The sequence below is a fragment of the Saccopteryx leptura genome, chromosome 1, assembly GCF_036850995.1.
Source record: "Saccopteryx leptura isolate mSacLep1 chromosome 1, mSacLep1_pri_phased_curated, whole genome shotgun sequence".
NCBI classification, from domain to species: domain Eukaryota; kingdom Metazoa; phylum Chordata; class Mammalia; order Chiroptera; family Emballonuridae; genus Saccopteryx; species Saccopteryx leptura.
In genome coordinates this window covers 15,345,175-15,400,656 of record NC_089503.1, presented here as the reverse complement: position 1 = coordinate 15,400,656, position 55,482 = coordinate 15,345,175, and the positions used below count along the sequence as shown (strand labels likewise).

Here is a 55,482-nt window from a genome sequence, read left to right as displayed (position 1 = left end):
CACGGTTCGTCATCATGTCAGCCCTGGATGGATCTGACAAGAGCTGAGATTCCTCCTGCTGGTGGAGCGAGAGATGACTTCTCCTGCCTGAAATCAGGGTAGCAAATGGGAGCGGAGCACAGTGGTAGGCTTTCTCTCTCTCCTCTGGTCCAACTCCCAGAGATGCTCAAGCATCCTTTGTTCTCCTGGTGACTAGAAATAACAACCAGACCTCTCCCCAGACACATTTACCACCTCAAGGGCATTCGTCCCTCAACATCTAAACTAGCCCACATGGCAGTTCCCCTAAACAGAGCTGGCTACTGGGAGACTGAACAAATCTGGGAGATTTAGACAGACTACATAAGGGAAACATGTGCAATCAGTTCAAAAAGGTGCTAGACAAGAATAAAAGTTCATAAGGGAGTAAGTTCTAACTTGGTTAGTGCTAGTCAATAAAATAGTCCTTTTCCTGACTTCAATCACTCAATTGATTTCTCTTTCGCACCCCACAGTGACATGTTTGAACCCGGTAAGACACGTGACTATATTTCTATTATTCGTTCAATAAGCTTCCCGGAGGAGGAGAGCTAGTGTCTGCTACTTTGACACTTTCCCAGATCTCTAAGTACTAAATTAGAATTTAGATGATTCAGCCTGCAGGTCATTCTGTTTCTGCCCTCATACTGGTACTGTAGGGCTCTAATGACTCTTGAATGTTATATTACAGCCCTACCTGAAACATTTCAGTGGATTCCCATTGCTTCTGGAATAAAAACCAACCCTGTAAAAGTCCCAGCAGACTTGGCCAGCACTGGCCCGTCCCTGTGCACCCTGCCACACCTTGTACCACTCTGCCCCATGCCCCCTCTGCTGCAGCCCCAAAGCCTTTTTTTATCATCAAAGTCCCTTCTGCCACAGGGTCTTTGCTGCTAAACCCAGTGTCTGAACCTGTCTGTCACTCTCCCTGCTCTCACTCCTTCTCACCTGGTTAGCTCTCACTCACCTGCAGATCCCAGGAATCTTCTGCACTGAGTCACGGCGTCCTGTGATATGCTCTACAGCAATTATTACAAGTGCAGTTTTATATTCATTTGTGTGATTCCTTAATTAACTTGTCTCCCAACCTAGCCTGCAATGTCCATGAAAGTAGGGACTGCCTAACATGTTAAAGACACTCAATCAATATGTATGGAAGAAAGAAAGGAAGAAAAGAAGAAAGAAAGAAAGGAAGAAAAGAAGAAAGAAAGAAAGGAAGGAAAGAAGGAAGGAAGGAAGGAAGGAAGGAAGGAAGGAAGGAAGGAAGGAAGGGGAGGAAGGGAGAGAGAGAGAGAGAGAGAAAGAGAGAGAGAGAGAAGAAAGAAAGAAAGAAAGAAAGAAAGAAAGAAAGAAAGAAAGAAAGAAAGAAAGAAAGAAAGAAAGAAAGAAAGAAAGAGGGAGGCAGGGAGGGAGGGGAGGGAGGGAGGGAGGGAAGGAGAGAGGGAGGGAGGAAATAAAAAGGAAAATTTTATCTAATATGAGAAAGGCACTTCTATAATCTAATTCTGAATTATTAAAATTGTCACTAACACTAAAAGTATCTATCTACCAAGCAATTAGTGCTGAAGTATACCCTACATGGACATTATTTTATTTAATCCTCCTAGCAATCCCTTGGTGCAAGTCCTATAATCAATCTCATTTTATAAAAGAAAAACTTAAGATTTAAGGAGGCCAAGCAACTTGCCTGATGTCACAGGTAGGAATTGATGGAGTGGAGTGTCAGACCCAAGGATGTCTGACTCCACAGTCAACGCTCATTAATTTCCATGCCAGAAAATTCAAAGTGAAGGGGAATTATTGGCATTAGAAGACATGGTAGTTGACATTTCTGGGATATCTCTAATAACTTCCCAGAAGCTGATGGAATTAGCATTCTACCTCAGCAAGAGCAAGTGCCCTGGGGAGGGGAAGGCGGGAAGAGCACGTGACAGGCACGGAGGCGACTTGGAAAAGGTCCCTATTGACTAACTTTTACTCACCAATCCCAAAAGAGATACAGCTCAGATAAGTTTCCCTTCCTAGTAATCAAGCTGAGATTTAACCTTTTAACTGCTCTAAACAGGATGAAGACATGGATTTGATATTTTTCTGATGACTTAGCATGATTTCAACCCAAGGCAAATTCACCAAAGAAAATGACTGTCTCTATGTGGCTATACCTGAACCCTATTTCTGTACTCCTCTTGGAAAAACTTGCCTGCGAGATGTTACGTGTGTTTTCAGTTAGGCATTACATAAGGGTGACTGGATTAGAAGTCAGGACCTAGATTCTAATTTCAGCTCCTTAAAGTGATAGATACTCTACAATAAAATTAGCCAGATCGTTTATATACTTTGTACCTCAGTCTGTAAAACAGGTGTGGTGCCTAATATTACTTGGCCTACATGCATCATAACATGGTCAGGGAAATCAAATGAAGGAAGGCAAACAGCATAGTTTCACAAGCTGGCAACACCCACCCAATGCTGATTATTATTATTATTATAATGAGGGTTCCTCCCATCATAGACCCACCAAAATCAAGAGAGGCCATAGAGTCACAAAGATCCAAAGGATGGAAAAGCAGTGAATCATTTTAAGTGACAGTATAAAAGGCTTTCCCCAAAGGAGAAGCTTATGAGTCACAAGCTAGTAAATGATTTCTTTTGTTACAAGTAACACCCAGGAGCTCCCGTCCATGTCTGACTGTATTAATACAGTCCTCTGGAACCAGCTCTAGAGCTCAGGCTGGAGGAATGGTAGAGAGCCAGAACCAGTGGTCCCAGTTATCCAAACTCCTGGTCAAGCCTGCGAGTGTACAATTCTCATGGTTGGAAATCACGCCAAATATAAGTATACAAATTAAGCAATAAGTATTTTTTACTATTTCCCTGCCAATCATGAATCATCAACCTAAGGATCAGAAAATATAAGATCAAATTTAGACTCTATTGAAGACAGAAATGTACTCAGGTATTTCTTTTCTCAACATCATTTATGAAAGTTTGCAAACAGACAGCAATGCTCAAAGAATCTTACAATGAACAACAGTAATAGCCATTACCTAAATTTCAACTTGAACATCTTAGTAAACTTTTTTTTCACTTAATATCGACCTACTTGCCAAACTCTCTATTTATTAATCCCCTCACCTTTAATACATTTTAAAATAAATTTCTAGAAGCTTACTTTTAAAAATAAATCTCAGATTACACAAATAATACAATATAGTTTTATATTTATATTATGAAATAAAATATAGTTCTCCTCAATAAAAAAAATTAGTGAAAGTTGTGTAGTGGTGTCTTTAAGGAATTTTGTTATGTTAAATTACTATAACATAGTTAACTCTCTGCAAAATCAATTATTAACTCAAAACAGAATAAACCAGCCCTAGCTGTTTAGCTCAGTTAGTAGCATCATCCGAAAACACCAAGGCTGTGGGTTCCATCCCCGGTCAGGGCACATATAGTAAGTGTCCAATGAACACACAACTAAGTGGAACCGCAAATGAATGCTTCTCACTCTCTCTTTTCTCTCTCTTCGTCTCTCTGTCTCTCTAAAATCAATCCCTAAAGAAGAAAGAAAAACTACATCAAAATTAAAGAACAGAATAAACCTTCTCATGCATATATTCATCTTTCATTATCTTTTATTGCTGCAAATATATTTATCTTCATTACTCTCTTTCATTTGGTAACATTTACTGAACACTTACCATGTGCCAAACATTGGTGTTGTGAATAAAAGAGGCAAGAGCTTACATTCTACTAGAGAAGACAGTCAATAAACAAGTAAATAGGGGGGAAAAAAGATGATTACAGATAAGGAAAATAAAAGGGTGTTGTGAGAGAGAATAATAAGCAGGGGGCTGGCTTGGATATGGGGTTAGGGAAAGGTGACAGGAGAAGAATGCGAAGGGGCCGGCCCTGGGATCCGGATAAGCAGGCTCTTCGGAAGCAAGGCCCGAGGCAGAAACAAGGTTCTGCTCAAAGAGCAGAGCAGGGAGTGTAAGTGACAGTAAGCAGCAAGTCTTTTCCCCATTCGCTGAGCTTTATCTCTTCATGAGAGTGTTTTGCCTTGGCTTTTCAGCAGCATTCAAAAACAATTTTCTATAATTGGGGGGAGCACAGTTTCCTCTGGGAAGTCCTCCCAGATTTCACCGACCAGGTTCGTTCTCTCTCCTTTATAAGCTCACTGATTCACTTTATCTCTGCCTGCACCGCCGCTAGACTGAGAACACCATGAGGGCAAGGACCCTGATGCTGTCATTCACCATTTTATCACCAGCCCCAATCTGCTGCTTGTCATTCAATGCATGTTCAATAAATGCTTTTACTGAACAATTAAGTAGTAGCTAAAACAATGGTAGAGACAAGCCTGGAAAGTTAAACTGGGTTTAATAAAATAGGTGAGTCCACAGAGAATTTTCAGCTGGAGCGTGATGGAATTGGAATCGGGATCTGGAAAGAACCTTCTTGAAACCATAGAAAAGAAAGCTTGGAGAAGTGAGTGGCACGGACGTAGGAGACCAGCAAGGTGACTATTGCAGTGACCTGGCTGAGAGGTCATAAGGTCCTGAGTTCAGCTGGTGGTACGAACATGAAATAGAGAGGAACAGACAGAGACACATTGTAAAGGCTGGATCCATGCAACATGGTAAGTGACTCAACACTGGAGAGACCTAAGGAACCAAGGTGTATGTCGTGTCGGTGGAGACATGAACCAAGGGAGGAGAGTAGAAGATGGAGCAAAAGCAAAGAATTGCTTTAAAACACTGTTGGGCAGATAAAATGTATTGTGCTCACTTTGTTAAAGTGGAGCTGCCCACGTGGAGGCCCTTGCCCAGGTGATATTAATGTGTTTGTAGCCTGGGGCTTGGTTTTGGGATTAAGCCTTTCCCACCCATTTTGATGTGGGGTGGTACAATCCAATCATGCCTCAGAGAAGTGACTTTGTATTAGAGACTTCCCTATTTTGTATATTGGATTAAGGGTTGTGAAGCTACAATATAAAATGGGGACGGAGCGGGAGCTTGCTCTCTTGGTTCCTGGGATGATTAGCATGAGAGAGCAGAGGGAGCAGAGCAGAGAGCAGAAAGAGGCTATGTGGCCAGGAGAAGCAGCCAAGATGGCGGAGTGCTGAGTGAGATGCCAGTTTGTGCAGAGTTTGTACCTGGGATAAGGAAGGAGATAGGGAACTGAGGAGAATAAGGCTGGTGAGCTAGAAACCTTTGATTCTAGGAAACTCGGATAAGTCAGTAGATTTGTGAGCACTGAATGTGAGTGGGTTTTGGAGCCCAGTGTGTGTTTTTACTTGCCCGCCAGGTGCAAGCTAGGATTAAAGAAGATGGCTCATCAGGTTTTGGCTCCGTTGTTTCTTTACCGACTGTCCGAATCCAATGCGAACCTGCAAGAGCCGGGCTGCTGTGATAGTGGCCCTGGCCGTGGCTGCTGGCTTTACAAACAGCTTGAGTTGATCGCATTGAAAGGAAACCTAAGCAGAGATGCCAAACAGGTAACTGGAGGACATGCCCTTCTGGACCTTGGAAGGAAATAAAGAAAAAGGATACCAGCTTGGACATTCTCTCCAGAGAGCTAACCAAGAAAGAGAGTAGAGGGAGGGACTTGATTTGACAGAGAATTTTAAAAGCATTTTCACTATAGAGTTGGGGGGGGGGGGGGGAATTGAGCCAGAAAAAAAAAAGATTAACTGAATTCTAGCAGAAAATACAAGAGAATGTATACGGCAGAAAATGGGAGAGAAGGGTTAGAAAAGTGGCTAATCAAGTCAGATACAGAGAGAAGACATTATAGAGCAAAACCCATTTAATTTCACTTGACTTTGTTCAATTTGCAAAGTTGAGCCGGGTTCATCTCAAGAAGGAACTCAACACCCAGGCTAACAAATATGCGCTGAACATGTCACCACCATATTCTAAAAGCATAATATTGCTAATGTTTGAAACTTTGTCATTTTATAAAAACAGAGGAAAGGATTTCATACTTTCTTACCATCAATAATTATTTTGTAATGACGCAAACGTAACATGAGAACGTTTGTATGAAACATAAAGGCAAGGGCAACTGGAACAAGATGCTCGTTCCACAAGAGGCCCCACCCAGAACTGTGGCTGCCCAAGCTCCATGCAGCTGAACTGAGAAATGAGGGAATCAATATCCAGCTGAACTGAGAAATGAGGGAATCAATATCCAATATTGTCAGGATGTCCCAGAACATGGCTGGGAAACTCTGGTCGACCTCACCTCAAGGGACATGTCTAGATTTCACTGCTAGTCCTATAGGCAGAGATAAGACACAGCCATTTCAGCTGTATTGCTTATTAAAAGATGAAGACACCACCATGTCAGTTGGTAAGTAGCCGCTCCCTTCTTCTCTAAGCTCCGCAAAGCTATTCCCCTGACACCCAGCCCCTCTGCCCAGACACACCTCCCCACTGCCTCAAACTGGGGGGGCCTGGGTGGCATTTTCCCATACATTTTAAGTCCTGTTCCATGTACTGAGAAAGCAGCTTCTTTACAAAAGACAAATACCTTGTCCAAAATAAAATTACACACGAAGGCCTTGGCTGATTTGAGCTTTACCATTTCAATGTGGCCTACAAAATCTCCCAATTAAGAGCAACAACCAAAGCCACAAAATGTCACTACCTAGCAACAAAAACAGTAAATAATCTTTCTTCTCATGACAAGCATTCCAAAAATTATTGCTAATTGCTGCCCAGAAGCCAGAGGTCACTCTGATGCCCTCTGTTCAGCATGGGGACCAAAAAAAAAAAAAAAGAATGTCTAAGTGGATGCAATGGTTAAGGCCTATAATTTGAAATCCTTTGCTCAAGCAACTGAAAAGGGTTGCCCAAGAGCAATTTGGATCCCCTATCAAAAAATATTTTAGGAATTGAGGGTCAAACATAGTGTCAACTGACATGAAGGGGGTCATGAAAGGAATCAGAGTCAGGTGTCCAGGTAAGCGTCACATCCTTGGGGGGCAGGATGGAGTGGTAACACACAGGTAGGTGTTTCAGATGAAAAGGATCAGTTCACCTCATTTATGCTGCCTCCATAACAGACTACAGACTATCTGACAGGGAGGGATGTGGAGACCAGGGACTCAAAGCTGTTGGTCTCCTTATGAGGTACCTGCTCATGTCCTCATGTCAGGAACTCAGCTGACCTCCACCTGTTGGACTCCAGCTGGCCTCCCCTTCGGGTAGTTTGAGCAGGGAAGGGGTTAGCAAGGATGGGAGCTCTGGTGGCTTGGCTTCTGTTGGCCTTTGCAGCAAGCTCTCTGCATCACCACCTGCCCCACGCTGCTGGGGGGGGAGGGGCTCCGTGGGGTTGCTCACTACTCTACTCAGCTATTGAGAAGTTCTCTAAAGAGGCCCCGAGAATCCAGCCTTTGTCTCCTTAGACCCCCTGTTTGCAGCCCTTTTCAGTTTTGACAAAGTCCTTTACAAAGCCTTTGAAACCCATTTTATGTTTCAATTACATCGAGGATTGCTTCTGTATGTTTTTTGGTAATGTCTTATCTGATTTATCTGCACTTTATTTTAATCTCCTCAGTCTGCTCTATCACTGTTAAATGACACCACCATTCACACAATGGGTCAGAACAGAAATCTAGGAGTCAAACTTCATTTCTCTCTTTCTCTAACTTCCTACATTCGAGCCAAAAGCAATTTCCTTAAAGGTTACCTTCTTAAAATAGTACAATTAAAGTTCCATTGTCTCCACTTCCCTTATACTACCCTCGTCAAGCCACTATTACCTCTCAATCAAGAAACCACAGTCTCATATGTGAGCTTCCGATTTCCAGTCTTGTTCTTGTAATCTATACTCCAAACAGCAGCAAGAACAACCTGCCCAGTGCAATGATCTAATGTCACTTCCCCACTTCTGCTACAATGACTCCTTACTATAATCCAAGGCTCTATATAGTAAGATCCTTGCTGGGTCTCTGATCCAGTGTGTAACACGTTCCTTTCAGTCGCTCCAGGCTGCTTTCTCGTCCTGGGAACACACACACAAGCCAAGCTCACCCCAGTTGCCACCCTTCCCCACACTGGGTTTGCTCTCCTCACTGTACCATCTGTACAAGGAGGATTCTCCTGACTGAGGTGGCCTCCTCTCAGGCACCTTCACGTCGTAGTATTTTATTTTCCTTATAGCAGAAATTGTCTTGCTTATTAGTAACTTTCTTGTTTACAGTCTGTTCTCCACACACACTAGGATGTAAATTCCATTGGTCATATACATATGTCCCTATGTCCTATATGTGTGTCAAGTGTCTAGAACAGTGCTTATCACATAATGGGTATTGATTATATATTGCCTTGACATAGAACATTTAACATAGATTGTTGGTCAAATAAGTTGGTAAAATATAATCTTTATGTTTGCTCTTCTTATAGTTTGCATGGGGGCTGGGTAGCGCCAAGTATCTGTAGGTCTGTGAAATTGCAAATTACCTTCCTGCTTGGGAAGAGCTATTGTTTTTCTAATGTTTGATGGAGGAGAGGTTTTCATGCCAGAAAGTTTTGAAAAGAGAGAAGGAGAAGAGTGTGGACAAGTCCTGCCGGGGATGCAAAGACCCAACTCCGGGGACCAGGTTCAGTGACGCAGATCCACTTTATTCAGGAAGTACACAAGTTTATATACATGGGTTCAGCCAATAGGATGTTACAGTGTGTCCTTCATAGCCAATGGTTGAAAAGATCAGGGAACTGCTTGGTTAGCGCTAAGTCACTTCCTTATAGCAGGCGAGCTTCCTTCCTGGGTATGCCCAGGAGGCTTCTGGGAGCTGTAGTATTCTCACAGCATTGCATCAGCCACACCTGCTAGGAATGCGCTCTGTGCTCCAACCACAGAAGAGGAAGAAAGAAGCCACATTTGCAGGGAGAGCAGAGAGAAGGCAGTACTGAAGAGAAGCTACGTTGGCAGGGAGAGAGAAGGTGTGCAGATGGGGAACCAGAGCTAAGGGGCTTTTGCGAGCTCCACTGAGGCTGGTGAGGCCTTGATTCTAGGAGAAACCGGAGAAGATTCTCCTGTTGTGGAACCAGAGGGAAGTGTTTTCCCTGTGTGTCTGCTCTTCGGCCAGTGCGAGACTTTAATAAAAGGAATGGCCCACCATTTTTTGGCTCCACTGTTTCTTTACCATCTGCCCAAATTCAATGGGAACCTGCATGTGAATAGCCATGATGGCGGCTACTACTGGCCATACATAGATTCACTGAATTTATATGTTTTCTCAGAAGATTTTGGTTCTCTTCAAACTTTGGGTTTGGCTCAGCCTGATAACTGAGATCTTAAATTCTGGATTTAAATGGACTTATTTGAATTTCATGTTCACCTTATCCTGCCCACGTCATCATGGCTGACTCACTTCACGTCTCTGAGCCTCAGTGCCTTTATCTATAAAATACGAGTAAATACAGTACTTATGTCACAGGGTTTGTGTGTGGATTAAACAAGACAATACATGTAAATCCTATTAGCCCAATGCCTTGAAATGGCAAACCTTCCGTAAATATTATTACTATTACTGAGGTTGGTTTTGTGCTCTGAGTAGTCATCACTATAACATGGAAGGGGTAGACTTCTCCATCAGAGCTCATGCCTTTCACTCACAGATAATCATGTATCTATTCCATGAAGATTTGGATACATGTGCTAGGCATGATCTATACAAACACACATAAGTGTGCTTGCCTTCGAGGAGCTTACCGTCCAAAGCAAACAAGTGATTCAAATTAGTAATTAGCACACAGGGACAAAGGAGAGATATATGCCCATAGGCTATGGGAAGAAGGAGAAAAGTATCTAAGTCATAGGGTGGGGAGGGAGCAATGCCCACTTCCCTGAACCAAGAGTCAGAGGACAAGTACATGCATGCACATATGCTCTTCCAACACCACTGAGGCAGCCACATCTGGTTCATTAGCCCTGTTTTATAGATAAAAAAAAAACTGAGGTTTGGAATAAGTAGAAGATCCAGGATGCAAAACCAGGTTTATAAACTCCAAGATCAGCCCCAGGTTGGCACATATGGTCCCTAAATTCATGGAAGTAAACAAGACAAAAAGTCTCTAATGGACAGAAACTTGAAAAAAAAAATTTTTAATGGTCTCAAATGGGACACTCAATACTATATACACTCCACCCAGTCCCCAATGTCTGAGATTATCACAGGAGTAAATCTTAATCCCACAGCCCTCAAAAATAAATCCCCCATTTGTAAGCCAAAGCAAAATATCACCTTGCAGGAAGAGTAGAAAGGGACATTTTAACACAAATAGGGATTTGTTAAAGAGTATCTCTTTGTATATTATTTTCTAAGCAGACACTTGCTGTAGTATCTGGAAAGATAATCCAAGCCTGGAAGTTGAAGAAACACACCAGGAATTTTATCTTTGGTTCTTTACAGGCTCCAGAAAATCCCCCTCCAGAATCTCAAAGGCAGAAACAGCAGCTGAAGTTTATGAAGGGTGAGTGGGAACATTTGGGACAATCTCGGATATTGCCAATGCTCCGGACAAGTTTGGGGACTGAAATTATTCATCCTACTTACCTGCTAAGATTCTGGGAAAAGGAGAAGTCAGGTCCAGACTCAAGATTTACTTTATTAAAGAACAAATTTGAGTAGAACAGTGGTGGCCAAGGGCCAGACAGCGAAGGAAATGAGATGTTGGGCAAAGGGTACAAACCTTCAGTTATAAGATGGATAGATTCTGGGGTCTAATGTACAGCATGATGACTGCAGTTAACAGTACTGTACTGTATACACTTCAAAGTTGCTGCAAGAGTAGAGTTTAAAAGTTCTCATCATAACAACATGGTAACTGTTTTTAGGTGAAGAATGGTATAACTAACCTTACTATGGTAAATATTTTGCAATATATCTGTGTATCAAATTATCACATTGCATACCTTATACTTACATAATGTTATATCTCAGTAAAGCTGAGAAAGAACAGAATATCTCTGAAAGAGGTACCAGAAAAGTCTGTTGTGATTTAATACAGAAAATTCTACTGATTAGACCAATACTCCTTAATTGGATATAATGTGAGTCCCAATGGCCACTGCCATTAGCTTGCTTAAAGTTCTTTCTCTGCTTGGAGCTGCCTTCCTTGGCCATTCAGATGTTCACTTTATGCAATCCTAAACACATTTCTAGAACCAATTCTAAAGTTACTTGTTTCAAAGAAGGTTTCTCTAACAAGGTTCTTCTAACAACATGAGATTATTCTCCAAAGTAAAGTCAAATAGCATTTGGTTCGTATCTCTTTTTGGACACTATTAATTCTGACATTTGTCACAGAGAATTACCATAACAATTGAACTTGAGTACAGTGGGTATAACTAATTCATCGTTTTAGACCCTAAGTCTCTGAACATTGTTTTCAACAATGGAGATGCTCAATTTTTTTCTTTGGACTTAATTGACTTCTTTTAACCCCTAAAATAGTAATATCTTTGTTTCTTTAATGTCTTATAAAGGTGGCGTCGCTTTGTTTTAATAAAACTGGCAGCATTTGACTTGCTGAGAGATGGTATGTCTGTAACCTATCTTTGCTTAACAGCAACCTAAGGAGTCTAAAATATTTACAAAAATGATTAATAATGACAAAAAAAACATACAAAATATACAATGAAAACATGCAACCTACAAATAGCTATGAATATAAAATATCACCAATACCATTGAAGTTCTGGTATTATATGTAATGTGATCAATTAGTCAATAAGTTCTTTTCCTTAACATTACATTTCTAAGTTTTGGGTTAAGAAATGAAGCTCTTGAGATTTATTTTCACTAAATTATAATATTCCATTCTTCTCTATACCATCATTTATTTAATCATTAGTTGTTTAATTTCTTTTCCATTTTTGTCTATTATATAATCACATAGCTTGATTTACATATATTCAATACCATTTGACAATCTTTGAATTTTAATGATGAGTTTACACCACTTATATTTATTTTTCTTACTAATTTATGTGAATTTCTTTGTGCCTTCTCAGGTGATTTCTATTTGTCTTGATATTTTCTATTACTTTCATCTCACTTACTGTGTTTATTTAGATTGATTAACTTTAAAATATCATTTATTCCGCTAAACTTAAAAAAATAATTTTTATCTCTTGTAATTATTGAAAATAGATGTATATAAGTATAAGTCTAAAATACAAGAATTTTAGAGAACCATAAACTTAATGAACCCCCAATTTAATATATTAACATTAACATTAGCTGATACTTTTAATTTATCCCTTCTCTATAGATAATATTATTTTATACCACCTTTATCTATTCCAATTCTCCTATATGTTTACCAGTTCCTAAGCTCATCATTTCTTTTTGCTTCTGAGACTGTCTTCGAAGACCATATTCCTCTTTTCTGAATAACGGTCTTTAGAAGCATCTTTAGTGAACAACTCTTGACGGTAAACTCTCTCCATTGTTTTTGTATAAAACATCTGTATAGCCTATGTTTTCATTAGATTCTTATTTGTAAATATAAAACCTTCATAATAATTAAAATTATAATACACTGATGTATACTTCACCTAGATTAACCAATTCTATTTCTTTTCCTTTTACTTTATCTTCACATGGACAAATTTGAGAAGTTTGGACCAGGATTAAACTGATAAATGACTGAGAAAAACTATAGGTTGTTAAAAGGATTCAAAGTAATATTTTAATACTGGTTTACAAAACTGGATACATGTTTAATATGGTGATAACATGTTTTAATCTGTTTCTAAGAATGATCCTTATTAGAGTCAGTTCACTATGAAATCTTCCTCATTTAGAAAATGAATAACATCATTTTTAACTTAGTGGTTTCTTATCAAGAAAATAGAAGGACTATTTGCAAATCAGTGAACCCTGTTGTAATTGTTGGCCTGAAAATCTAATTGAAAAAAGTGTCATGAAATATAAGAGGTTTTTTTCTTTGAAAGAGTCATAAAGATTTCCTTTTTTTTTTTTTTCTTTGTCTTCTAAGACCTTTCTAGATTTTTGGTAGCCATGACACAAGGAAATGGCACTGAAGTGACTGAATTCTTTCTTCTAGGATTTGGTGTCCAACACAAGTTTCAGTATGTCCTTTTCACTGTATTTCTAGTCATCTATGTGACCTCTGTGGTGGGAAATATCGGAATGATTCTGCTCATCAAGACAGATTCCAGACTTCAAGTACCCATGTACTTCTTCCTACAACATCTGGCTTTCGTTGACATCTGCTCTACCTCTGCTATCACTCCCAAAATGCTGCAAAACTTCATAACAAAAAATATGTCCATATCATTCAGGGGCTGTGTTATGCAATTATTGGTTTATGCAACGTTTGCGACCAGCGACTGTTACCTCCTGGCTGCTATGGCAGTGGACCGTTATGTGGCCATTTGTAACCCACTTCACTATCCTATTGTCATGTCCCGAAGAGTCTGCATCTACTTGGCAGCTGGTTCATACGCCATGGGCTCCATAAATGCTTCTGTGCACACAGGTTTTACATTTTCACTGTCCTTCTGTAAGTCCAATACCATCAACCACTTCTTTTGTGACGTTCCACCAATTCTTGCTCTTTCATGCTCCAACACTGACATCAACATTATGCTCCTTGCTGTCTTTGTGGGATTTAACTTGATGTTCACTGTATTGGTGGTCATCTTTTCCTACATCTATATCATGTCCACCATCCTAAAGATGTCTTCTACCACAGGCAGGAAAAAAACCTTCTCCACATGTGCCTCCCACCTGACAGCAGTCACCGTTTTCTATGGAACTTTATCATACATGTACTTACAGCCTCGTTCTAATAATTTCCAGGAGAGTATGAAAGGGGCTTCCATATGTTATGGCATTGTGATTCCCATGTTGAACCCCCTAATCTATAGCTTGAGGAATAAGGAAGTAAAGGAAGCTCTAAAAGTGATGGGGAAAAAGTTCTTCTAGATTAGACCCAAATTGTTCAAATTCAGCACAAGGCATCCAGGAGAGATGTTTGAGCATTGTACAGTGTTTCAAAAATTAGAAATACATTCACATCTTAAAGCAATGCTTCCTCTTTCAACAGAAAATTTCTTAGTATATAGGAAAATAGAAACATTGAATGGGACTAATTATCTTTTGAGTATAGTTTGAGAAATTTATCTTATCCTACCCAGGAAGAAAAGCTTTATTGAAATTATTTTAAATATTAATAAGTATGTGTGGACTTTACAAAATACTTAGTTGTTTCAAATATTTCAGTTATATTCTTAAAAACCAGAAAACTCCAATTTTGTATATAATTAATTTTAAAACTGAAGTTCATCATTTCAGGTTAACAAGTTCCATTGATTGTTTTTTTTGTTTTTTGGGGGTTTTTTTATTTGTTTTTGTTTTTTACAGAAACAGAGAAAGCGTCAGAGAGAGGGATAGATAGGGACAGACAGACAGGAATGAAGAGAGATGAGAAGGATCAATCAATAGTTTCTCGTTGCGACACCTTAGTTGTTCATTGATTGCCTTCTCATATGTGCCTTGACTATGGGCCTTCAGCAGACCGAATAACCCTTTGCTTGAGCAAGCAACCTTGGGTCCAAGCTGGTGAGCTTTTGCTCAAACCAAATGACCCCATACTCAAGCTGGCGACTTTGGGGTCTAGAAACTGGGCCCTCCGCATCCCAGTCCAACACTCTATCTACTGCATCACCGCCTGGTCAGGCACAAGTTCCCTAAATTGTTTACAAAGAGACTACATACATGTTCTTTTCCCATTATTGCATAAACCCAAATGTAAAAAATAAACTGATTTGAAAAGCACTTTATGACTCAGGCCATTATGCTTTTTACTTAATAGTCCCTTATGAGTTACATTCTCTAGAACTTAAAGACATTTATTCTTTTAAGTGATTTTTGGGAGAGAGAGGGGAAGCAGGAAGGGAAAAAAGAGAAAAGGAGAAGAGTGATCAGCATCAACTCATCGTTGTTTCACTGAAGTTGGTCATTGACTGCTTCTCGTATGTTCCTGGACTGACTCAAATGGACTCAAGCCAAGTCAGTTACCCCTTGCTTAAGCCAGAGACATTGGGCTCAGGCCAGCAACCTTGGATCATGTCAATGATCTCACAGTCAAGTCAGAGACCTCATGCTTAAGCCAGCAACCTCAGGGTTTTCAACTAGGGACCTCAGGGTTCTGGGTCGACACTCTATTAATTGTGCCATCACTGGTCAGGCAAAGACTCTCATTTCTTATGGGATTTTATGACTTATTTTTGACATTAGTTACCGTCTTTATTCTGAATTTATCTCTTTGTCTTCAACTACTGGGACATGGCCTACAAGTTCCTGGAAAGCCTTCTTAATAAGAAGGCTGTTTGCCTGGAAGCTCTGGCCATTGGATGTTCTTACAATGTGGTTTATGATAGGGCTTTAGAACACTGCCATATTAGTTCCAAACTCTGGAAACACGGCACACCTAAGGTATTACCTGAACCTCCAGGAAGGTTGGGAACTAAAGTTCAGCAACATGAGCAATGTGTCACAGAGCTCCAAAGGAAACTGTGGAGATGGTCATTATAAAATCATCACAGGGATATAAAGTACAGCATAGAGAATATAGTTAACATATAGTAATAACTATGTATGGTGCCAGGTGGGTACTGGAAATATCAAGATGAAGCACCTTGTAAAGTATATGATTGTCTAAACACTATGCTACACAATTGAAACTAATGAAAAGTAATATTAAATGTAAACTGTACATAGAAAAAATTGTTTCAAAAAAAGCCCAGACAGGGTAGCTGAGCTGATTAGAGCATCATTTCAACATGCCAACCTGACCCCCAGTCAGAGTATATACAAAAAGCAACCAATGAGTGCATAAATAAGTGGAATAGAAGATCAATGTGTGTGTCTCCTCTCACTGTTTCTCTCTCTTTTCCTTTCTTTCTAAAATCAATAAATAAAAAGAAAAAATTAAAATAGAAGAAACCATGGCTACCAAAGGTTCCAGTGAGCTTCCCAGGGTAGCACTACTCCGTGCGTGTCATCACACACTGACGCCGGAGGGTACGGCATCCTGAGGACAATGGGTGCCTCACAAGGGAAACCCTCACAGACTTTGCCCTGTAGAGCTCTTTGGGCTGGCTCCGATTTATATATAAATGTTTATCTGTTTGTTTATTTTGCTATAATAGAATTGTAATCAAAGGTATAGTGCTTTTCTGATGTGTTAGTTCAGGCTCTGTTACAAATTTCTATAGACTGATTGGCTTATTAACAGCAGAAATTTATTTCATACACTTCTGGAAGTTAGAAGTCTAAGATCAGGATGCCAGCATGGCTGGGTCTGAGAGAGCCCTTTTCAATGTTGCAGACTGCTGACCTATCATTGTGCACTCACGTGGTAGGAAAGGGGCTAGAGAGCTCTCGGGGCCTCTTCTCTAAGACTGCGTCATCATGACTTAATTATGTCACAAATCCCCCCCCCAATACCTTCACACTGGAAGTTAAAATTCCAACTGATGGATTTTGAGGGACATAAACATTGTTCATAACATCGAGTCATTCCAGCGCATTATCAAACCTGAGAGTGATTGTGGAGAGCTCTAATTTGTAGCCTAATACAGAGGAGAATGGCTCTGGAACCGTGAACTTTAAACTAGTGACTTAAATGACAGCAGTCTTGAGGAAACCGCATCCTCAGATAATACAGTATGCTAAACTTCCTAAAGGGGACTGTCCCAAGCAGCAGAGAGCTGGAAAGGAGAGATATCGAAAAGCAAAGGAAAGGGAAGTAAGATACCTTAGCTGACTTATTCTCTGGAATCAGGAACTCTATCTAACAGGGGACCTTGAAAAACTATGTAGACTATTTCATAGAATTGTCCCTCCGAAGAACAAGAGGTTATGCCATTTATTCAAGTCCCCTTCCTGATTGCTTGGGGGTTGCCAAGATCTTCCACAGCCTCTGAGATGTTCCTGAGTCAGAGAAGCAGAGAGATAACATCAGACACCTGCCACTCATAGTCCAGACAAAGCTCTCTACTGCAGATGCACAGAAACCAAGCTGCTGAGGAGTATGGGGCCACACCCTCTCGTTTCAGCTCTACATAACATAGGGCTAGCCAAAGAGATATGAGTAGCAGTCTGCTGGTTTAAAAGAGCTTCTATTTTCCTGATCAAGAGTACCTAGGTGACTGTCACCCTGCCCTCCTGAATCCCTTTCCCTGCCTTGACAGAGATCATGATGTCTACCAGTATAGTACACATGTTAGACTGTAAACCAACCAGCATATGGGAAAGACAAAGAAAATCACAGAAGTAAGAGTCTTGACTTCCCAAGTATTGTTGTGAATGAAAAATAAGAGGCTCTTCTGAAGACAGAGTAAGCTGGGATTTCTTCCACTAGCAGTGGGACACATTCCTCCATGAGATACTGGTCAGACAGCAAGTAACACTGAATGTCAATTCATAAGCCTTTTAACAATAACATTCTTTCGTAAGTATGATGGTTAATCTAAAAGCTATGGACTCAATCTAACATTCTTCTTTCACTGCTGAAATAAAAGCTTTAACCATAAAAGTTTTATAGCCAAGTAACTAAAAAAAAATCAAGTTCACTGATTGTTTTGGAAGTATTCTGAAAGTGTAAGATGCTACTGTAAGCAAACTGTCCTTATCCAGGGCTGATTATATAAATATATATATATATATATATATATATATATATATATATATATATACACACACACACACACACACACACGGAAAAAAAAGAAAGAATCAAGAGTACATTTTTCTTTAAATAAATAAACAATGGTTAAAGTGATAATATATAATATGCTTACATAGTAGTAACTCTATTTGTCATATGAGGACCATATGACATAAATTTAGATTAGTGTTAGATTTCTTTTTTTGCTTTTTTGGAGAGTCATGTTTTTTGCTGATTATGGTGACAAGGTCAATTTCCTAGACCTAAATACAGATTCTTAGACCTATAAAACAATGCTCAACCTGATTCAAAACAAAGAAGTTTAAAGGAGTTGTTCTTTAAGACGGCAACACACACACACATGCAGTTCCTAATGAGAGTAACATAAATTAAATGTATCCTCTCTAGAAAGCTTAAATGCTCTTCAGAAGAAAATAATGACTGAACAGTGTTTATTCCAACTCTGTATCATCCCTAGGAACTTCAGCTTCTCAAGGGAGCAAGTATTGATCCCTTAGGCCCCAGCGATAAACTCCCCAATTAGAAAGAGTCACTCACACAGAGAGAACTCGGGGGCAGTCAGCCTGCACCAGTTGCAGAAAGAGAATCTGAAGCCAACGCTGGTGGAAGTCAAACAAAGCCAGTCCTAGTTTTTAAACATAGTCATTTCAATGTATTAATAGATAGGAAATGGGGGAGCAACAGGGTCAGAGCCAGAGTTCTAGCGAGTTCCACCCACAACCAGGAATCATCACTGCTTCTCTGGTGATGTAAGGGAAATGGAGTGAGGGAACTAGATTGGCTGAGCATTGCCTTGGGAAAGATGAATGAACACATGACTGAAAAAGATTGGAAGCATGGATGGATGGGTGGATGGATGGATGGATGGATGGATGGATGGACGGACATTCGACAGACTGAAGGATGGATGGGTAGATGAATGCATGTTATGTGCCTTTAGTGTATTGCTTGCATGTGTTATTATGACCAATTCTGAGTGCCTTTCAACACCTGGCCCTGCGCAGGGAAATCTATATAAATCGCCTCAATTTGTCATATCATTACAAAGCAAACTTTACTTCTTCCTCTTCCTTTTTAGAACAATTAAGCTATTTTAAAATAAAAGATAAAGAACTGTATAAGTTTAAGGCATCCTCTCCCCACTCCTATGTCCAAAGATAATTTTTAAAAGTTTAGTGAAATAAATAAAATGAGAACGAAAGTAAGGGAGTGAAAGAAAGTTTTATTTTTAAAAGAGTCCACATTTTTCATATCAATCAGCAGCTTGCTTTGCTCATTTGACAGTATGATATGAGTACCTTTCTGTACAAGTAGATATCTCATTCTTTTTGGTATCTATTGATCCATAATAAGAACCTACTCTGATTTACTTCACTCTATTTACAAAGTTTTGCTGCTGCAAAAGAATTACAACAACCATCATTACCTTCTAAGTAATTCTGTGATCCCATTTTATGGAGGATAAAACTGAAGTCAAAAGAAAGTACATCCTTTATCTCCATGAAGTGGTGGGACGGGAATTCAAACCCAGGTCATTCTGTTTCCTTCCCACTGCACAGTGTTTCATATAAATAAAGCTTCAGAAGAAGAGGGCTTCAGTCTAAGTTAAACATGGTCAAAATACTTGGGCACTTGGCATGCATGTTTCTGTGTGTGTGTGTGTGTGTGTGTGTGTGTGTGTGTGTGTGTGTGTGCGTGCGTGCGTGCAAGTGTGCACGTGTCTTGTTCCTAATACTGGTTTTCCATAGCTCTTGAAAAAGGTACCTCAATGTGTCATTCATTTTATTTGAACTCCAAATGATTAAACTGATATGGTGAATATCATTACCCTATCAAGATTTTCTAGTTTAAGTAGACCTATGACCAATTCTAACTCTTTTGACAATTTTCCATTAACAATATGTGAGAGCATCATTTTCCTTCCATCACAGCAATTAATAAGTGTTAGCATTCTTTTGAAGTTTTTGCCAAATATATTGGTAGAAAGTGGTTTATCTCACTGTAACTTTAAGTCGCAGCTCAACATTAAAAAAATGAGCAACTTTCTCATGTTGTATGACTTTTCTGTTTTGATTTCTTACAAACTAGCACTGTCAGTCTGGTTGTTTACACGCATAGAGAATTAGAAATTGAGGGTTGAACTAGAAGCCCCTCTTCCCAATCTCTTTCAGGGCTTCTTTCACCTCTCGGTTTCTCAGGCTGCAGATGAGAGGGTTTGTCATGGGGATCATAATGCCATAGAACACAGAAGCCATTTTTTCTTGTTCTTGAGACTCATTGGTCCCGTGGTGCAGATACATGTAAGAGAGAGTCCCATAGACAATGGTGACTGCTGTCAGGTGGGAGGCACACGTGGAGAAGGCTTTTCTTCTCCCTGCACCAGAAGATATCTTCAGGATGGCAGCCAGAATATATAGGTAGGAGAAGATGATGACCAACCCAGTGAATGTCAAGTTAAACCCCACAAAAACCGTTAGGACCATGACATTTAAGTCAGTGTTGGAGCATGAGAGGGCAAGAATTGGGGTTGCATCACAGAAAAAGTAGATAATTTTATTAGACTTGCAAAGGTTCAGTGAGAAAGTAAAGCTTGTATTTACAGAGGCATTGAGGAAACCTGAGACCTGGAACCCAGCTAAGAACTGAATGCAGACTGTCTGGGTCATGACTGTTGGATAGTGGAGTGGGTTACAGATGGTCACGTAATGATCCGCTGCCATTCCAGCAAGAATATAGCAGTCAATAGTTTCAAAAGCACCATAGACTAGTAATAGCACCAAACATCCTATGAATGAGATGGATTTTTCTGTTTCTACAAAATTTTGCAGCATCTTTGGAAATGATAGCAGAGGAATAGCAGAGATCAACAAATGACAAGTGTTGGAGAAAAAAGTACATAGGGAGTGAAGGCCGAATTCAATCCTGATGAGTAAGATCATCCTAATACAGTGTGTCCGTAAAGTCATGGTGCACATTTGACCGGTCACAGGAAAGCAACAAAAGACAATAGAAATGTGAATCTGCACCAAATGAAAGGAAAACCCTACCAGTTTCTGTAGCATGATGTGGCAGCATGTGCACATGCGCAGATAATGATGTAACACCGTGTGTACAGCGGAGCAGCCCACGGCCATGCAGGTGGAGATGTGGGCGGTACAGAGGAAAGTTCAGTGTGCTCTGTGGCTCGCTAAATTCGAATCTGTGACCAAAGTGCAACATGAATATCAGCGCGTTTATAACGAAGGGCCACCACATAGGAATAACATTACTCAGTGGGATAAGCAGTTGAAGGAAACCGGCAGTTTGGTAGAGAAACCCCGTTCTGGTAGGCCATCAGTCAGTGCCGAGTCTGTAGAGGCTATACGGGATAGCTACCTAAGGAGCCCTAAAAAATCTGTGTGTGAGCCCACATCGAACTGCACTGAATAGGAATGACACTGGGAGACTTTTCCTTTTATTTGGTGCAGATTTCACATTTCTATCATCTTTTGTTGCTTTCCTGTGACCGGTCAAAAGTTCACCATGACTTTATGGGCACACTGTATTACCCACAATGGTGGTCACATAGATCACTAGAAATACTATGAGGAGGATATGCTGAAACTTGTGTTGATCAGCAAATCCCAGGAGAAAAAAATTCAGTTACCAGAGAGCCATTGATTTGTTCCATGACCAACATAGACTAAGCATCAGCTGAAAAGGTATATAAAAAAACAGAGAAAGTGAAGATTATTGTGATCATTTCATTAATTCTGGAGTTGGAAGTAGCATAATATTTGGTTCCACAGTGGGGTCAGAAAATATTTTCTATGACATAATTGACATATATTTTAAAGGCTGAACCTTGCCACCAATTTAGGTAATCTCACCTACAGTTGAGAGAAATTGCCATGAATCAGTAGCTTTATTCTCAGGATGCAACTTGATAGGCATTTCATAAATATATCAATCAAGGAATGCATAAAACACACTTGTATTTAATTGTGTTTTCTTTTATGCTCTCAAGATTTAATGAGAAACTTCGATGTGCCCAAACACAAATTACTACATCTGAGATCTTGACACACCTATTGAGATCTATATAATCTTTTCCCAACTTATTTCTGTATTCTCATTTTATCTTTTCCCCCTTCTAAGTAATTCTTTTCTGCAATAAAAATTCATGGATATGTAGAGTCCTTTAAGGAAGTGTTTATCAAAACATTATGGTAAAGGATCATTTTCTTTTTAATATTTCCTAGCTATTTTGGACCAATATTTTCTAAAAAGCAACAAAAGGGTCTCAACATTGTCCAGTTTCTATGGTAGTTTTAAAATTCAACCTCATTTTCTATAGTTATTTCATGATACAGCGGAAACAGAGTCCGTGGACCACATGTTGGTCTGTGGACCACACCTTGAGCAGCACGCTCTATGACTAGACAGGCTACTTCACCCAGTTTTGGTGGCAGTGACTGCGGGCAGGCCTCTTGCACAATGTGTGGGGGTGACTGGAGTGCAGGGGAGCCTGGGCTTCCGCAGGCTGGCTAATCCCGAGGCTAAGGGCAGGGCAGAGCGTGCCAGGTTGTTCTCAGATCTGCCAGTCAGCTATGTTCCTCCATCTTTCTGGAAACCGAGGGAATAAAATGTGGAGATGGAGCCCCAAATTACACAAAGTGAGGTACTTTTGCAAGAAAGAAACACATAAGCAGAGGAAAATGTATTTCCCCTGCAGTCAAGACCAAGTTGTAGAACCCTTACATTTTTTCCCAATATTAATTCACACATACAATGTCATTTCAATCAAGTGCTTGAGAGAATTTTATGTGCACCTTCACTAACTTACAAAATTTATACAGAGGTGAAAAGAGGTAAAAACAACTAAGAGAATTTTAAAGGAAAACAAGGTGAGAACGTGTCTTACCAGCTATCAGAACTTATCATAAAGAGGTAATACCGATGACGGTGTGGTACTAGTATAAAGACAGACACATAGATCAATACAACTGAGAGAAATAAATTATAAACAGGCCCACAAGTTTATGGAAGCTTAATGCATGTAAACCGTCAATGCACATCAATGGGTTATGGCCCATTAAACTGTGGTGCTACAAATGTCTATACAAATGAAATAATAATATCGTATTCCTACTTTACATTTTATAAAAGTCAATTTGAAATGCATTCAAGATTTAAATCATGAAGCTTTGAGAGTAAACCAGCAGACTATTTATGATTTAGATATGCGAAAGATATTTAAGACATGAATGTGCAAAACAGAAAACATTGAAAAACTCAACTACATCTAAATTTAAAATAACAACATTACAAAAAAAGGCCTGGATAGTGACTGGACATAGACTCGGGTCAATTTGTTTTCAACACAAATAAATGTCAAAAAATTAGTGTCTAAGTCTCTGAACATTGTTTTCAACAACGGAGATGCTCAATTTTTTTCTTAGGACTTAATTGACTTCTTTTAACCCCTAAAATAGTAATATCTCTGTTTCTTTAATGTCTTATAAAGGTGGCGTCGCTTTGTTTTAATAAAACTGGCAGCATTTGACTTGCTGAGAGATGGTATGTCTGTAACCTATCTTTGCTTAACAGCAACCTAAGGAGTCTAAAATATATACAAAAATGATTAATAATGACAAAAAAGCATACAAAATATACAATGAAAATATGCAACCAACAAATAGCTATGAATATAAAATATCACCAATACCATTGAAGTTCTGGTATTATATGTAATGTGATCAATTAGTCAATAAGCTCTTTTCCTCAACATTACCTTTCTAAGCTTTGGGTTAAGAAATGAAGCTCTTGAGATTTATTTTCGCTGAATTATAATATTCCATTCTTCTCTATACCATCATTTATTTAATTGTTAGTTGTTTAATTTCTTTTCCATTTTTGTCTATTATATAATCACATAGCTTGATATACATTTTTTCCATCAAATTTGACAATCTTTGAATTTTAATGATGAGTTTACACCACTTATATTTATTTTACTTACTAACTTATTTGAATTTCTTTGTGCCTTCTCAGGTGATTTCTATTTGTCTTGATATTTTCTATTACTTTCATCTCATTTACTGTGTTTAATTAGATTAACTATAAATTTATTCCCTTAAACTTAAAAAAATAATTTTTATCACTTGTAATTATTGAAAATATATGTATATAAGTCTAAATTACAAAAATTTTAGAGAACCATAAACTTAATGAACCAATCTAATAATATATTATTAGCTGATACTTTTAATTTATTTCTTCTCCATAGATAATATTAATTTATACCACCTTTATCTATTCCAGTTCTCCTATATGTTTAGCAGTTCCTAAGCTCATTTCTTTTTGCTTCTGAGACTTTCTTTGAAGACCATATTCCTCTTTTCTGAATAACAGTCTTTAGAAGCATCTTTAGTGAACAACTCTTGACAGTAAACTCCATTGTTTTGGTATAAAAACATCTGTATAGCCTATGTTCCCATTAGATTTCTTATTTTTAAATATAAGACCTTCATAATTAAAATTATAACACACTGATATACATTTCACCTAGATTAACCAATTCTATTTCTTTTCCTTTTACTTTATCTTCACATGGACAAATTTGAGGACTTTGGACCAGGATTAAACTGATAAATGACCGAGAAAAACTATAGGTTGTTGAAAGGATTCAAACTCATATTTGAATACTCGTTTACAAAAATAAATACATGTTTAATATGGTGACAACGTATTTTAATCTGTTTTTTAGAATGATCCTTATTAGAGTCAGACTTCTATGAAATCTTCCTCATTTAGATAATGAATAACATTACTTTTGAGTTAGTGGTTCCTTATCAAGAAACTAGAAGTACTATTTGCAAATCATGAACTCTGTTGTAAATGCTGGCCTGAACATCTAATTCAGAAAAGTGACATAAAATATAAGAGGCTTTTTTTCTTTGAAGAAGTCATAAAGATTTCCTTTTTATTTTTTCTTTGTCTTCTTCTAGGTCATTTCTAGATTTTTGGTAGCCATGACACAAGGAAATGGCACTGAAGTGACTGAATTCTTTCTTCTAGGATTTGGTGTCCAACACAAATTTCAGTATGTCCTCTTCACTGTGTTTCTAGTCATCTATGTGACCTCTGTGGTGGGAAATATCGGAATGATTCTGCTCATCAAGACAGATTCCAGACTTCAAGTACCCATGTACTTCTTCCTACAACATCTGGCTTTCGTTGACATCTGCTCTACCTCTGCTATCACTCCCAAAATGCTGCAAAACTTCATAACAAAAAATATGCCAATATCATTCAGGGGCTGTGTTATGCAATTATTGGTTTATGCAACGTTTGCGACCAGCGACTGTTACCTCCTGGCTGCTATGGCAGTGGACCGTTATGTGGCCATTTGTAACCCACTTCACTATCCTATTGTCATGTCCCGAAGAGTCTGCATCTACTTGGCAGCTGGTTCATACGCCATGGGCTCCATAAATGCTTCTGTGCACACAGGTTTTACATTTTCACTGTCCTTCTGTAAGTCCAATACCATCAATCACTTCTTTTGTGACGTTCCACCAATTCTTGCTCTTTCATGCTCCAACACTGACATCAACATTATGCTCCTTGCTGTCTTTGTGGGATTTAACTTGATGTTCACTGTATTGGTGGTCATCTTTTCCTACATCTGTATCATGTCCACCATCCTAAAGATGTCTTCTACCACAGGCAGGAAAAAAACCTTCTCCACGTGTGCCTCCCACCTGACAGCAGTCACTGTTTTCTATGGAACTTTATCATACATGTACTTACAGCCTCGTTCTAATAATTTCCAGGAGAGTATGAAAGGGGCTTCCATATGTTATGGCATTGTGATTCCCATGTTGAACCCCCTAATCTATAGCTTGAGGAATAAGGAAGTAAAGGAAGCTCTAAAAGTGATGGGGAAAAAGTTCTTCTAGATTGGACCCAAATTGTTCAAATTCAGTGCATCAAGGCATCCAGTAGAGATGTTTGAGCATTGTACAGTGTTTCTAAAATTGGAAATACAATCACATCGTAAAGCAATGCTACCTCTTTCAATAGATATATTCTTTGAATATGGGAAAATAGAAACATTGAATGGGACTAATTATCTTTTGAGTAAAGTTTGAGAAATTTATCTCATCCTACCCAGGAAAAAGAACTTTATTAAAATTGTTTTAATTATTAATAAGTATATGTGGACTTTACAAAGTACTTAGTTGTTTTAAATATTTCAGCTATATTCTTAAAGACCAGAAAACTCCAATTTTGAATATAATTAACTTTAAAACTGAAGGCCATCATTTCATGTTACCAAGTTCACTAATTTTGTTTTTGGGTTTTTTTTTTTGTTTGTTTGTTTGTTTTTACTGAGACAGAGAGGGATAGATAGGGATAGACAGACAGGAACAAAGTGAGATGAAAAGCATGAATCAATAGTTTTTTGTTGCAACACTTAAGTTGCTAATTGATTGCTTTCTCATATGTGCCTTGACCATGGGGCTACAGCAGACTGAGTTACCCCTCGCTCGAGCCAGCGACCTTGGGTCCAAGCTGGTGAGCCTTTGCCCAAACCAGATGAACCCGCACTCAAACTGGCAACTTTGGGGTCTCGAAACTGGGTCCTCAGCATCCCAGTCCAATGCTCTATCCACTGCGCACCACCAGATCAGGCACAAGTTCCCTAAATTGTTTACAAAGAGACTACATACATGTTCTTTTCCCACTATTGCATAAACCCAAATATAAAAAATAAACTGATTTGAAAAGCACTTTATGACTCAGGCCATTATGCTTTTTACTTAATAGTCCCTTATTAGTTACATTCTCTAGGACTTAAAGACATTTATTTTTTTAAGTGATTTTTGGGAGAGAGAGGGGAAGCAGGAAGGGAAAAGGAGAAGAGTGATCAGCATCAACTTGTCGTTTCATTGAAGTTGGTCATTGATTGCTTCTCGTCTGTGCCTGTACCGACACATACAGACTCAAGCCAAGTCAGTCACCCCTTGCTTAAGCCAGAGACATTGGGCTCAGGCCAGCAACCTTGGATCATATCAATGATCCCACAGTCAAGTCAGAGACCCCATGCTCAAGCCAGCAACCTCAGGGTTTTCAACTAGAGACCTCAGGGTTCTGGGTCAACACTCTATCCATTGTGCCATCACTGGTCAGGCAAAGACTCTCATTTCTTATGGGATTTTATGACTTATTTTTGACATTAGTTATCCTCTTTATTCTGAATTCATCTCTTTGTCTTCAACTACTGGGACATGACCTCCAAGTCCCTGGAAAGCCTTTTTTATAAGAAAGCTGTTTGCCTGGAAGCTCTGGACATTGGGTGGTCTTACAATGTGCTTTATAATGGGGCTTTAGGACACTGCCATGTTAGTTTCAAACTCTGGAAAAATGGCACACCTAAGGTATTACCTGAACCTCCAGGAAGGTTGGGAACTAAAGTTCAGCCACATGAGCAATGTGTCACAGAGCTCCAAAGGAAACTATGGAGATAGGTGGCTATAAAATCATCACAGGGATATAAAGTACAGCATAGAGAATATAGTTAACAATACAGTAATAACTATGTATGGTGCCAGGTGAGTACTGGAATTATCAGGACGGAGCACTCTGTAAAGTATATGATTTTCTAAACACTATGCTATACACATAAAACTAATAAAAAGTAATATTAAATATAAACGGTAGTTCAAAAAAATTATTTCAAAAAAAGGTCCAGACAAGGTAGCTGAGCTGATTAGAGCATCATTTCAACATGCCAACCTGACTCCCAGTCAGAGTACATACAAAAAGCAACCAATGAGTGCATAAATAAGTGAAATAGAAGATCAATGTGTGTGTCTCCTCTCTGTTTCTCTCTCCTTTCCTTTCTCTCTAAAGTCAATAAATAAAAATAAAAAAGTCTCTTTAAAAGTAAAATAAATGAAGAAACCACGGATACCAAAGGTTCCAGTGAGTTTCCCAGGGTAGCACTACTCCGTGCATGTCATCACACACTGACACCGGAGGGTACGGCACCCTGAGGACAATGGGTGCCTCACGAGGGAAACCCTCACAGACTTTGCCCTGTAGAGCTCTTTGGGCTGGCTCCGATTTATATATAAATGTTTATCTGTTTGTTTGTTTATTTTGCTATAATAGAATTGTAATCATGTATAGTGTTTTCTGATGTGTTAGTTCAGCCCCTGCTACAAATTTCTATAGACTGATTCGCTTATTAACAGCAGACATTTATTTCATATACTTCTGGAAGATAGAAGTCTAAGATCAGGATGCCAGCATGGCTGGATCTGAGAGAGCCCTTTTCAATGTTGCAGACTGCTGACCTCTCATTGTGCACTCACGTGGAAGGAAAGGGGCTAGAGAGCTCTCGGGGCCTCTTCTCTAAGACTGCGTCATCATGACTTAATTATGTCACAAACCCCCCCCCAATACCTTCACATTGGAAGTTAAGATTACAACTGATGAATTTTGAGGGACACAAACATTCAGTTCATAACATCAAGTCATTCCAGAGCATTATCAATCCTGAGAGTGATTGTGGAGAGTTCTAATTTGTAACCTAATACAGAGGAGAATGGCTCTGGACCAGTGAACTTTAAACTAGTGACTTAAGTGACAGCAGTCTTGAGGAAACTGCGTCTTCAGACAATACATTATGCTAAACTTCCTAAAGGGGATTGTCCCAAGCAGCAGAGAGCTGGAAAGGAGAGATATCGAAAAGCAAAGGCAAAGGGAAGTAGGATAACTTAGCTGACTAATTCTCTGGAACCTGGAACTCTATCTAACAGGGGACCTTGATAAACTATGTAGACTAGTGTTTCCCAATGTGGGGCCCACACCCCACGGGGGGCAATTCGATAGTTAAGGGGGGCAATTTGAAAATGGACTCGAAACGACTTTAACTCTTTCGCCCCGGGCCATTTAAATGCAATGCTAGATATCAGTGCCAAATTTATCAAAAAATGCAATTCTTAAATAATTGCAGTAAATAATTATTAAGTATAATTTTGTTTGACGAGACCAAAATATCAACTGGGTGATTGGCGTCGTCAAGTAAACTTCATCCTGGGTTCACCGCGGAGCGTGCCGTCTGCTGCGGGGAACCCCAGACGTTTTAAAAACTCACTAAACAACGCAGTTATTCTCACCTAATTGGCCCATCGCAACTTCTGTAGTGTTTCACATCATTCAGTTGGTGTTAATTTGAAATAAGTGTCAGTCAAAATTGTTGTAAAAGCTCGTTGATTTAATAAATATACATATATATATTGCATAGATATTGGTAAGTATTTGATTTTATTTTTATCAATATTAAACTCTTTATTAAGTACTTCTTGCATTGGGGCTAGAAAGCAATAATATCTTATAAATATTATTGGGGCTATAATAGTGCATGCACGATGATTTTAATTTTAGAAGCATAACTTTCCAGAAAATTTTGTCAAGTGGAAAAAATATAGATACCTTTTGATTTGCAGTGGTAGTGTAGTAAATGTGTTATATACATTTAAATAAATATGAATTTTTAGTATACGTTTACTCTATGTCACATTGAATATATTTTAACACATATTTTAATATTAGTTTTTAATTGATCTTATTTTTATTATAGCCCATGGTAAAATGAGTGGTGCAAGCAAGAAAAAAACTCGTCAATATTCGAGGAATATTTAAAATTTGGGTTCATACCCACTGTTCACAATGAGCGGATTCATTTTTGTCTTTTATGCCAACAATGCTTGACCAACGAATCAATGAAACGAGGTCGTCTTGAGGCGCATTTGAAGGCGAAACATAGTGCTCATATTAATTCAGATTTGAGTTACTTTAAAACTATAAAGAAAAATTTTGAAAAAAGAGCAACATTAAAGTCTCTATTTACTGCTCATACTTCAACTAAGAATCGTGTTCTTGAGGCTAGTTATCAAATTTCTTTATTCGTCGCTAAAACTGGAGAAAATCACACTATAGGAGAGAATTTAATAAAACCATCAATATCAGCATTTCTTAAAATGGTTCTTGAAAAAGATGACAAAGATGTAAAAGCTATGCCACTCAGTAACAATTCTGTTAACAGAAGAATAGACGAAATGAGTGAGGATATTGAAAAACAACTTATTGAAAAACTGAAAACAAGAAAATTCTCCTTGCAAATGGATGAATCAACTTTGAGAGACAGTGAGGCAGTATTGATAACTTACGTAAGATATATTGATAAAGGACATTTTACTGAAGAAATGTTGTTCTGTAAAAGATTAGAAAGCACCACTACCTCCAAAGATATATATAATAAGCTAAAAAACTACTTAGATGTCAATGATATACCAATGAAAAATATAACATCTTGTGCTGCAGATGGTGCTCCCAATATGATGGGCAAGAAAAATGGCTGCTTAAAATTGATGAAAGATGCGAATCCAAAAATGATTCTTGTGCATTGTGTTATTCATAGGGAAAACTTGGTAGCTAAAAACATCTCGCCTGTTCTGAATGAAGTATTACATACAGTAATAAAGTGTGTTGATGCTATTAAAGCTAGTGCCAAATGTGAGCGTCTTTTCAAGCTATTTTGTGAAGAACAAAATGAAGTCCATGTGAGACTTTCACTTCATACTGAAGTAAGATGGCAATCTAAAGGAAACTGAAAAGATTTATGGAACTGTTTGATACTCTTAGTGATTTTTTAAGTGACAAACCTGAAATGAAGTATCTGTTAACAATAGATGGTAAAGCATTTGTGAGTTATTTAGCCGATATCTTTGAAAAACTAAATATATTAAATAAGCAACTTCAAGGAACAAATAAAACTCTTGTCGATGCAAAAGCAAAGATATTTGGTTTCATTACCAATATTGAGTTATGTCAGAAATATATTAACAACAAAAACTTTAAACAGTTTCATTGGCTCCAAAAATGTGAAGTAACTGATACCGCTTTACTTGTTATTGTCAATCATTTGAATATTCTATCGGCTGATTTAAAAGAAAGATTTTCTGATTTAAAACAAATTGATTTCCCAATATGGATGATGCAGCCAATGTTAGTGGGTTTGTCTGATATATCAAATATGCAGTATCAAGAAGAACTCGCAGAATTGCAAAATGATGAGTCAGTTAAAGCTTTATTTAATATCAAAGGAGCGATGGCATGGCTTTGTGAGGAAACAGAAATCAAATACCCAAATTCAACCAAATGTGCAAGAAAACTATTGCTACCGTTTCCATCTTCATTTTTAGCTGAATGTGGATTTAGTGCTGTAAATGATTTACTGGTAAAAAAAAAAAAAGAAATTGGCTGGATATAAACAAAGTGGAGACTTGAGACTAAAGCTAACCAAATTGGAACCTAATATAAAATCTCTGTGCAGCAAGCATCAAGTGCAAGGATCACACTAAATTAAAATAATAAATTAATATAGAAAAATCTGTATTAAAATTATTTGGAATTTAAATTTCTGTTTTTCATTATATGTTTTGAAATTGTACTTACTGTGTTTTGTTAACAATTTTATAGTGATTTCTTCCTAGAACCTATCATTTATGTTTATTAAGTGAACAAATCAATTTTTAATGTTAAAAATTATGCATGTTACATGGGGGGGACATAAAAATTTTAGAAAGGTTAAGGTGGGGCATGGCACAAAAAAGGTTGGGAAACACTGATGTAGACTGTTTCATAGAATTGTCCCTCCGAAGAACAAGAGGTTATGCCATTTATTCAAGTCCCCTTCCCAATTGTTTGGGGGTTGCCAAGATCTTCCACAGCCTCTGAGATATTCCTGAGTCAGAGAAGCAGAGAGATAACATCAGACACCTGCCACTCATAGTCCAGACAAAGCTCTCTACTGCAGATGCACAGAAACCAATCTGCTGAGGAGTGTGGGGCCACACCCTCTCGTTTCAGCTGCTCTACATAACATAGGGCTAGCCAAAGAGATGTGAGTAGCAGTCTGCTGGTTTAAGAGAGCTTTTGATTTCCTGATCAAGAGTACCTAGGTGACTGTCACCCTGCCCTCCTGAATCCCTTTCCCTGCCTTGACAGAGATCATGATGTCTACCAGTATAGTACACATGTTAGACTGTAAACCAACCAGCATATAAGAAATACGAAGAAAATCACAGAAGTGAGAGTCTTGACTTCCCCAGTATTGTTGTGAAGAAAAAATGAGGCTCTTCTGAAGACAGAATAAGCTGGGATTTCTTCCACTAGCAGTGGGACACATTCCTCACTGAGACACTGGTCAAGCAGCAAGTAACACTGAATGTCAATTCATAAGCCTTTTGACAGTAATGCTTTTTCATAAGTATGGTAGTTAATCTAAAACCTATGGACTCAATCTAACATTCTTCTTTCACTGCTGAAATGAAAGCTTTAACCATAAAAGCTTTATAGCCAAGTAACTCAAAAAATCAAGTCCACTGATCGTTATTGGAAGTATTCTGATGGTGTAAGATGCTACTGTAAGCAAACTGTCCTTATCCAGGGCTGATTTTATAAATATATATATATATATTTAGGAAAAAAAAGAGAAAGAATCAAGAGTATATTTTTCTTTAAATAAATAAATAATGGTTAAAGTGATAATATATAATACGCTTACTTAGTAGTAACTGTTTGTCATATGAGGACCATATGACATAAATTTAGATTAGTGTTAGATTTCTTTTTTTGCTTTTTTGGAGAGTCATGTTTTTTGCTGATTATGGTGACAAGGTCAATTTCCTAGACCTACATACAGATTCTTAGACCTATAAAACAATGCTCAACCTGATTCAAAACAAAGAAGAAGTTTAAAGGAATTGTTCTTTAAGACGGCAACACACACACACATGCAGTTCCTAATGAGAGTAACATAAATTAAATGTATCCTCTCTAGAAAGCTTAAATGTTCTTCAGAAGAAAATAATGACTGAACAGTGTTTATTTCAACTCTGTATCATCCCTAGGAACTTCAGCTTCTCAAGGGAGCAAGTATTGATCCCTTAGGCCCCAGCGATAAACTCCCCAATTAGAAAGAGTCACACAGAGAGAACTCGGGGGCAGTCAGCCTGCACCAGTTGCAGAAAGAGAATCTGAAGCCAACGCTGGTGGAAGTCAAACAAAGTCAGTCCTAGTTTTTAATCACAGTCATTTCAATGTAGATAGGAAATGGGGGAGCAACAAACAGGGTCAGAGCCAGAGTTCTAGCGAGTTCCACCCCACAACCAGGAAACATCACTGCTTCCCTGGTGATGCAAGGGAAATGGAGTGAGGGAACTAGATTGGCTGAGCATTGCCTTGGGAAAGATGAACGAACACATGACTGAAAAAGATTGGATGCATGCATGGATGGATGGATGGATGGATGCACGCATACACGTTATGTGCCTTTAGTATACTATTTGCATGTGTTATTATTTCCAATTCTGAGTGCCTTTAGTACCTGGCTTTGTGCTTGGAAATTTATATAAATCGCCTCACTTTGTCATATCATTACAAAGCAAACTTTACTTCTTCCTCTTCCTTTTTAAAACATTTAAGCTATTTTAAAATAAAAGATAAAGAACTATAAATTTAAGGTATTCTCTCCCCACTCCCATGCCCAAGGATAACCATTAAAAGTTTAGTGAAATAAAGTTTTACTTTTAAAAGAGTCCAATTTTAGCCTGACCTGTGGTGGTGCAGTGGATAGAGCATTGACCTGGAATGCTAGGGTTACCAGTTCAAAACCCTGGGCTTGCCTGGTTAAGGCACATATGAAAATTGATGCTTCCTGCTCTTACCCCCTTCTCTCTCTCTCTCTCTCTCTCTCTCTCTCTCTCTCCTCTCTCTAAAATGAATAAATAAAAATCTTAAAAATAAAAAAAATAGAAGAGTCCACATTTTACATACCAATCAGCAGCTTGCTTTGCTCATTTGACAGTATGATATGAGCACCTTTCTGTACAAGTAGATATCTCATTCTTTTTGGTATGTGTTGACACATAATAAGAATCTACTCTGATTTACTTCACTCTATTTACAAAGTTTTGCTGCTGCAAAAGAATTACAACGACCATCATTGCCTTCTAAGTAATTCTGCGATCCCATTTTATGGAGGATGAAACTGAGGCCAAAAGAAAGTACATCCTTTATCTCCATGAAGTGGTGGGACGGGAATTCAAACTCAGGTCATTCTGTTTCCTTCCCACTGCACAGTGTTTCATATAAATAAAGCTTCAGAAGAAGAGGGCTTCAGTCTAAGTTAAACATGGTCAAAATACTTGGGCACTTGGCGTGCATGTTTCTGTGTGTGTGTGTGTGTGTGTGCGTGCGCGCGTGCGTGTCTTGTCCCTTATACTGGTTTTCCATAGCTCTTGAAAAAGGTCCCCCAACGTGTCATTCATTTTATTTTAACTCAAAATGATTGAACTGATATGGCAAATATCATTACCTTATCAAGATTTTCTAGTTTAAGTAGACCTATGACCAATGCAAGTTTCTTTTGACAAGTGCTTTGCCCCCTGGACAGAAACCTTTCTGAAAAGGCTGAATTTAATCTATGTTAATTTGTAAATTTACCAGAGGAGGAAATGTACACAAACTTGCTGGCCTTTCGCTCTCACTAAATGTTGAACTGAGCACAATGGTTCTTGTTTCATCACCACGGAGTTATCACAAGATATTTCTGTTTATTTCTCAAGATATTGGAAAGAACCAGATTGTCCACATCAACCCCGGGTTTAGTTTGCTGCCTTCCCCACCACTAAAAGCACACTCTTTTCGAAAACTGACCGTCTCAGCCGTGGAGCTACGGCTCTGCCAAGCCTGACAGACAGCAGAGGAACGAGCCCTCTACTGTGTGCTGAAGGTGTGGTATTTCCTCTGTGAGGGGTTTCTGTTATTGAACAATATTTCAGGTATATAAAAATATCTTTAGAATAATGTGACAACCATTTGTGTAGCCACCAGCTAACTTCTGCAACTTGCTTTTCATTCGTTAGCATTACATTTGAGATCTTTATCCACATATATCTTATAAACCCAGTTTACTGAATTTTTCAGTTGTTTTTTAAATATTTTTCTATGATGAACGATGCTATTATGAACATTCTCATGTCTGTATATTGTATGTATACATATTCATACGTATACTTACGTGTTGGTGTGTGTGTGTATCCTTGTTTATATGGTGACAAATTTTCTAGTATGTGAAGCTATAATAGAAACTCGGGACCATAGGGAGGCATATACTTAATTTTACTGATTATTCCAAATTTGACTCCAACAAAATCATGCTAATTTATTACCTTCCCACTAGAAATATGCAACCCCCCAGCATCGTCAAAACTGCACTTTAGACCTAGTATAAAATTATATTTCCATATAGTATTAATATACATTTTGACATTTATTTGTGTTGAAAACAAATTTACCTGAGTAAATGTCCAGTCACTAACCAGTCTTTTTTTTTTTTATAATGTTGGTATTTTAAATATAGATATAGTTGAGTTTTTCAATGTTTTCTGTTTTGGGCATTCAGGTCTTAAATATTTTTCGCATATCTAAATCATAAATAGTCTGCTGGTTTACTCTCAAAGCTTCATGATTTAAATCTTGAATGCATTTCAAATTGACTTTTATAAAATGTAAAGTAGAAATACGATATTATTATTTCATATATATAGACATTTGTAGCACCACAGTTTAATGGGCCATAACCCATTGATGTGCATCGACTGTTTACATGCATTAAGCTTCCATAAACTTGTGGGCCTGTTTATAATTTATTTCTCTCAGTTGTATTGATCTATGTGTCTGTCTTTACACTAGTCCCATACTGTCATTGGTATTACCTCTTTATGATAAGTTCTGATAGCTGGTAAGACACGTTCTCACCTTGTTTTCCTTTAAAATTCTCTTAGTTGTTTTTACCTCTTTTCACCTCTGTATAAATTTTGTAAGTTAGTGAAGGTGCACATAAAATTCTCTCAAGCACTTGATTGAAATGACATTGTATGTGTGAATTAATATTGGGAAAAAATGTAAGGGTTCTACAACGTGGTCTTGACTGCAGGGGAAATACATTTTCCTCTGCTTATGTGTTTCTTTCTTGCAAAGTACCTCAGTTTGTGTAATTTGGGGCTCCATCTCCACATTTTATTCCCTCGGTTTCCAGAAAGATGGAGGAACATAGCTGACTGGCAGATCTGAGAACAACCTGGCACGCTCTGCCCTGCCCTTAGCCTCGGGATTAGCCAGCCTGCGGAAGCCCAGGCTCCCCTGCACTCCAGTCACCCCCACACATTGTGCAAGAGGCCTGCCCGCAGTCACTGCCACCAAACCTGGGTGAAGTAGCCTGTCTAGTCATAGAGCGTGCTGCTCAAGGTGTGGTCCACAGATCAATGTGTGGTCCACGGACTCCGTTTCCACTGTATCATGAAATAACTATAGAAAATGAGGTTGAATTTTAAAACTACCATAGAAATTGGACAATGTTGAGACCCTTTTGTAGCTTTTTAGAAAATATTGGTCCAAAATAGATAGGAAATATTAAAAAGAAAATGATCCTTTACCATAATGTTTTGATAAACACTTCCGTAAAGGACTCCACATATCCATGAATTTTTATTGCAGAAATGAGCTACTTAGAAGGGGGAAAAGATAAAATGAGAATACAGAAATAAGTTGGAAAAAGATTATATAGAACTCAATAGGTGTGTCAAGATCTCAGATATAATAATTAGTGTTTAGGCACATCGAAGTTTCTCATTAAATCTTGAGAGCATAAAAGAAAACACAAGTAAATACAAGTGTGTTTTATGCATTCCCTGATTGATATATTTATGAAATGCCAATCAAGCTGCACCCTGAAAATAAAGCTACTGATTCATGGCAATTTCTTCCAGCTGTAGGTGAGATTATCTAAGTTGGGTGTCAAGGTTCAGCCTTTAAAATATATATGTCAATTATGTCATAGAAAATATTCCCTGACTCCACTGTGAAACCAAATATCATGCTACTTCTAACTCCAGAATTAGTGAAATGATCACAATAATCTTCACTTTCTCTGCTTTTCTATATACCTTTTCAGCTGATGCTTAGTCTATGTTGGTCATGGAACAAATCAATGGCTCTCTGGTAACTGAATTCATTCTCCTGGGATTTGCTGGTCAACACAAGTTTTGGCATATCCTCCTCATAGTATTTCTAGTGATCTATGTGACCACACTAGTGGGTAATATTGGGATGATCTTACTCATCAGGATTGAATCCGGCCTTCACACCCCCATGTACTTTTTCCTCCAATACTTGGCATTTGTTGATCTCTGCTATTCCTCTGCTATCACTCCCAAGATGCTGCAAAACTGTAGAAACAGAAAATTCCATCTCATTCATAGGGTGTATGGTGCAATTACTAGTCTATGGTGCTTTTATAACAATTGACTGCTATATTCTTGCTGCAATGGCAGCGGACCGTTATGTAGCCATTTGTAACCCTCTCCACTATCCAACAGTCATGACCCAGACAGTCTGCATTCAGCTCTTAGCTGGTTCCTATGTCTCAGGTTTCCTCAATGCCTCTGTAAATACAAGCTTTACTTTCTCACTGAACCTTTGCAAGTCCAATAAAATTAACCACTTTTTCTGTGATGCAACCCCAATTCTTGCCCTCTCATGCTGCAACATTGATTTAAATGTCATGCTCCCAACGGTTTTTGTGGGGTTTAACTTGACATTCACTGTGTTGGTCGTCATCTTCTCCTACCTATATATTCTGGCTGCCATCCTGAAGATATCTTCTGGTGCAGGGAGAAGAAAAGCCTTCTCCACGTGTGCCTCCCACCTGACAGCAGTCACCATTGTCTATGGGACTCTCTCTTACATGTATCTGCACCACGGGACCAATGAGTCTCAAGAACAAGAAAAAATGGCTTCTGTGTTCTATGGCATTATGATCCCCATGACAAACCCTCTCATCTGCAGCCTGAGAAACCGAGAGGTGAAAGAAGCCCTGAAAGAGATTGGGAAGAGGGGCTTCTAGTTCAACCCTCAATTTCTAATTCTCTATGCATGTAAACAACCAGACTGACAGTGCTAGTTTGTAAGAAATCAAAACAGAAAAGTCATACAACATGAGAAAGTCGCTCATTTTTACTAACGTTGAGCTGCAAATTAAAGTTACAGTGAGATAAACCACTTTCTACCAATATAGCTGGCAAAAATTTCAAAAGAATAATAACACCTATTAATTGCTGTGATGGAAGGAAAATGATGCTTTCATATATTGTTAATGGAAAATTGAAGTGTTACTTCATTTTAGAAGGAAGCTGGCAGTATATTTGAATAACAAAAATAATCTTCAGTCCAGAATTTCAGTTTTACAAATTGATCTATACAAATAATAGTTCCAGTCCATAAGGACATAAATTTGAGAATGCTTAGTATAGCATTGTTTAGGAAGACAAGTCTTAAAAAAGTGCATATTTCCACCAGAGGGAAATAAATCTGCTCAGCTGTCAGTCTACAATCTGTATCTGTGATGAACATGGGGCTGCGTGTCTTTACGTACCAATGTTTTCGAGTTTGGGAGTATATACCCAGTAGAGATGGGATAAAAACCTGAGACTCATGAACATAGATAAGAGCATAGTGGTTACCAGGGGGAGAGAAGGGGGAAGAGGGTGAGGTGGGGGAGGGGAATAAAGAGAGACAAGTATAAGGTGACGAAGAATGATTTGACTTCGAGTGATGGGTATACAACATAATCGAATGTCCAAATGATGTGGAGATGTTTTCTCTAAATCTATGTCCTCTAGTTGACCAATGTCACCCTGTTAAGTTTAATTGTATAAGTAAAAAATATATAAAATTTTAAAAATCTGTATCTATTGCTGCATAACAAATGTCACAAAAACATATACAAAATTATTACCTTACAGTTTTATGGGTCAGGAATCTAGACATTGCTAAACAGCATCTTCTGAGATGCTACAATCAAGGTGTTGACCAGAAGAGGAACTCATCTGGAGGTCCAGCTGGAGATGGACTTGCTTCTAAGATCCCTCATATTATTGGTAGAATTCACCTCCTTGCAGTTGTGGTACTGAGATTCCTGCCTTCTTATTGGCTGTCAGCCAGGGGCTGCTCCCAGCTCTTAGAGGTGATCCCCAATTCTTTGCCACCTGGCCCTCTCCATAATCCCTTTCATAACATGTCAGCTTACTTCTTCAAATCCAGAAAACTATTAATATATACAGCAAATCAGTGTACCCACCATATGAACAACACCCTTCATATGCCCAAAGCCTACTAGAATTTGAAATGTCACTCTCTCCCTAAAGCTCAACACTTATTTCCCACCAACTTTCTACCCCTGGAAATAATTTCTTCTTCCACTGAAGACCCATAGCACTTCATTTGTGTGAATAAATATTATTTATTATTCATCAATTCCTATCTAAATTATTTATTTACATAAAAGGCTTTCACTATTATCTATGAAGCTCTTGAGGTACATTGTTTTCTATGACCTTTTAACATCTGGTGTAAAGCCTTAGACAGAGTAGGTATTCTATAAATATTGAATGAAGGAATAAATGGTGACAAAAAGCAATAATATAGACAGTTTCCCAAATGCAAGTTATGTAAGTGTGTAGCCTACACCAGTGGCCTCTATATACCAATCTGTGAACAGCAGCACTGGAATGACAAGTGAAAGTTTTTTTAAATGTAAATAACTATAGCCCCAACCTAAAGATGCCGGTTCAATAATATCAGATGGAATCTAATATTTACAAATATCTGTATACAGAGAATGTTGCTTTAATTCCATGTGCCATTAGAAAATGGTATTTAAGAGCACAGGATTTAGAATCTATTAAAATGTGGTGTATGTCCCAACCCTGCCACTCACCAGCAATGTCCCTTTGTAAGTAACTTAGCTTGGAAACCTTGTTTCTCATAATAATATCAAATACATATCTCATGAGGTTTATAGTAATAGATGGGTAAGATGATTAATAGAGATCATAGCACTTGGCACTAATAAACCCTCAATCAATGTTAATAGTAGTGAGCATTTACAAAGATTATTTCCACATGGGTGTGACAGATACAAGAATGTCCTCACTGCACATGAGTGCGCACGTGCACACACACACTGTCAGTAAGAAGTCTTCCAAGGTTTGCAACATGAAAACTTTCCTTTCTGGGAAGCTCCTCTTTCACTTTAGCAGAAAATTAAGTAATAGAGCTTGTTTTCTTTGATCGTGTCTCAGCACATAGGGCCACAGATGCTCCAGGGAATAAGTACTAATCCCATGGACTTCCGCTATGCAATCTCTGTGTGGAGAAATCATTGGGTGAGCAATCAATTCTCACTAGACTGGATAGACAATCTAAAGACAAAATCCCTGTATATAAAGCAAATTGCATTTTTTTTCTTATTCAGCTGAGCGTTATTCCAGCCTATGAGGATCATAGTCAAGTCTACAGGATTTGAACCAATATGTTGGCATAATTAACTTCAAGGTTATCTTATCCTCAGCAAAATAAAAATACAAAGGAAGAGGGAATTATCAACTCCCTCGCATACTATCAATATCTATGGAGGAGTTATCAACTACCCTGGAGATGATGGCTGTTATATCAACCATAACATTCTCAACCAAACATAAACAACCTTTACAGAGTATAAGCAATAATTAGACAAGGCCACTCCATGGCTGAGGTGGAACAAGCCAAAGAAATGTTTCTCTGTGAGTATGCCTGGAGCAAAACAGAGACAAAGACCATTGGCAACCAAAAAAAAAAAAAAAGCTAAAATTATTAAATACTCCTTCTTTGCCCATTTTATTTTTTTTCCCTCTTAGGTACAAATTACCAAAATATCCAATCACTGAATTCCTGTTGATACTCAAAGCAGAATTCTCCTTCACTTCCTAAATCCTTCTTAGACTCACCCAGCACGAGCCTAAGTTCTAGAAGAGGCCTTCCCAAGTCCCTCTTACTCAACACCCTGGCCACTCTGGGCTGTGCTCTCCCTCACTGCAATACAGGTAACAACCTACCTGACTACATATGTGCCCCTAGTGCTCACTGGCTATTGAGTATTGATAGTGTGAATTGTACCAAGTGCATCTATTGTCTCTCAAAAACCTTCACTGATTTTGTTATCCACTTTTTTATTCCTAAAGAAATTAATATGTGTCAGTTATTTTTTCAATACAGCTGTTTTAAAAATTAAAAGAGGAAATTCTCTATGTCCTTTAATTCCACTCCCCAACTTGTTTGTCATATATTCTTCCTGATAATGTTTTCTTTATATAAACATGCACACACACAATTTTTTTAATTAAAAATCTGTTCACATTTTTTCTGAAAAATGCTTTACTCACTTAAGAGTATATTATTAACATTTCCCCTAAGAATACATATATTGATAGATATATCTCATTTTTAGGTGTTTCATAGAAATACAAGCTATAGATAAACTCAGACTTATTTTAACATCACCCAATCTATATTCAATATTTTTGCTATAAAAAAAAAAAACAGTATTGGCCCTGGCCGGTTGGCTCAGTGGTAGAGCGTCGGCCTGGCGTGCAGGGGTCCCAGGTTCGATTCCTGGCCAGGGCACACAGGAGAGGTGCTCATCTGCTTCTCCACCCCTCCCCCTCTCCTTCCTCTCTGTCTCTCTCTTCCCCTCCCGCAGCTGAGGCTCCATTGGAGCAGAGATGGCCCGGGCACTGGGGATGGCTCCTTGGCCTCTGCCCCAGGAGCTAGAGTGGCTCTGGTCGCGACAGAGCGACGCCCCAGAGGGGCAGAGCATTGCCCCCTGGTGGGCAGAGCGTCGCCCCCTGGTGGGCGTGCCAGGTGGCTCCCGGTCGGGCGCATGCGGGAGTCTGTCTGACTGTCTCTCCCCGTTTCCAGCTTCAGAAAGATACAAAAAAAAAAAAAAAAAAAAAAAAACAGTATTGCATAGACTTCTCTCTGTTTAAGGCAATTTTTTTTCCAATTTCATTTTATCAAAGATTAAACTGAGGTTGAAAGAAGTTACATATCTTGCCCAAGATCACAAACTTATTATATGATAGTTCTAAGATTCAAATCTAAATCTTACTCCAAAGCCTATCTATTTTTTCACTGCTGGTAGTGTAAAAGAAAGCTACAAAGTGCCGTGAGTACAATATAATATGGACACCTTCAAAACTCTTGCATTATGTATCCAATTAAAAATCTCTTTCAGAACCATACACTTCTTGCCAAGATGGAAGAGCCAGGATTAGATTTACTCTCTCGCCTGAAACAAGAAAAATTAGACAAAATATATGAAATACTAGTTTGCAAAACATTGTACATCAGATAGCAAAGGACAATGATTCATTAAAAGAAAGAAATGAAATTTCTCTAGCTTTCTGTCTTAAGAAAGTTTCTAAACTACAATGCAGAGAGAGAGTACTCAGGAAGAGTTTAGTAGAATTCCTAAAGGAAACAGATGAAAATCTGGAGAGATCAAAACAATGAGAGTTTGCACAATAGGATTCTGAAGAAAGAGAACTGTACTGAGAGAAAGCCCCAAGGTCTGCAGAGGATCCCCTCAATTATTTAGCTGAGTACTGATCTGTATGCATAAATGGAGAAACTAGGGAGGAAAATATTGAAAAGATTATGGATAAGAATGCTTAATGCTCATACAAGGCTGAGAATTTTGCCTGTTTTCGCCAGCCAGACTGGAAAACCTCACGATTCATAATGCACTGGGTAGAGTACACAGAAAAGACTTGCCTCAACAGTGGGAAACAATTAATTCTGTATTGAACTCTGCTCCAGCTACAAATAACAAATCTACAAAGCAAGACTCAAAAGTATCAGTTTCCAAGCTACTCAACTGTGCTCCAGAACAAAGCTCACGGATATTTATAAGAATATGAAAATATCTGGCACCAAACATGATAATATCTACAATGCCTGGCATTCAGTCAAGGTTAACACACCTGCAAAAAACAATAAAACATGACCACAATAAGAAAAAAATTTAATGGTCAAAACCAACCAAAAACTGCCAAAGATGTTGGAATTAGCAACCAAAAACATTAAATCAATTATTATAACCATACTCCATGTGTTCAAAAAAGATAAATAGTGACGTAAAAGATGAGATGAAGCCTACAGTGTCTTCTATGATAGCAGAAAAAAAAATTGCACTGGATGAGATTAACCACAATTTAGACAGTCTAAGAGAAGTGATTATGACCTTGAAGACACAGCAACTGTCCAAAACAAGAGAAAGGTGAATCAGAAAGATAAATGAACAACATATCAGTGAGCTGTGCAGCAAACTTCAAGGCTTATATATGTATAACTGCAGTCTCTGGGAAACAAAGGAAACAGGGTTGGTACAAACACTTTTTTAAATAATGTAAAAATTTTGTAAAGTTTGTGAGACTATAAACACACATTCAAAAATCATAACAAACTCCAAGAAAAAGAGACATGCAAAAACTACACCAAGATAAATCATAATCCAATTGCTCAAAACATGAATAAAGGGAAAATCTTAAATGCATCCAGATGGAAAAGACACACTGTGAATAGCAAAAGAAAAGTAAGAATACAAATGTATTTCTCATTAGAAACAATGGGAGTGAACAAACAATGGACCACCACCTTAAAATGCTTAAAGAAATAGTGCTTTTATAATAGACCAAATAATTTCATATCCACCCTTACCACACACACATAATGAATTCTTCTGACTTCACAATGTGCTTGACAAGTAGAGAGATATAATGTTAAATCTCTTCTCACATTTTCAGTTGTTGCCCAGGTGACCTAATTCCAGAATTGTTCAAAATAAATTAAGAAGATTTACAATGTTGTCATTATATCCTCATGCCTGGAAGAAATCTAGTGATCTTTGTGTATCATCTTGCTCTGTCTCCACTAGACTCAAAACTGCTTGAAGAAAAAGACCAAATCTTATTCACTTATATTACAAACTCACTTCAAGGAAGCACCTTGCCTAAAATTTGACTTGAAGTAAAGTTGTCACTTATTTTATTGCTAAAAGGTTACTTGGTTGTTGGTATCTACGTATCAAACAATTTGAGAGAATCAGGGATGCTAATAAGAACAAATGACTTGTTTGTATCCTGCCCTAAGTACCGAGATCACATTCTGACTTTATTTTAATGGTGGAGAATCAGTGCTAAGATTATTGATGTTAATAAAGATAAAGCGTCTCATGATTAACCAAATAAACATGTTGTTATCTTTCTCTTTTTTAATTTTATTTAGGAAATTAACTGTAACAGGGTGACATTGATAAATAAGAGTATATAGGTTTCAAGTAAACATTTCTAGAGCATTTGAACGGTTGAGTATGTTGTATACCCATCACCCGAAATCAAATCATTTTTACAAAGAACTTCTTAAGCTAGCCACTTATGCCCTAAAGCTACTGGTCAGAGCCAAATAGGTAAGAGATCATGAGTGTGGTCACATTCAGAAGCTTAGCATTTTCTATAATGGTACATGAGGATTTAAATCATTATAAAAATAATAAATCTTTCTACCTAGCCCCAGGTTTAGACTTCACTAGCTCCTAGAACCATCAGAACTGTTACTGGTGTGATTGCAACTCTCCCTAGAATGTTCTCATTATTCCTTTTGATTTTTTTCCCTGTCACAGGGTGAATTTTCTTTCTCTATGTAGACTCTTTTTGCCTTCAATAAAAATAAATAATATCTGTACCTAAAAGTGTAGGAAGCTACAGTGACAGCTTTTTTAATACTTTTCTTTTTTCTGCTATGAGATACAGAGGTCAAAATAATTTTAAGAACACATTGTGAACTGCATGTGTTCATATGCCTCTACTTCTTACTTTGTTCCCAGGAAAAGTTTAAAGCATATCATGGGCTCTTTAAATAAAACTTTTAACATTTTATTCAAGAAATTTGATCCATGATAACCCATAGCAGCATTTTTTCTTTTTGGATGTCAATCTGTAAAAGTAACTTTAATGTTGAAAGACCCATTTAATAAGTAAACATAAACTTTCTAGTTGAGACAAATTATTCTGAAAAACTTCATAGGTGATCAGAAATTGAGGTAGTTTCAGTCTATCCTAGCACCATAATCTAGTGACTTATAAAAGAATGGAAGGTAAGAGATGTACCAACTTAATTCTAATGAGTGCTCACATTTTCTGGTAGAAAGTGAGCGTAAAAGGAAGTAGGGGAATTGGTAGAAAATTGGGATCTTTGCCCTAAGAATTGTAAAGGAACACTGGAGAGAATTATGCATTGGGCATATGTCTCCCACAACTCTTAGAAGAAAGTACCTTTGAAGCTTAACAACATTCCACAACCAATGCCATCAGAGTGTTCTTTCATGTAGGAAAATGTATTATACGCTTGGAAAAAAAATCAGAATTGTTATTAGCTAAACATTAGTATACAATTTCTAGGTGACAGCATAGAGAAAATGCATTATCTCATTGAAACTTGACAAAATAATTCCTATTTTTAGATTATGAAGATTTTGTAATCCTTATTTTTATGTTATATAACTCAGAGCAGTTAAACAACCTGTTCAAGCCACATAACAAAGCCATGGAACCATAGTTTAAATATAGTTCCAGAGCCTGCACTCGACCAAAACAATACACATTGTTTTTTAAGGAAAGGTAACTTAACTGGAAATTTTTTTCTAAGTTGAATATCACTTTTTTACCCACATAGAAAAAAATGAGCCATTCGTAGGGACATTTCTTAGTCATATCTCCAAGAGTTGGGTGCTATGAGTAGCTGGCTCAGAGTTCAATGGGATTTTTAACAGTGCCATTGTAAATATGTGCCTTCCCTTTCCACTATCCTTCTGCAAGTTCAATGCCATCAATCCCCTTTTTTGTGGTGAACCCCGGTGCTTGACATTTCATGCTCCCACATTTATATCAGCATGACGGTTACAGTCCTCATGGAGTTTAATTTGAGTACTTACTGCTTTGGTTATCACGCTTGGTCATCATATTCTTTTACACAGATATCCTCACTGCTATCTTGAGGATGTCCTCAAGGAGGAGAAAAGAGTTCCCTGCTATAGCGCCACTGCTTCTATAGCGCCCTTTCTCTGCACTTTCAGCCTGATTCTAACAAGCCAGGAGAGTATGAAAGTGGCCTCCATGTTTTACAGATTTTGATTCACGTGTGGCACACCTGAACTACAGCCCGAGAAACGAGGAAGTGATAGGTGCCCTAATCACGATAGCAAAGAGGTGTTTGTGAGCTGGGTCTCATTTCTTATTAGGCACAAAGAAGCATCCAAGCAGAAATTTTTTACAAGATGCTATTTGCCCAGAGAAATTTTTTTCTGATAGCCTCAAAAACACGTTAAGCTTATTAAATTTTAAAGTTACATGAAAGGTTATCAAATTTTCACAGAAATAGATTTATCTGGGGAGACAACAGAGCCTTTCTGCCTGATGAACAGGCCTCCCTTGCTAATGACTCCTCTTTATAAAGAGTAGGAAAAACCAGGGATCGATATGCTGCAGCAGCATCATTCAAGAGTACATGAAAACCAACTAGGGCAATATTCATCTCCAAGAAGCAATATCAACTCGCAAGAAAAGTTAGGATAGAAAAGGGAACTAACTTCTTGTGCACTGGGAAAGTAAGCAAGAGTCCACAAAAGATATTTGAGGTAGATTGGAAGGGCAAAAATATAAAATAAAATAAAACAAAATATTTTAAAAGTTCCCATGAAGGTCCAATCATTGAGCAGAACGTCAAGGGGTAGTCAGGAATAGGAAACTCTCCAGATCCTGAAAGTATAAAGCTTTCATATCATCTTATCACCCAACAGTGCCCAGATGCCCTGTGCCAAGGTCTAAAGTCATTAAAGACCCGAAAACAGAGGAGACAGCTGCCTGGCTGAGACACTGGCAGCGTGGCCAACAGCGACCTGCCCTACTAAAGACTGCCTCCTAGTCCTACTGTCTAACATCAAGTTTAGCAGCATCTGTGCTCAAAAAATACAGAAGAAAGGGCCTTTCATAAAGAAAATAAAGTCAGAGTTTAATTCCTAAAGCTTATTTAACAGACTCTCGGGTGCTCTTGGAGAGGTGATCCAAGAGGCTAAAGTGAACCATCTTTAAAGAGGTCATCTAGCTTGCTGTTTGCAACAACTGAGTAAGTGTATGATGATTAGATCATTTTATCTTCCCTGCTTAACCTGTAAAATTCTCAGATGGAGCCAGACACAGAAGATTATGGAGTCTATGTTTTTATAACAACTTATTCAAAACAACAGTGAGAGCCAAAGTCAGTCTGACTAATGCAGCTAAACCACTGTCTACTTTAGGGAACAGGCCCCAGGCCACAGGTGTCTGGAACCCTTGTTCACAGTCTCATATCTCTAAATCTCCCAAAGACTTCATGTTCTCATTTGGAGCAGAGGGACTGTAATAACCTGCCAAAAACAATTGTTAGGAGAATTCTTTGAGAAACTGTAGTCAAATGCATTATGAAGAATCCTTCTTATACAAGCCATCCTAAAGATCCTTTCTTAAATTTTTTTTTAATTTTTCTGAAATGAGAAGTGGGGAGGCAGAGGGACAGACTCCCATATGCACCAGACCGGGATCCACTTGGCATGCCCACCAGGGGGTAATGCTCGGCTCATCTGGGGCATTGTTCCATTGCAATCAGAGCCATTCTAGAACCTGAAGTGGAGGTCATGGAGCCATCCTCAGCACCCCGGCCAACTTTGCTTCAATAGAGCCTTGGCTGTGGGAGGAGAAGAGAGAGACAGAGAGGAAGGAGAGGAGGGAAGGGTGGAAAAGCAGATGGGCGCTTCTCCTGTGTGCCCTGGCAAGGAATTCAGCCTGGGACTTCCACACACTAGGCTGATGCTCTGCCATTGAGCCAACCGGCCAGGACTCTGTCTTAAATTTTTTTTTAAGCTCAAAGAGCTAAGGAGTTTTTGTTATCTTTTTGTTATCTTTTTGTTATTGAAGACTAAAATTTGCCTTTGCGAGAGCCTGTTGTTTTTGGAGGGAGATTTTGAATGAGAACATTTAGTTTCAAAGATGTTAGATTGAGCGTTCAATTGTTTGTTTTTGAGAAGAAGACCTGAGTAGGATCTGCTCTAGGTTGTTAGCTCAAATGGCCAGACACTCTAAGGCAGGGGTCCCCAAACTACGGCCCACGGGCCACATGTGGCTCCCTGAGGCCATTTATCTGCCCCCGCCACACTTCCAGAAGGGGCATCTCTTTCATTGGTGGTCAGTGAGAGGAGCACAGGATGCGAATGCCACAAAGCACGGCGTCACTCACGTATGGTACTACTTCCGGTGACGCGGGACGCACACTTCACGGCTCCAGAAGCACGTCATATCACTTGTAATGGCTAGCAATGACAAATATGAAACCAGACATTGACCATCTCATTAGCCAAAAGCAGGCCCATAGTTCCCGTTGAAATACTGGTCAGTTTGTTGATTTAAATTTACTTGTTCTTTATTTTAAATATTGTATTTGTTCCCGGTTTTTTGGGTTTTTTTTACTTTAAATAAAATATGTGCAGTGTGCATAGGGATTTGTTCATAGTTTTTTTTATAGTCTGGCCCTCCAACAGTCTGAGGGACAGTGACCTGGCCCCCTGTGTAAAAAGTTTGGGGACCCCTGCTCTAAGGGTTGAAGAGAATACTGAAAAAATAATGAAATGTTACCTCCAAGATTATCAAGATTAAAGTAACAAGAGACTCTTTCCTTCCCCTCCACACATACACACACACACACACACACACACACACACACACACACACTTATTTTTCTCCCCCTTCCCCAGTTTCTCCCTGAGAGGAACTCTAACTGCCATGTTGTGAGTTGCCCTGTAGAAAGAGCCACATAGAAAAGAACAAAAGCTTCTGGTCAACAGCCCTCAAGGAATCCTCTCAACAGCTGCTGTGAGTGAGCTTAGAAGAGGATCTTCCCCAGGAGAGCCTTGAGATAAGACCACAAACACCTACATAACAGCCTGTAAGAGACCCTGAGCCAGAAGCACTTGGCTAACACGTCTGGATTCTTGACTTACGGAAACTGTGAGATTATAAACACTCCTTATGTTAAGATACTAAATTTTAGGGTGACCTGTGATATAGCAATGGAAAACCGAAACAGTCACCAATCAAAAAATGTCTTTCAGAATCCTACATTTCTGGAAAAACCTTTTTCTTCTCACCCTATATCTGTTCCTCACTCTACAAATGACTTTTGAGCCCTTGTTAGTCTTTAAAAAGTCTGCTACTTTTCAAACAGTGTGCTGACCTTGAGAATTAGGCTCTGAATTTGGTGACACCAATGAACTAGACTCTTTTCCAAGTAATTGTATAAGTATCCAAATCTCAGAAATGTTTTCCCATGAAAATGTAGTCCCTGGGAAGTTGTAATAAAATATTTTTTATATTTTAATGTATATCTTTAACACATATTTATGACATATATTTTATATATTATATATATATAGTTCCCACATGACTCTTTTCACTGTCACATTAACTCAGATAAATACATATTTTTATTAATAAACCTGGACTATGAGAAGAGAAACAAAGTCTATTCAAAATCTTAAAATAGCTGGTGAGTGAAAACTTCTTATGAAGGCAGTAGACTCCCCAGAGAATCATTTGGGGTCTTTAGCTGACATTTCTAACATCCTTCTCACCTATTCAGTATGTTCCTCTATAAGTCCCAGCATGACCATAACTGATGAGTGACTTCAGTTGCTGAAAAGCAGCGGGTTTCACACTGTAGGAAGGGTCCCCATGGTGACTCTTAACTCCTAAAGGTCACAGCTGCTGCTGGAAGAAGAGGTGCTACTGTCACTGACAGGGACCCTATTAATGATTCATTGGAGTCCTGTAAGGTTTCCTTCTGTGCCCAAATCCTTAGCTGGTTTGGTAATAGACATTAGATCAGTTCACTTCAGCCATTAAAGTCCTAAAAATTTAACCAAAGGGTTTTTAATCAAATTGACACTATAAACATTTTGTGTATCTGCCAGCTCAGTGCAGTGGGAGCTGGGGAGGAGAGAAAGGCACAAGGATGACTACAGTACAGAGGTTGTTCCCACACGTTCAGAGTTTGAACAACCCTGAGAAGGGTTCAACCATAGTTCTACAATCAATGACCTCAAAGAGCCCCAGAGGAATAAGCTGAAGACCTAGAGACTTAATTCCAGCTGTGCCAGTGGACAAGGGCATGTGCACAGACATTTACTCTTCTTCTCTAGCCGCGGTTTTCTCATCTGTACAACAAAGACTTTGGATTGAACTCTCACTTTCCCTCTCTCCCTTCTCCTTTCTTCTATTCCTTTCTCCCTCCCATGTGAGGACTTAGCAATCTACAAGACAAAAATAGGGTTTTCACCATATCACCGGGAACCAAATCCACCAGCATCTTGATCTTGGACTTTCCAGCCTCCAGAACTGTGGGGGGTGGGGGGTGGGGGGTGGGGGCGGGGGAATGTGTTGTTTAAGCCACCCGGTCTGTGCTATTTTGTTATAGCCGCCCAAGCTAATCAGGATACTAGGTCAACCAGCCAGCCCTCAGGGGAGAGACTACGTCTGCTCCACCCTTGCACCTGGACTGTGAGCAAGCTGACTCCTGAGCAGGAAATCAGGATGTTGCCACCAAAGAAACAAAAAGTTATAAAACATTCAACACAGTGAAGGAGTGCAGAGCAGCTCTAAGCTCACTTGCATATTTGACCTCTGGGGTAACAGATGATTTCTATGATTTTATTTTTCTATTCTAAAACTGGATGATATTTATCCTCCTATTTTATTAAATTTTATCAATTTGCAGTCTTAAATGAAATATATGTTCAATGTAATAAAAGAAAATCATGGTACAGCAATCGAGAAAAGCAGAAGACATGGTCCCCAAGAAAGTCCTAAACCACTTCGCCCCACAACCGGAAACCCGTGCTGAGAACCTGCCATTCTTCCTCACGTTACGCGGCTGGGTACCATGTTTATTTGGTCTAGTGTACACATACCCTGCTTGGTAGGGGGACAGAGGGAAAGAAGGATACAGATTCTGGTTCTGCCAAAGAGACTCCAAGCTCCCAGTGGCAGAATCGTGGAGGAAGTCACAGGTCGTGGAAGAAAAGTCCTGAGATCACATAAACTCCAGAAGAACCCCGACCTTTCTACCAAATACGCATCAGGTCCCCCACAAACTTAAGAAATCAGAGTGGCAAGGATTTCAGATCCAGGGTGCCTTCTCTGGTATCCATGTGATATGATGGAAAGGGCATGGAAGTTAAAATCAGTCAGACCTGGGTTCAAATCCTGACTCTGCCACTAACTGAGAGATCAAAGAAAATTTACCATATTCTTTGCAGCCCCAGTCTTCTCATATAAAAGCTGTGGTAATGATACTCACCTACAAGTTCTTGGGTGATTGAGCGTGATAAAAAGCACTCATGGCAATGCCTAACAAACAAGTAATAATGAAAAAAAGCAATAGAGACTAAACCTGTCCTGTGGCAGAGAAAGAACCCACAACTAGAAGTCACGAGTCCTAGGCAGTCCGCAGGCTGGGGCAGAGGAAAGGTAAGACCTTGGACTCTGGAGCCAGCCTGCTTTGGTTAGAATCCCAGCTCCATCGTGACTAATTCCATAAGGTGCTTTCATTTTAAAAATGACATGAACTTTAAAGTTACTTGGACAACCCATGTCTCAGTTTCCTTCTCTATAAAATGGCAATGATAGTAATAGTCCCTGATTCATAAGGCTGGTGTGAGAGTTAAATGAGGTCAACAGATATGAAATAGAATGGTGTCTGACATATAACTTGCACTCAAGGAATTTTAGCTATTATCATTACTATTCACTTATCCAACACACATTTGTTGAGAACGTATGTTCCAATAGCTATGTTAGGTGCTAGAATTGTATAAGTGTAAATATGATGTTCTCTTCCATGGAAGAACTCAACACAAACAAACAGATTTTTTTTTATTGCAAAATGAGGTCATGATCATAGTAACAGAAGAATGGACAAATGCCACAGGAGCCCAGAAGAGGGAGCTTAACATTGGAAGAATGAGGGAAGGATCTGCTGGGAAAGGAACACTTCCCCTGCACCTGACATTGGTCAACCGTGTAAACAAAACTCCCGTAGAATCAGGGAGGTGGGTAAAGCAATAGAAAAATTAAAAACAGCCATATCTTAAAAAAACAAGGTCCTGAATGGAAAAAAAAAAAAGATTTCTAATGCTATACAGTTTTAGTAATATAAAGATTTTCACATAAAAGGACAGCCTACATTTTGCACAAACACATACCTCTCCCCCAAAAAAGAAGAGATGCTTAAGAAACATACTGAATGGGAAAGAAGAAGAACTGTGATTTAAAAGCATAAATAAAGTGTAAAGGGAGAAATAAGGGGGAGGGAGGCAGAGGGAGGGAACTCAGGGTAGAAAGAGACTTTGCATGGGGTATACGGACACGATGTGGTGGATAGAGGCTTTGTGTTGAGTGGAACACTTGAAACCATCTCAACACAGTAAATCAAAAAAATAAATTTTAAAATTTTGGTTTAAAAAAAAAAAGGAGAAAGAAAGCAAGATCATGGTCACCTAATGGTGATCATGTAACTGTAGCAGAAACTAAAAACCAGAGAGCAGGGCAGGAAGGAAAGGAGAGAAGAAGAGAGAAGGAAAGTGGAGGGAGCAAAGAGACACAAGGCAGAATGTGTGAGGATCTGCAAGTGGTGTGTTGCCTCTGACACTCTGGAAGAGTCAGATTGCTGTTGGTAGAATAAGGCATCAGATTATTTTATCTGAATTTTCTAAAGTAAATGCAGCACACACACACACACACACACACACGCACGCACGCACACGCACGCACGCACGTTTAAAGGTGGAAAGATTCCAACGGGCCCACCTGGGCCATCTGGAAAGGGGGTGATTCAGGCCTCCTCCAACCTACCAGGCTTATCGGTACCTCTGGCCCTGGCCCTGGCCAGATGACTCAGTGGATAAAACATCGTCCTGGTCACAGGTTCGAGCCCCAATCAGGACACAAACGAGAAGCAACCAATAAGGGTACAACTAAGTGGAACAAGTAAGTGAAACCATGAGTTGATGCTTCTTTCTCTTTCTCTCTCCCCTTTCCACTCTCTCTAACAAATTGTGGATTCTATTAAAAAAAAAAAAAAGAAAGAAGTAGGGGCCTCTGGCCCTGCCCTGGACAAACACAGACAGCAAGCACAGAGGTCAGCAAGCAGAGAGCAAGTTGGATTTTTGCTCCACATCAGGACACCCTTGTGCAAGATGCAACCACAGAACCCTTAGAGAGGCCCGCAGAGCTTATTCCCTTTCAACAAGCCTCCAGGGAAAAAAACCCTGGAAATCCCCAAAATGATGCACAAAGCGAGGAAGCAAAGGTATAGAAGGTGCATCTGGTGAGAGCACCCCCTACTGGCAGATCCAGGAGCACTGGGCCTCAGGGTGGGAAAGCTGCCAACCTCAGCCTCAGACAGCAGCACGTTCCCTGGGTTTGGGACAGGCCATCTCTTGCAAAATGAGATAATATCTCATCATCTTCAAACAGCATGTCTACTATGCTGCTCTAAGAATGGCCAGGTCCCCAAATGACTCTTAAATTATCTTTCTTCTGGCCAAGACAATTTGACCTACTTACTGCCTTTCTTTCTCTGGCCTGTTATCTTCAGGAATAAGTTCCCCATGGTGTGGTAAACTTTGAAGAGTGGTGGGATATTAACACATGGAAAAGAGACAGAAGGGTAATGGATTGGGATCTGGGAGGATTAACAGGAACAAGCAACTTTAAGTGTTAACAAACATATTATGATCAAAGTGGTTTATTTACTTGAAAGAAAAAAATTAAATATTTGAAGAGGGACTTGACATCTAACAACCATGCTACAATATACAGGGCTAGAGTTTTTACATCCATGAGTACATGAGATTTTTACAGCAATTCTGTAAAATTAGTACTAAAAATCATTACTGGTCTGTACTAGCCAAAAAAGGAAGCACATCATGAGGTAAGGAGTGGGAAAGCTTCATTCTCAAGGAAAGGAGTCCATGCCCACTTCTTACCAGAAGAGAAAGCATTTTTAACTGCAGACGGACATGACAGGCAATATAACATGGGTATTAGGGTCATAGAATTTGCAAACAAATGGAACTGGATTCTAGCCAGCTGGAAAGAACTTGGAGAAGTCCATTAACCATTCTAGGCTTGTTTTCCTCTTTGCTAAATGGGATAAAATAATAATTCCCACATCATAGGGTTACTGCGAGAAATAAATGTTTATAAAGTGCTTAACAAAATGCCCACCACACAGTAAGCGTTCAATAAACAGAGGCTATGATTCAGTTGCATATTCAAATAATATTACCGAGAGGGCATGGTGCAGTCCAGGAAATAAAGGATGAGTGTGGCTGCAGTATTGAGATAGAGAGAGCAGGGGCAGATGAAGCCGGGATGAAGAGGGCTAGGGAGGCAGCGGCAGTGCTTTTGGGGCCATGGTGGGAATCAATGAGAAGTCTCCAAAGGGTCTTCACTTTGTTGGGATTGACTTGTCAGAAAGAGGAAGAAGAAAAGGACAACATGTGCACTTGAGGTTTTGAAAAGGTGCCTCTTGCTCTTTGTAGGAAGAACGGTTCAAAAGGAAAAGATGGAACAGACACTGAGAAAATTGTTTCGCGATGGTAACAATGGTCCACACAAGAGACGAAGATGGTTTGGAATTGCAGTGGAGAACACAGCACAGAGGGAAGGAATCTGAGAACTGTTTAGTAAATTGAATTGACAGCACTACAGGAGGGGTTGGGGATGAAGGGTAAGGAAGAAGGAAGAATCAAGAATGCCAGAGATTTTTGAAAGTGATAGTTGCTGATGTAAGGAGTCCTAAAAGAAGTCCCAATTTGGGGAGAAGATAATGCATGAATTTATTTGTGTCTAAGTTGAAGTTAAGATGTCTTTGAGAAGTCCAGGTAGGAGTGTGGTACAGTCATATGCTTTTGGAATTCAGAGACAGGTCTAGGTTATGGATATCCATTTAGTAGTCAGTGGCACACAAATGGCATGAAAAGTATTGTGTAGGGCAAGTCTATAAAGCAAGTATTGAAAAGAAAAGAAGGAGATAGAAGGGAAGGGGAGGGGAGGGTAGAGAAGAGAAGAGAAGAGAAGAGAAGAGAAGAGAAGAGAAGAGAAGAGAAGAGAAGAGAAGAGAAGAGAAGAGAAGAGAAGAGAAGAGAAGAGAAGAGAAGAGAAGAGAAGAGAAGAGAAGAGAAGAGAAGAGAGAAGACCAAGCCTTAATGACTTAACATAATGACTGGTTAATCGAGGATAAGCCATTAAAGGGAAGTAGAAAAGGAATGTTCTGAGGTAAGAAGAAAACCAAGAAAATGGAGAGTAAACAGAAACTAGGGAAGAGAGAGTTTGAACATTATTACATGTTCATTAAATCAATATTAATAAATGCTTCAGAGAATTATGTGAAAGGATTGTCCTAAATCACAGGTCTATTTGTTATTTGGCAGCTTAAATGTGAACACCTTTAATGAAGATTTTAAAAAATGTTAAGGCTTGAAAGTAAATCATTTGCTTAAGTTTATGTAACCAGGAAATGGTGGCCAGTTTCAAATGCAAAATTATCACCAAAGCCTGTTCTATGGAAGTTCTCTTGG

General features: G+C 38.7%; 3 protein-coding genes and 1 pseudogene across 3 annotated transcripts; 3 read left to right on the top strand and 1 right to left on the bottom strand.

Moving 5' to 3' along the window:
* The first annotated feature begins 10,338 nt into the window (after positions 1–10,338).
* LOC136388620 (putative olfactory receptor 5AK3) lies at positions 10,339–13,990 on the top strand. Its single transcript, XM_066360440.1, has 2 exons — positions 10,339–10,505; positions 13,048–13,990. Exon 2 carries the CDS (start codon positions 13,061–13,063, stop codon positions 13,988–13,990), a length of 930 nt encoding a protein of 309 aa, XP_066216537.1. The 5' UTR covers positions 10,339–10,505; positions 13,048–13,060.
* A 5,910-nt stretch (positions 13,991–19,900) lies between these two features.
* Positions 19,901–21,429, bottom strand: LOC136388619 (putative olfactory receptor 5AK3; annotated as a pseudogene).
* A 3,337-nt stretch (positions 21,430–24,766) lies between these two features.
* On the top strand, positions 24,767–25,702 carry LOC136388618 (putative olfactory receptor 5AK3). Its single transcript, XM_066360439.1, has one exon. The coding sequence runs from the start codon at positions 24,773–24,775 to the stop codon at positions 25,700–25,702; it is 930 nt and encodes a 309-aa protein (XP_066216536.1). The 5' UTR covers positions 24,767–24,772.
* An 11,146-nt stretch (positions 25,703–36,848) lies between these two features.
* Positions 36,849–37,785, top strand: LOC136388617 (putative olfactory receptor 5AK3). The gene is given in 2 exon segments (XM_066360438.1): positions 36,849–37,108; positions 37,110–37,785. Coding segments are annotated over 2 exon segments (936 nt in total).
* The last annotated feature ends 17,697 nt before the right edge of the window (positions 37,786–55,482 follow it).

Excerpts from the sequence above, each read along its gene's own strand:
- LOC136388620 (XM_066360440.1), top strand. The coding sequence starts at position 13,061 with ATGACACAAGGAAATGGCACTGAAGTGACTGAATTCTTTCTTCTAGGA.
- LOC136388618 (XM_066360439.1), top strand. The coding sequence starts at position 24,773 with ATGACACAAGGAAATGGCACTGAAGTGACTGAATTCTTTCTTCTAGGA.